This window comes from Felis catus, chromosome C1, assembly GCF_018350175.1.
Source record: "Felis catus isolate Fca126 chromosome C1, F.catus_Fca126_mat1.0, whole genome shotgun sequence".
Lineage (NCBI taxonomy): Eukaryota > Metazoa > Chordata > Mammalia > Carnivora > Felidae > Felis > Felis catus.
In genome coordinates, this window is record NC_058375.1 from 86,696,650 (window position 1) to 86,768,738 (window position 72,089).

At 37.7% G+C, this 72,089-nt stretch overlaps 1 long non-coding RNA gene and 1 other non-coding gene across 2 annotated transcripts; one reads left to right on the forward strand and one right to left on the reverse strand.

Annotated features, from left to right (window-relative positions):
* Nucleotides 1-14,477: 14,477 nt before the first annotated feature.
* Nucleotides 14,478-30,843, forward strand: LOC109502504. The gene is made up of 5 exons (XR_002161122.2): nucleotides 14,478-14,756; nucleotides 16,058-16,125; nucleotides 16,734-16,819; nucleotides 18,287-18,372; nucleotides 30,174-30,843. It is a non-coding gene; the product is annotated as an uncharacterized LOC109502504 (long non-coding RNA).
* Nucleotides 30,844-63,580: 32,737 nt separating this feature from the next.
* On the reverse strand, nucleotides 63,581-63,708 carry LOC111562167. The gene has a single exon (XR_002745211.2). It is a non-coding gene; the product is annotated as a small nucleolar RNA SNORA40 (small nucleolar RNA).
* Between the last annotated feature and the right edge of the window lie 8,381 nt (nucleotides 63,709-72,089).

Genomic DNA, 72,089 nt, shown 5'->3' on the forward strand with positions numbered 1-72,089 from the left:
CTCTGAGCCATCAGCCCAGAGCCTGACGCGGGGCTTGAACTCGCAGACCGCGAGATCGTGACCTGGCTGAAGACGGACGCTTAACCGACTGCGCCACCCAGGCGCCCCAGAGACTGTCTTTTTTCCATTGGATATTCTTTCCTGCTTTGTCAAAGATGAGTTGGCCATACGTTTGTGGGTCTAGTTCTGGGGTTTCTATTCTATTCCATTGGTCTATGTGTCTGTTTTTTGCCAATACCATGCTGTCTTGATGATTACAGCTTTGTAGTAGAGGCTAAAGTCTGGGATTGTGATGCCTCCTGCTTTGGTCTTCTTCTTCAAAATTCCTTTGGCTATTCGGGGCCTTTTGTGTTTCCATATGAATTTTAGGATTGCTTGTTCTAGTCTTGGGAAGAATGCTGGTGCAATTTTGTTTGGGATTGCATTGAATGTGTAGATAGATTTGGGTAGTATTGACATTTTCACAATATTTATTCTTCCAATTCATGAGCACGGAATGTTTTTCCATTTCTTTATATCTTCTTCAATTTCCTTCATAAGCTTTCTATAGTTTTCAGCATACAGATCTTTTACACTTTTGGTTAGATTTATTCCTAGGTATTTTATGCTTCTTGGTGCAATTGTGAATGGGATCAGTTTCTTTATTTGTCTTTCTTTTGCTTCATTATTAGTGTATAGGAATGCAACTGATTTCTGTACATTGATTTTGTATCCTGCAACTTTGCTAAATTCATGTATCAGTTCTAGCAGACTTCTGGTGGAGTCTATCGGATTTTCCATGTGTAATATCATGTCATCTGCAAAAAGTGAAAGCTTAACTTCATCTTTGCCAATTTTGATGCCTTTGATTTCCTTTTGTTGTCTGATTGCTGATGCTAGAACTTCCAACGCGATGTTAAACAACAGCAGTGAGAGTGGACATCCCTGTTGTGTTCCTCATCTCAGGGAAAAAGCTCTCAGTTTTTCCCCACTGAGGATGATGTTAGCTGTGGGCTTTTCATAAATGGCTTTTATGATCTTTAAGTATGTTCCTTGGAGGAGTTTTTTTTCTATGACCCAAAGAGTCATTTTCTTTATTTCATTTCCTGTGACAGCACTGTCTTCACTTGAAAATTTTCTTTTGTCTTCCAGGGGAAATCAAGCATTATTTTAAATCGGTATTGATGACTTTTATAGGTAGGAAAAGGGTAGGGCATAAGGGTAGTGAGAGGAAGACAAGATGCCATGCACCAGGAGAAGACGGGGTGACTGCCAAAAGACCAAATTGGCTGGTGAATTCATCGTGATTCACATCACATCTGAGATGTTCAGTATCCCAGCATTCACAGGAATCACATAAGTAATGCCAATAAAACTTAAAAAGACTGAAGTAGAGAACCCAGATAGACAAGTCATGAATATACAATGGGAGATACTATTTTCTAGAGTGGGATGGTGGTGCCTGCTCTTCAGGACACTTCTTTCACCTCTGGAATCAATGTAACCAGAAGCCAAATGAATAACCAGAAAGTTGTTCAGTAAGCATGAAATCAGCATAGAGGAAGAGGAAATAAAGAAAAATGAAGGATAATTCATCCAAGTCAGTTGATGCCCAGTGAATCATACCTTCTTTACAATAGGGTAATCTATGTGAGGGGTTCACATGCTCTGTATTCCTGATCACTCTCCCCAGGGTAGTCTGGAAACTACTACCAATCTCTGGGATGTTGGTTTCTATTTTTTTCTTCTATCTGACCATCTTCCTGTGGTTTATTCAGTCCTTCTTCTTTTTTTTAATACTCAGTCTTTCTTTAGAAATGGTACAAATTCAATTGCAATGGCTCTTGCTTGTCAAATTACAATTACTTTGATTTCACTTTTGAGCTTTTCTAAATTATTTTTTAAACATTTATTTATTTATTTTTGAGAGAGAGAGAGAGAGAGAGAGAGAGAGAGAAGAGGGTGGAGGGGCAGAGAGAGAGGGAGAGAGAATCCCAAGCAGGCTCTGCACTGTCAACACAGAGTCTGACAGGGGGCTCGAACTCACAAGCTGTGAGATCATGACCTGAGCTGAAATCAAGAGTCAGACACTTAACCAACTGAGCCACCCAGGAACCCCTAAATTTTTGAGATTAGTTAGAATCTATAGTTAGTGCAACCATCATATGTGCATTTTTCTAGTTCAGAGGCATATTTATTTTCTTCAGTTTTAAGTTCACGGAAAGAGAATGCCTCTCTGTTAATCATTGTATACTGCCACACATCTGCATTATGATACTCTAATAATTTTTTTGAGTGCCTATGATGGGCTGGATACTCTGCTGGTGTTCTATGAAGTTCTAAAAGCAGTCTATTTTTATAGGTTAGGAAACTGAGGGTCACAAGAGGCTAAGAAACTTTCCCCCAAACCTTACAGGTATGCAAGAGTGAGAGTTGGGATTCACAGCCAGTTCCTTCTGGCTCTTTTCACTGTGTCCCTCAGCCTCCCATACTTTGTTTTTGATGTTTTGTTTGAAATTACTAAAATGGAAAATGGCATGAAAGGTGGAAGAAGATACTGCTTTACTGTTTTCTTTTTAGTTCTTTTTTGGGAAACTAATGTCATCTATTCCCTGAGCCTTACATTTATTTTAATTGTGTCTAGGATTTGGTTAGTATCCATGTCTGCAATCAAAGAAAACGCAATGGAAAAATTCTGAAAAGATGAGGATGCAAGTTGCATATTTCCAAGTGAAGTAGGCCAATCTGGAAAGACTACAAACCAAATGATTCCAACTATATGACATTCTAGAAAAAGCAAAATTATGGAGACAGAAAATGATCAGTGGTTGCCAGGGGCAAGTGGGGGAGGAAGGGGTGAACAGGCAGGTAATTTTTAGGGCAGTGAAACTGCTCTGTATGATAATATCATGGTAGATTCATGTCATTATGCATTTGTCAAAATCTATAAAATGTACAATACAAGAGTAAGCTCTAATGTAAACTACAGACTTCGGATGATAATGATATAACAATACAGGTTCATAAATTGTGACAAATGTACCATTCTGGTGGGGATGTTGATAAAGGGTGAGGTTCTACATATATAGGGACAGGAGGTATATGGGAACTCTCTGTACCTTCTGCTCAATTTTGCTGTGAACCCAAAACTTCTCTAAAAATAGAAGTTATTTTTAAAAAGTGCAGTGGAAAGTAGCAAGAGGAAGTGGGTGTTCTTTGGAAATGTTGCCTGCTTCCTCTTTGAATAGATGTAGCACATTCAGTTACACAATCACTTCTCTACCCTCATGAGCTTCCTTTCTCTTCTTCCACTCACCCATCCTCATCCATTTTCCTCACAAAACCTTCAGCAGAGAGTAAAGCATCTTTGTGTGTGTTTGTGTGTTGATCTGCGGTTCCGGAAAGGAAGGGAAATATGATTAGTGTTTGGTCTGAATAAAGAATCGTTCTGGTTTCTCCCCTCTCTCCACGTCAAGGTTGCCTTGGTAGAATTGGAGATCGTGAGGATGAATTGGAGGGGCTAGTAGCATAAAAATAAAATTCTTGAAATAATTGTGAAGAGCTACTTTCTTGTCACCTGGTATTTTTCTATCTCATAGTATCTGTTATATTTCATAAGCATTAATCATCAAGAAATACAACTCCTAGGAAGGTTTTTTTTTTTAATCCCCCAAATAACTCAGTCCTAGAATTTAAAGGCTCTATATGACATTTTATATGTCAAAGATTGCAGCTTCAAAAATCCATCAAATCAGACAGCTCACACTGTTACTGGAAAGGAACATTCGAATATGTGAGCAAGCTTAATGGCCTCTGCTGCCTTTTAAGAATATAAATGGACAATTCTTCACATGCACAGTGCTAAAATTAAATTAGCGGCATGGGATGGCAAATGGGAAAATAATGACATGAAACACCCAGGGTGCCTGCTACTTGCTCAGTGGGGAGGTGAAGACTCCATAGGAGGCAGAAAGAAAAAAAATAGGCTGGGCCATCTAGAGCATGTTCTATGGCTGGCATGGGCGAGGCAGTTGGGCAGCACTGACAGCTGGCCTGCAAGTTGAAGAGGATGGGAGAGTAGGAGGAACAGGCAGGCTTGACTTCAAGCTGTTTTGTGTGCATATGGCCACAAGCTGGCTCCCTGTCAATCTACTGCCCACACCCTCCTCTCTTCATCCTGAGTAAGTATCCATTTTGGAATGTAGTCTGTCAGCCAAAGCCACTGGACATTAAGTAGTTGATCTGCTCAGACAGAATTTGTTCCAACTATAGAAAAAAAAAAGGCAAAGGATATAGTGCTCTGGTGGTTTTTCCTTTATTGAGATACTATATTTCAGTCTTGTAATAAAACTGACCTCTTAGGTCAAGGCTGGTGAAGGACATTCCAGGATAGACAAGGATGGATTTCAGGAGAGACCTAGAATTTAAATCCATTTTAAATTTGAATTTAAATCTACCCAATCCATTTTAAACTAATTGTTTGCTGCTATTTTGTTAAAGATTATTTCTGAAAGCTATTGAGAAACACTGGGAATTACTAGGAATTCTATCTATCTCTGTGATACTATTTTAACTATGCATAGAATAGTTTCTTAACACTTTAAAAAGAATAGTTGGAGAAGTAAAAAAAATTTGTTCAAATGGGATTTAACTAAACAGCTACAGACATCTGCACTCCATGAGAAGTATTAGAAAATTTTGTGCACATGTGTATATGAATGTGTAAGTATGTGTGTGTGTATTTGTTTTTGGTGGAATGATTGAAAAAGAAGCATGCCAAATAACTATGGTATTTATGTTGGTGACCTGTTTTTTTTTTTAATTTTAAATTCCAATATAGTTAACATACAGTGTTATATTAGTTTCTGGTGGACTGTTTGTTGAAAGGATAATGGCTGTGCACGTGTTTGGTAGAAAGCTGTCAACATTTTTACTTGTGGTAATAAGACCACACATTTGTACATTTTAAAAACATGGCTTTTTATCATTTTCTCAGGATCCACATGAAGGAAAAAATTGGGATCATTCACCAGTCATAAGCCAAGTGACTATTCATCTCAGTTCTGAATATATCGGTTTTACAAATTCTCTTTTACACAGGAATGCTACCCAAGAGCAACCCTAACTTTTCCTCACCCACACACTTCCAGAAATTCTTTTGAGATCCATAGAAAAGGGCCTTCTGTATTTACAAATAAACAAATTTACAATATATATTGGAGAAACAATTCAAGCATATATTTTGAAAATAGGGGGAATAACAGTAAGCAAAGGTAAATTATAAATCTAACTGGAAATAGATATATATTTTAAAACCAGAGGATCACACTAAACAGGTGCATTTGGTAAGAGAGGGCATGACAATATCAGAAGTTCAAAAGGAGAATGGTATTAAAATTGTAAATCATTAAAGATAACTTTTATTATTTGAACTTTTAAGTTTCAGAATATGTAGCATAAAGGTGGGGATGTGCATTTATGTGGATTTCCCTTAAACCACCACACTGAACATTTTTAAGCTGGCATAATTTAACTTTATAATTTAAAATAATTTGGTTTATTTTTCTCCCTGTTTCAGATCAATGGATCAACACGACTGCATTTGTTTTAAATGGTGGCATGGGGAGCTCAGGTGATCTGTTAGCTGGTTCCAGAAAGAGTATTAGACTTTGAGAGAAGCTATGAATAAAAACTCCATTCTGTTGCCTCAGTGATTAGCTAAGCCATATTGTAATCTCATGGTTTACTACATGTGGGGCTGAGTGCTTACTGCTTAAAAAAATGAGAGTGACTAAAATGTCTTTAGACAATAACTGATTGGAGGGCACTTGTTGGGATGAGCACATTATGTAAGTGCTGAATCACTAAATTCTACTCCTGAAACCATTATTACACTATATGTTAACTAACTTGAGTTTAAATAAAATGAAAAAATAATAAAAGAACTGATATTTTCAAACATTGTGATCTAATATTTACAAAGTGTTAGACATCCAGGAGGTGGTAGTAGTGAGTAATGATTAAGAGTATGGACACAACCCAGGCCGAGAAGATTGATTACCTTTCCAAAACAGGAGGGACCTAAGTGGTTCAGATGTGGCAGATACACGAAGGCATCTAAACAAATGAGAGACATTTTTTCACAGACTGATAATGTTAAAGTCAGCTGGAGGAGGCTACATCTCCTCAAACCCTAGATTGTCTCTTTGATTCATTGGAACAATATGACTATTGTAAAATATGACATCATGGAGACATTTTCTGAAATCTGCAAGAGAGGGGTAAGGCATGATAATAGGATTAGTCAGGCCAGATTAGTCTCATGTTGGCCTTACTGGAGTGACCGGTGCAATTTAATTCAATATTGTCAAATGGTCAATCTGATTACACTTGTGTGTGTGTGTGTGTGTGTGTGTGTGTGTGTGTGTGTGTGTGTGTGTTTGTGTGTTGCAGGAGCATTTGAAGGGAGATGCTGGCCAATGTATTTATGGGAATTAGCTGGCAGGTAAAAGCAGTAAAGGAGAGGGTTATATGTGATTGTATGTGTGTTAGTTATCTGTTGCTGTGTAACACATTGCCACCAAATTTAGAAGGTTATAAACAACCTTAACCATTTAGTATCTATCACCTTTTCTGTGGGCTAGAAGTATGGGAACAACTTGACCAAACTGTTATGGCTTGAAGATTCTCATGAAATAGCAGTCAGATGTCAGGTGAGACTACTGGGATATGAAGACTTGACTGAGGCTGGAACATCCTCTACAAAGGTAACTAACTCCTATGATTGGCAAATTGGAGCTGACTATTGGTGGAAGTTCTCAATTCCTCTCCCGGAGTGCCTTTCCATGTGGCTGGTTGACTGTCCTTATGATATGGTGGTTGGGTTCCACCAAAGAGAGCCAATCAAAGAAACTGAAGCTTCAATACCATTGGTAGCCGATCGTTGGAAGTCACACTGTCATGTCTGCCTGTACTTTAGTTATCACATAAGCCAGCTCTGATTCGTATAGAAGGAGACTAATACACAGCATGAATACAGGAAGTGAGGATAATCAGGGGCCATTTTGGAGGTTGGCTGTCACAATCCATTAAGAGAAATTCCCTTTCCTTTTTCAAGTAATTGGGATAGAACATGTTTTCACTAGGAAGTCCTTGTGAATACTTGTCATCAGACTGTGATGGTGAATCACGATATTTATTATATGCAGGAGTACTGACAGAAAGTAGAAGTACATTGGAATTACCCTGTGGAGTAATTATGGTAGAATTGCTATCAAATAGTGGTAAGAGAGAGAAAAAAAATCTGTCCCCCAGATTATCACATTAAAAGAACAAACTGAACACAAGCAAATAAAGCAAAAAAACATAATGACTCTGGAATGGCTAAAAAAAAACAAAAAACAAAAAAAAACCTGGGCTAACTTTTTGTATTAGAGACCAATCTGAAAAACCTGTCCTTTTTTGAAAAATATATATTTTCTACCTCAAAAGAGAAAGGAAGAAGCTTATAGTCTGCGAACATTCAAGAACATGACACAAGTGGATTGCCAAGAGGCTTTCTTCTGTTTTCTGCCAAGTATCTCAGTGATTGAACTGTACTCCTCATTTGAGTTTACTGTATTATTGAAACTGTCATGTTGTGTTAAATGGAACCATTTGTTTCTCCACACTGGCTGATGAGTGTTTTAGGTTGGCATTGTACTTGGCTGGCCTATATTCCAGTGTACGATGACTAATTAGCCTGAACTTGGGTGACAGAGTTGGGAAGGGAGTAGTGAGTGGTTAGCGAGATGTCAATCCACTATTGCCAACTCCTACCTCAAAATTTCTTGTTCTAGGTCTCCATTTATCATCCGTGTCAACTTTTCTGCTCGTTGGCTCCTGCTTGACATCTAAATCACAATTTGGGTGACCAAAGGCATTCTGATACATAAACATTCCTTTGACCAAGTTGAGTATGTAATAAAAATAAGTCCCATAAGGGATTCTAGCCACTGTGATTGATTGGAAACTATTCTAGGGCTGTAAAACTTGTGGCATTCAAAATAATTTTTAATATGGGAGGACTTCAGAAATGTTGTAAGAGAACTCTGCAAATTCAAGTTGTATTGATTCATGGGTGAATAACAAACCCAAGCACCACAGTATTTTCTTCCTCTCTAGATCTGTGCTGTAATGATATCCAAGTTTCAAAATATTACTTGTCTTGTAATCTACCCAGATTCTTGGCATTTTAGCGGCTGTGGCCTAGATTCGCATTGCCCATCCTAGTATCCATCTCCTCTTCTTAGAACTCTAAGGCACGTGATTGTCTGGAATAAGGACAACAATTGCAGTTAGATATGGTCGTATGCCTAAAGGTCTAGCCAAAGGCATATAAATGGAAGTGCATGACAGTTTCTGGGAAACTTCTGTAAGATAGATTGTAGGTGTGCTTTAAACCTGCTTCCCCCTTACTTGCTTCCTTCTGTGTAGAACTCAGATGTGATGGTTGGAGCACCATGTTGGACCAAGTATAAGTAATCATGAAATGGAACTGAAGGCAGTCCAAGTCCCAGGTGATGAGGAAGCCACCATATCAGCTCTTGCTTGCCTATCCTGGATGTCACGTGAGAAGGAAATTTCTATTTGGTGAAGGTAAGTTACTTTGGTAGAGCTCCATTGCGGGATCTTTATGAAGCCTTAGATTTAAAAGTGGTCTTCTACTATGCTGGTAAACATGTGGCATTGCCAGTCCCTTTGTAAGCTGTGTAGAAATAACAATGGCACTTTCCATGTGATAGTCAGAGATACATCGCTTTAGTAGCATCGCAGGGGAGAATCACAGTACCTCAATGCAGTATGCCTACACAGAAGCTCCAGATGCTGTCACTTCTGTTGCCAAGAAAGCAGCTGCCTCTCCTGATTCCCTGTTGGTTCCAGTGCACATTCCTGGGTGATTCATCTTGGGACACATGTGTTCATTCTGTGCCAGAATGAGGAACACCACTTTCAACTTTTGCAATTCATTAATGTTTTCACACATGTGAGGTCATGGAAAGTTTTTGTATTGGCTGTTTTATGGCATTATGACTTCAGTGATAAAATACTAATTTTTTTCATATTAGAGGATAAAAAATATGAGAAATTTAGCGTCCTATATGTGGCCAAATGAGTCCAAATTTTTTGCAAATAAAAGATAGAAAACAGACTTGGAAATAAATATTCAAAACATGAAACCTGTAATTATTTAACTCACAAGCTGTAATCCTTTCTGAATTAAAGCTCTGGCTTAATATGCATGTTTCAATAGTATCATACCCTTTAAAGTGAATTCATCCACAGTTTGATTAAAGAATTACATTCGTGTTAACTGTGGCTATTTTTGTAAAGTAATTATGGAATACTTATTATGAATAAAACACTGAATTATACCCTATGAAGGAGGGAACACAAGTGTCTAAAGTAGAGAAAACAGCATGAATATGTCTTAGTATGGTATTAACGGTATACACATATCGTAATTCATTGAAGACCTGAAGGAAATGTGCTTAACTTTTAGCATTAGTTTTGAGTTATTGTGCAGGGTATTTGGTGAATCTTTAGTGTCCCTTGGTAGCTTCAATAGGTGTTTGATAAAAAGCTATGTTTTTCAAAATCATGGCTATTATTTGATTATTCATGTTTTCATCACTAGACACTGCATATATAATGTATCTTATAATCTCTTCTAATTAAAAAAATGCTGCTACTGTAAACAATGCTGGCAACTCCCTTTATGTGCACGTTTTGCAAGTGTGAAGAATGGCTGTTCATTTGCAGCTGTAATCAGTTCACTGAAAACATTTGTTTGTCTATAGCTGACAGTTCTGAAGCCTGTGTTAAAATAGAGTCAAAGTCGTTCCTTAACAGAAGTGCAAGAGACAGTTTTCTACTGTTTCCTATTATCTCTCAAATGTGTTTTCTACTCAGCTTACATGTTCTATACAGGTTTGCAAGAGAGCAGCCGCTTGGGAATCCTGATGCGGAGAGTGATAATAATGCCTATTAGACGTCAGGTATTTTACATATATTTTTTGTAAACTTCATAATAATTTAAAGGGCAGTTATCATAGCTCCCATTTTGTTAATGATAAAACTAAGACACAGAGGGGTGCCTGGCTGGCTCAGTCAGTTAAGTGTCCGACTCTTGGTTTCAGCTCAGGTCATGATCTCAGGATTCATGGGATTGAGTTCTGCATAGGGCTCTCACTGACAGCGCAGAGCCTGCTTGGGATTCTCTCTCTCTCTCTCTCTCTCTCTCTCTCTCTCTCTCTCTGCCCCTCCCCCCCCACACACTCTTTCTCAAAATAAATAAACTTAAAAAAAACAAACCTGAGACCCAGAGATTTAAGTTAACCTTTTAAGATCAAAATACTGATTAACGGAAAACGTTGGTTTGAACTCAAGTCTGTCAGCAGCAAAATTGTGGTTTCCACTGTATGATACTACTTTCCATGTGATACTAGACTTTCACTATTACAGTCCCTTTACAGCAGTTGGGATCTTGGAATGAATCTGCTTCATTTTTAGTGGGTTGAAATATTTCATGACTTTGTTGTGAAGCCCAGTTGATTTACTGCTTAATGTCAGGTAGCGTCCACTGACAACACAGGTGAAATTACCTAAGAAGCCAAACATACACACCATGATTATGACCGTTTACCATCTCTTTTCCCCAAAGATGCTTTTATTGTTAAAGAGGTTGTGCTGAAATGTGATGTTTTAAAATTAAGCTCATTGAGGAGATATATATATATATATATATATATATATATATATATATATACACACATATATATACTATTTCTAGGAATAATTTATTTCTAGGAATTCCTGGTGATGATATTTTAGGGAGTCTCAATTAAGAGAAGAGGATGAATATTCTAGTCAATGGATGCAAACAGTACTGTAGAGATGGGTGAAAATGACCACATGATAATAGACTGTCAGGGGGATGGTTTGTAATGCATGAACTGGTTTGTGGCGCAGGCTGTTCAGCCGGTAATGAGGCAGCAGATACTGCCTGTGGCTTGCATGTTTAAAGCTTTCTGCCTAATTTGCAGAATATTAAAGGGAAAACCTGGTAGAACATTAGAATCGTATTCCTTTAAAGGCAAACCCCAAAGAAGTCAGATCTACTGCCTGTTCCTCAAGGTATGATTCAGGCCTGTTTAGAGACACGCCCTTTCCAGGCCCCAATTCATTGTATTGTGTTGCAAATATAAGGCAAACGACGTGTTCCTTCCCACTACTAGAGAGCAAACTTCACCCAAAGGCTCCATTTCTCTCTCTTGTATAAAGCCTAAACCTTTTGATACCTCCCTGAGGCTTTTAAACACAGTTAAACAGGTGATCTCATGGTTCCTGAGTTCAAGCCTCCACGTTGAACTCTGTGCTTACAGCTCAGAGCCTGGGGCCTACTTCAGATTCTGTGTCTCCCTCTCGCTCTCTGCCCCTCCCCCACACATGCTCTGTCTCTCCCTGTCCCCAAAATCAACAAACACAAAAAAAATTTTTTTTAAATAAATAAACAACAGTTAAGCATGGCAATGTTGGGAATGGGTTGTCCAATGAGATACTTAGAGATGACAAAATCCTGGGATCCTAGAATTCCTTGAACTCAGAAAAAGCATCTGAAAGACTGTTAGTTTTGCATACACAGATTTTTAAATCTCACATTTTGTAAGAGACAAGCCATTTAGCTCTTGTTTTATCGCCAGCAATTTGAAGCTATCATTGAGACAGAAAATATGACCTGTGAAGTTTCATGGCATATGTAAAACCTTCCCCATTTTTCAAGTTACTCTCATTTGCTTAGTCATTTACTGAAATAAGATTTCTTGTGAGATAAAACACCACAACCACCACCTACACAAACAAATAAATCAATAACTAACTCTTCCCTCAAATACCTTATCACAAGAAATTCATTTGCTTCTTTCACAAATCAATTATTTGTATATTTGGAACTTGATGTCTTTGCAAGTTAATAATTGGTTGTTTAAATCAGGAGTAACTGCATTTGAACAAAGTTATTCCCATATTGGACCCATTCTTTTTTGAAGTTGGAACTTCAGGCAGTAAGGAGTTCATTATTCTTTGTTTGTATTTTGCTATTGTTAAATAATTTAAACAAGGAAGCCTTTGGATTGAGATGGCTTTAAGGTCCTAGCAGCCTACATGCATAAATGAAAATCTAAGCCTGTAAATGCCTCAAGGTTATGAATTTGAAACCTAAGGACAACCAATCATAACCAACCGAGACGTTAAACTACAGCCAGTCAAGAATTTCCTTACTTTGCTTCTACCTTTGCTCTATAAAGTCTCTCCCCCAGCTGCTGTCAGTGGATCCACCCTAACCACTTCTGATTTGTTGCTGCACTGATTCAAATAGATTTTTGCTTAAATAAACCCTTAACATTTTTGACATGCCTCAGTTTCTCTTTTACAGTATGAACTGTTTCCCACTCCCCACTCCCCAGTCGGGTTAAGAAGGCGTTTGCAAAATCATATATTCTTAGAATTTCCCCATGACTTTGAACAACGATTCTGAGTAAGAGATGAATTCTTGTGCTGTGTAAGGTAATAATAATACTTACCCTATGGCACTGACATAAGGATAAAGTGAGTTAGTATGGGTGAAGTGCTTTTTAAAAGAGTTCCTGACACATAATAGGTGCTCAGTGTAAGGTGGTTATAATTATTGCCTCATTGCTTTGGTCTTGATCATCATCACCTTTCACCTAAATAACAGCAATAACCTATTAATTTTTTTTTTGCCATCAATCTTATCTCCCTCTAGCCTTTTTCCACAGAACAAGCCAGAATTATCCTTTTTGAGGTACAAATATGCTGCTCCCATTGCTTGACTTTAGTAGCTGCCTGTTACTCACAAGATATAATCTAAACTCTTTACTATTACAGTCTGGTTTCTCCTTAGTTCTCTTGCCTTATCTTGTAATCCCTCAACCTCAAAATCCACATCTTTTAATTTTATTTGTAAACCCAATGTTTAAAAAAAATGAATTAGAAGCTTCAACTTGGTTTTCTTTTATTAATAATCAATTCATGAATTAGTGGATTAAAATTTCCCCTGCAATTAACTCCATTTATAAATTTAGTTACTTTATATTCCCTTGAGTGTTTCAAACCACATTAAAAATTTTTAAATCTCTTGATCTTAGGCACCTTAAAAAACAAGCAAATGTGCTTTTTTTTATAATGGTAAAAAATACATAACATAAAACTTGCATTTTTACCATTTTTAAGTGCACAGTTAGTTCAGGGTCCTTAAGTGCATTCACACTGTTGTCCAGATATACTTTTAACTAGAGCTTTAAAAATAGTCTAAGGGCTTAAGCATATTTTGTAAGTTTGATTAAATCAAACTTACAAATGTTGAAAATTGGGTCTCCAAAAAATTCATATTCTGTCCACAATTTAGTTATTTTATATCCTTTATGTTAAAATAAAAATACCAGTTAGATATTTCAATGTGAAATCACAAGGCTTTTATGTCATATTCTCTTAAACATTTGGAACATAAAAAATACATTAAAGAAAACATTTCAAAAATTTACTTATGAAAATGGGTAAGGTTGTATTACCATCTTGATGCAAAGGAACAGCATCCTAGTAGGCCAATTTAAATATTCATTTTCTGCAGGCACATCATACAGGAAATGAGAATAGTCACATAACCAATGTTAGACTTGCCAAGAAAAAAAAATTCAAAGATTTGGAAATGGGCAAGAGGGATGATTGCCCTTTTAAAGGAATGCTAGGGATTTCCTTCAGAGATTATCTGACATTATAGGGCTATGCACCTTTGATTGTTTCTCTGTGACAATTTCAAAACCATAGGGGTAGAAATTAAGTTATAGAAAACTGGTATTTCTCAAGTGATTCTCATGCATAGCAATACAAGTGAATTATGTCATGTAGAGATAGAACTTGTTTCTACTATGTGGAAAAAATAATTTCAAATATTATGTTTTAAGTTATTAACCAGTTTTAATCTATTAGCAAATTCATTTTAGCAATCTTGATTGCCTACACATATATATCTATCTGTGCTTTAAATTCACCTTTCAACCAGTTTTAACACCTTATTGATTTGCTCATTAATTAATGAGCTAAAATAAAGTGTTTGATAGTATTCATTTCATACTTTTATGAGTCATGTTCTTAATTCTGTAAAAATATATACATCAGAAAATTAGATTTTTAAAATAGAATGTCTGATTAAAAATATCCTGGGGCGCCTGGGTGGCTCCATCAGTTAAGCTTTCGACTTTGGCTCAGGTCATTATCTCACGGTTCCTGGGATGTGACGGGCTCTGTGCTAACAGCTCAGAGCCCGGAGCCTGCTTGGGGTTCTGTGTCTCCTCCTCTCTCTGCCCCTCCCCTGCTCATGCTCTCTTTCTCTCTCTCTCAAAAATGTATAAACATTAAAAAATTAAAAAAAAATCTTGACTGACAAGTGACAGCATGCTGAGAGTGAACTATTTACTAGTTGAACAAGTCATAATCCCTATGTTCTTTAGAAAATTTTTCACACAGTGGGGATTTATTCCCAGAAGAAGTCATTAATTACTGCATGGAAAACATTTCTGTTCCAGACCAGTGTTGAGAAAAGTTACAAACTTTTAGAATGTTTCCAAAAATTATTCACAACATTCTTGAGGTTACAGAACTACTTACCATTTCTGGCTGTCCTTGGAGAAGAGACCCAGGATGATTCAGCCAAGCCGCAGGTAAACATGCTGAGTATTCCCATCTCTTTCCAAGGAATTTTTTAAGATATGCCTTTTTGGTGTGTATATGGTATGCATCTTTTCTTTTTTCCTTCCTTCCTTCCTTCCTTCCTTCCTTCCTTCCTTCCTTCCTTCCTTCCCTCCCTCCTTCCTTCCTTCCTCTCTCTTCCTCCCTCCCTCTCCCACCCTTTCTTTCTCCCTTCCTTCCTTCCTTCCTTCCTTCCTGCCTGCCTGCCTTCCTTCCATCCTTTATTTCTTTCTCCCTCCCCCACCCTTTCTTTCTCTTTTTCTCTCTTCTTTCTTTTTCTCTTTCCTTCTTTGTCTCTCTCTGTCTCTTTCTTTCTTTTGCCTTTCTATTTTTCATCCTCTGATTTTGATGGATAGAATCCCTTACTCGTTTAACTAGGTAGTGCTAATCTCTTTGCTGAATGTTTAAATTGAACAAATCTTTTTATTGCCTGATTGGTTTCTATTTCTCTTGCTCATTAGACACCATTCTTTCACTGACACCCATCTTCACTCTTTTCCATCTCATACAGAGAACTACAGACATTGCCCCTAGTACACCAGGTTGTCTCTTGTCTTTAGATCTTTGTACCTAAACCTGCAATCATCCTGCCCCTACTTCTGAGATGAACTTCTCTGGGAGGTTTTTCTGCTTTGAAACTCAGGGTTAGGTTTCTTTTGTGTGTGTGTTCTCATCACAGATGTATCTATCTCTCCTGCGGTGCTTATCACACTGCATTGTAGATACCTGTTGCCTTGCCTGCTATCTCTATTAGATAATCTTGAGGATGGGGACAACATCTTGTTCGCTGTTGGAGCTTTCACACTAAAGAGAGGCCCCATAGAAAGTGCTTAGTACATACTTATGAGAAAAAAAAACAGATGAAGTTCAGGGAGCAGTTCTGAGACTTCAACACTATATTCTGATGGTGGAACAAAGATCAAACACTAGAAAAATAAATCCATGTTGTCAAAGCTCCTAAGGAATCTAAGGCCACTTTAGTAGCATTTTGCTAGTCTTGTCAATTTATTGACCTTATCTAATTCATTCTTCATCAACCACTTTTATAGAAATATCCTGAGAGGACCAATGGCTAAAGGTACTTGTGATCTTATTAAAAGCGCTTATGGTTGCTGGATGAGTAACTTTAAAACAGAAATCAAGTTTTCTGTTGTCCTAGAGAACGACACCAACTCTCCTCTGCTCATACAAAAGATTTAAGCCACGATAAATGATGAAACAATTTTAAGACATCATATTCCAGCAGCTGCTAGTTTGGTGTTTTCTCCTGCAGGCAGACACGGTTTCATAGAGTCTTTGCTGGTGTTAAAGGGAAGCCCTGACTCCAGGCCTTTTCCATAGGTGAGGTCTCGTTCCTGTCTTTTCGTTTTGTTTCGCTCCTTAGAAAAATTTTTTGTAAAGTTTACTTTGGACTGTCCAAGATTTCCAGTGTTTCTGTTGCAATCCAGTTGGCTATGACCTAGAGACTTATAAAGAAAACAATTAGCATTTTATGTTTAGCTGCAATTTTCAGTGTATCAACCACATGTGATTGTACCATATTTCTGCTCAGTGACTCCCTAATTAGTGACAGTCACAGATGCTCTTGCTGCATTCTTGGAATCACTATCTGAACAAAAATAAAGCTAATGTGCTCTATTTTAGTTATAATAAATTTTCAGGTACCACACAAATCATGAAAATAGTCAATGACAACAGATGTTACCAATTACTTTGTAGTTCTGTATTGGGGGGGGAAGAGGGGGTTGAATATGCATACAACATTTCTTTCTTTCTTTTATATTTATATTTTGTGATAAAATGGTAGCTGAAAGAAGTGAGATAACACAAAATTATTAACAGTATGTGTGAAATTGTACAGAATACTTTTATAATTCTAATGTTATGGAAAGAGTTGATACTAATATATTACCTTAGGTAATTATGACTTATGTTTATTGTGTTTCAAGGGATGTGATTTGCTTTTAAGAGCCAGACGGATGCTACAAATCTTTCTTCCCAAGAAAAAAACATTCTGAGATTCCTCCCAACAATTGTGAGTTATTTGTTTTGAACATTGTGGAGGTCTGGCATTCATTTTGTGTTATCCTGACCCTTTTGTAGCCAGGCATCAAAATCTGTTTTTCTAGTACTGTGGTTAGTCTGCCTGGATTTTAAAAGGATTTTAAAATGCATTTTAGTTTGGAACCATAGCTAATGTAGTTAATGAAAGTACTTTCTTACTTTCTTTTCTGATGATGAGGAAGATGTCTGTGCAGTGAAAGTAGTTAGCTAGTAAAGAATATCATCTCATAGCCCATTGATATGTTATTTTATGAAATTAAGTGAGGTTTTCTTCTTTCTTGTAATTACTGTCTATCTTATTCCATATAGAATGTCAGATACTAGGAAGAATAATAGATACTTTAATTTTACTTTTTTAATTATCAAGAATTAAAAAAAAAATATGACCTAACCCTTCAAGGGTGGGTATGATAAGAATGTTTACATTAAGTATTCCAGGTACTAGAAAAAGAGAATCTGAAAGTTAACAACTACTTTTAGAAAGAATTATTGGGTTGGGGCACCTGGTGGTTCAGTCAGTTAAGTTTCTAACTTTGGCTCAGGTCATGATCTCACAGCTTGTGAGTTCAATCTCTACCCTGGGCTCTGTGCTGACAGCTCAGAGGCTGGAGTCTGCTTTGGATTCTCTGTCTCCCTTTCTCTCTCTGCCCTTCCCCTGCTTGTGCTCTCTCTCTCAAAAATAAACATATAAAAAAATAAACATTAAAAAATTGCTGGATTTATTTTAATTTATATAATATAGATGTATATTACACATATAATTAATGTTGACTTTTAATGTACCCGACTTCACCCATGAGGGGTTGCCAATTAGGGAATTGTGTAACAGTGTCTAAGATGACAAGAGTAGCAAGGGTTTTTGCTTTTTTTTTTTTTTTTAATTATCATTTATTTTGAGAGAGAGAGAGAGAGAGAGCACGATGAAGGGAGAGGTAGAGAGAGAATCCCAACCAGGTTCTGCACTGACAGCGTAGAGCTCAATGTGGGGCTCGAAGTCATGAACCACAAGATCATAACCTGAGCCAAAACCAAAAGTTGGACGCTTAACCATCTAAGCCACCCAGGTGCCCCTGTTTTTAAGTTTTCACCCCTACTTTAGTTTTTTTTTCAAGACACTAGTCAATTTGGGGACATTGTGAGCCATTGTGGTATTGATGTAAGCTTCTTGCTGAAAAGGAGATTAGTTGGCTATAATAGGAATCTAGACATACCTTTTTAGTAGATTAATTGCATCAGTGGTTCCAGATCTTTACCCCTCCTCTAGCCCATGAACTTTGCTTTGTGACTTTGAAGTTGCCCTTACTTAAAGAGGTAAAGTTTCTCTCTGTCCCTAAATTCTGAATTTGGCCGCGTGATTTGCAGATTTGGTATGTGTAGACGTTTGAAAAAGTGCTTGTATACTCCTGCTTCTGCTCTTGACCCTCTGCCTTTTCCACAGGAACACACCCCAGCTAGGCTGCTGGAGGAATGTAAGGGACATGTAGACAGAATCAGCCACTGACAGCCAATCAACCCGACATGCAGGTGAGCCCAGTTGTTAGCAGAAGGCCCACTTCGTGGAACTTGCTCACATATAGACTTGTGGACTAATTAAAGGCTGATTTCTGGCATAGTTCATTCATAGTATCATTGTGGCAACAGGTAACTGATATAAATCTCATTCAAGATTTGTTTCTTTTGGGGGGAAATGAGAATTCCCAACTAATGGCTTCAGGGACACTTTCTTTTTCTTAGATTCAGACAGTTCAACCACTGGATAACGGAGGCCTGATAATTCCAGTTAGATAGGATTATAATTGTAGCTTAACCGTGAGGATCAATAGAGCATGTGTTTTAGGCCCCTGGTGCCTGCCTCAGGTGCAAGAAGAAGTATTAGGCTGAATGCAAAGTATTAATTACCAGAGAACACAGAGTCAGGCATATATTTTTTGCTAATGGAATGTACTAAAACCTGATTACAAAAAATCCTAGGGGACTTGGGAAAAAAAGCTATAAGGGACATTTTATAATGTCCCACTTGCACTGAGTTCTAAGTTAGGTCAAGGGGATTTAAAAGCTTAACATTATCCAAAGACTTTCTTGGTACATCAGGTGTTTATAAGGTATTTTCAGCATATTATCTATTCACTATATAATCACACACATAAATATATTTTTGCCCTCTCTAGAAAATTTTAGAGGGAGATTTATTTTATTTTTTCTTTCTTTTTAGTTTCTTAATACTACCACTTTTGGCTTTGGTATTTCCTTCCATTAAACAAAATACTAAGCTCCTACAGTCTATAATTTAAAAAAATATTTCAATGTTTATTTTTGAGAGAGAGAGAGAGAGAGAGCATGCGAGAGCATGGGGGAGGGGCAGAGAGAGAGGAAGAGAAAGAGAGTGGGAGAGGGGCAGAGAGGAAGACGCAGAATCTGAAGCAAACTCCAAGCTCTGAACTGTCAGTGCAGACCCTGACTCAGGGCTGGAACTCACAAACCATGAGATCATGACCTGACCCAAGGTTGAGCGCTCAACCGACTAAGCCAGCCAGGTGCATCTACAGTCTACAATTTTAACCTCTACTTTTAAAATTAAAAATACTCTAGAAATTTATCATAAGCATGATATTTAATGGTTGTATAATACTTAGTTGCATGAATTTAAGCATAATTAACCATTTCCTCTTCTTTTCTACTCTATCACTATTCAAAATTTTGCTGTAGCAATATTTTTTGTTTGTATTTCTTTCTGATTACCTTTTTATGATGGATTTCCAGAAGTGAGGTTATTGATTCAGATGTTATCAGTATCGTAAAGGCCTAAACTTCTGAATACAAGTAGCCTAACTTTTTAAGAAAGGTTATGTTGCTTCTTGAAGTGTGTGAAATTGCTTTTCTTACAACAGACTTGCCAGCATTGAGTACATTCTTGAAAAATTACCCTATGATAGTATACATATATTATGAAATTTACAAAGCTCAATAATGCTAAAAAATAACAAAAGTGTAATTGTTTTCAATTGCAAAAAATAGTAACTTTTCTCAGATTAAAGATTATTATGTGGCTTTGAAACTGTGATAGAGCTAGAAAGGCAACATTCTTCCCCCCCACCCCATGCTTCTTAAGGGACCTAGAACAATGATTCATGATAGGATTCTAATTTCCAGCTAATTGAGGGCATGTCTTGAGGCTTTTAGTTTTGGAACTCTAGGCACATAAAGAAAAGGGAATGAGGTGACAACTGCCACAGGGAAGGTAGCAACTGGCCCCAAGAGTGTGTGTCTGAAACTTCACAGTATAGGGGGAGGTACAGTTATGGATATTCAGACCATATTATAAGATTTGAATGCTTGGATGTTATGATGCTTGAAAACAGGAGACGGTGAGGTAGAGTGAGACTAGTAGAAGATTGAGGATACAACAGGCCTTGTTAGAATCCTGTCTCTGTCACTTATGAACAATGTTGTCTTGGGCAACCAATCTGAGCCTTATTTTTCTCATTTTCTAAAAAGAAGATAATATTTTTCTTATTTTCTAAAAAGAAGATAATTGTTTCTAAAAGAAGATAATAATAAAGTGTTCTGATGTAAGTAAATAACAACACAGTTTAAATGCACTTAGTGGGGCCCCTGGGTGGTTCAGTTGGTTGAGCCTCCACCTTTGGCTCTGGTCATGATCTCTGGGTTTGTTGTTTCGAGCCCCGCATCAGGCTCTGTGCTGACAGCTCAGAGCCTGAACCTGCTTCAGATTCTGTGTCTCCCTGCTTGTGTCTGCCCCTCCCTGCTTGTGCTCTGTCTCTCTCTGTCTCTCTCTCTCCCTCTCAAAAATAAACATTAAAAAATGAATAAATGCACCTAGTAATAACAGTTATCAAAAGGAAATGATGAATGGATTGGGTGTCATGGCATAGATTTAATGATGGGGTTCTGTAAAATTTGAAGCATCAGGAAGCCGAAGAATAACAGAAATTTGGGGGGACCTGCAAAACGTTGTGGACTAAGTGAAAAAAATTTAGGGCTCTGGTGGGCACTTGGGCATTTTTCCTTTTATCTGCATGATAACTCAGTCTCCCAGTGGTAATGCTTAATGGAGCAGTGACCAGATGTGAATACCTGGGCTGTCTTGCCTTGCTACATCTTTAATTTTATCCTCTAGTGAAATTACTGTTATCAGAAACCATGTGTTTGGAACTACAAAATTAGAGAATTTTGGGCATTTATTGGGATTGCTCTAATTGAGGGCATCTAGGAGAAAGACAATAACTTGGTGTGTCAAGCTGATATGGAGGTTGGGTCTGAGGGGCACCTGGGTGGCTCAGTGGGTTAAGCATCTGACTTCAGCTGGGGTCATGATCTCGTGGTTCTGTGAGTTTGAGTCCCACATAGGGCTCTCTGCTGTCAGTGTGGAGCCCACTTCACGTCCTCAGTCTCCCTCTCTCTGCCCTTCCCTTGCTTGCGTGTGCGTTCTCTCTCTCTCTCTCTCGCTCTCTCTCAAAAATAAACTTAAAAAAAAATAAAAGTTGACGCTGAGATATGGCTATGGCCAAAACCTGGTTTCAAAGAAATTCTGCATCTGTATTTGGGAGGCTAGAAAACAACACAGGTGGTCTTTGCCTCAAACCCATTGTGGCCAAGAGACTGTTAAAAAAAAATCTTTGTGGTTAACAGTTATCTAAAAACTGATAGAGAGGTAAGTTGTAATGAGACACAAATGGTTTGAGTTTTCTAACGCCCATATGCCAGGTCTAGACCTATCATTTTATATTCACAAGAAAAGAAATGTAAAACATGTGCTGGCATGTAATGCCACATTTGATTAATTTTGACTATTATTAGGATTGTCAGTAATTCCTGCAGCTAAATTTACTGTGTAGACATATGCATTGATTATTGAGATGGGCACAGTGATGTGTCAGCTATGCCTGCCACTGGCAAATCATTTCAGCTCAATATAGAAAGGCAGAGTTTGATATCTTGTAAAAGTCTTTTAATAAAACCCTCTATTGGAACTAGCCCTATTTAAATGGACCATTATGATTAGGAAAGGGACTTTGGTTTCCCCAAAGAGGAGTCTTCTACTAATGAGGATTAATTTGAGAATTAGGGAAATTACTTAGAAACAGCTGAGAGGAAATGGTTTTAAAGATTTGAATTGGGTTGAATGACTGTGGCTCAAAAATTGGAATTGTTCTTTGTAAGAAATGCCATTAACCCAAACTGAAGGATTAGTGGAGGATTGTGAAAAAGTAAATGAGGCAGTTCTCATTAAGATAGTTTCTTTGGACTGAGTAAAGACGAACGAAGCACTGTTCTTGTATTACTCACTGGTAAAGTGTTAGTTGGACAGAAAGATCCACACAGATTTAATTTGTTTTTTTCTTATTTTTTTCTCTTGTACATGACATGTATTTTTCATTCCACAAGGGGATGTTTATAGGGCATCACTAAAAATGACACAGGGACTAGGACCATATACTTCTAGAGTGGATGGGATTTTCATTTGACTTTCTACCCTGTGACAGTCTTCCTGATAGTAAGTTGGTGTCTGTGCTGGAATAAATCCAGGTCGGAGAAATTCAGGATCTCACGAATCAGTCCATTTCCTTCGCTGATAGCACCAAATGTTAGCAAACTCTTCTTTGTGGGGCAAGAAAAATGGTTGCTGCACACCACCTGGGGTTTGCTCTAGGTAGCAGGAGAATCAATCTTCTGTTACATATCTGCTCTGCTGTTCGGGAGCAATAGTGATGGAGGACAGCACAGTGACCTTAGAGCCCCTCCAAATTCTTAGAGAATTTCATTAGGAATTTGTGAAGTCCTAAATAAAAGCTTAAAAGTTAGGATTTAGGTGATTCTTTGAATAGTTAAGATGAAAGTCTGGCTAGCAGGCTTTTTTCTTTAGGAAAACAAATTTTCAAAAATTATGAAAGCAAGACCCAGGCTATATTAAAGGGGAGGAAATGCGTAAAAGAGAATAAAACTTAATAAAGGAATAGGGATTTGGCTTTGATCTGGGGTGATCTAAAGGCTGAGTTTGAGGTTCTGGGACTCAGGGAAGAAATCACTTTATAAGTGGTGTCCAAAAACATGGTGTGGGCAAATTAACTCTAAGAACATTGGTTTTTGATATTTAATTACAGGTTTTTGGTTCAGTTGGTTAGTTTCATACTGTAAAGCTTCTCAGCAAATGGAAGATTTCAGCAAAAGTATGTTTTGTAACAACAATAGGTGATGGTGCTTTGTGAAATGAAAGGGGGATGGCATGGGGCAAAAAAAAATCCAGGACAGTTGTAGGAAGAGGGTGAGGCAACCAGAGTAGCCTATGAGAAAACATCAGAGCAGGGGTGGCAGGTGAGAGCAGAGAAATGGCTTATAGAATATAAGCACCTTCTTCGTCCCTCCAAGAAATCATGGAATTGTGGGGACGGGAGGAGTGTTATTTTGCTTGCCTACTAAAGGAAAATAAGAACACAGAAGCTCACAGAGGACTTGGAGTCATTTGGGTTACAGTACATTTGGGTTACAGTACATTTGGGTTACAATGATTATATAGCACTAATTGATTTTAGTTTTTAGAAGCCTTCTCGAATAAGTTTAATACTATGTGCACAAGGACTTTTCTCAACCAACTGAGCCACCCAGGTGTCCCTTGCACAAGGCCTTTTCTTAAATATTTAAAAGCTGCCCTGCCTGTCCCCAGTTGGACAGATACAGCTCTATCAAGCATTCCACAAATACTTGGACTCCAGATCTTCTCCCCTCACCATCTTGGACTTGGTTCTCTGGACGTGCATTCTTTTCTCAATCTCTCTCTTAAAATGTCATACTTAAAATGGAGCTTAGTATCCCAAGACTAGTCTATCCAATGAGATTCAATGAGAGAAGAAGCATGTGACCTCCCTTTTTCGGAGCTTTGTACTTCTAGCTTTGCATACTGAAACAGAATCAATTTATAATTATGGACCCCTTATCACACTACTGACCCATATTCAACTTTGGTTTAACAAAACACCTAATTTTTTGACACAGAGATATTTTTAAAAATATTTTTTAATGTTTATTTATTCTTGACAGAAAGAGAGGGAGAGGGAGAGAGAGAGAGAGGGAGCGGGAGATGGGCAGAGAGGGAGAGGGAGACACAGAATCCAAAGCAGGCTCCAGATTCCAAGATGTCAGCACAGAGCCGGTGCAGAGCTTGAACTCAAGAACCATGAGATCATGAACTGAGCTGAAGTCAGACGCTCAACCAGCTGAGCCACCCAGGTGCCCCAACACAGAGATATTTTTTATTCATATCTCCGTTATTCTACAGTTGTGGAGTTCATATTTTTTAAGACTAAATTTTATTGTGCACACGTGGTCCATCTTGTTTCTTGAATTCACTCTGGATCTTGATTTATGCCCTGTAAAGATTTTATAAGGTTGCAAGATGTATATACTTTCTTTTTCCCTTTTCCAGCTTTATTGAGGTATAATTAACAAATTGTAAGATATTTAAAGTGTACATCGTCGTGATTTGATGTACATGTACATTGGGAAAGGATTCCCACCATCTGGTTAATTAACACATTCATTACATAATTATGTAATTACTTAATTGACTTATTGGTGAGAATATTTAAGTTCTCCTCTCTTAGCAAATTTTATGATAGAACACAGTGTTATCAACTATAGTTTCCATGTTATACATTAGATCCTCAGATCTTACTCATCTTACAGCTGCAGACTTGTTCCTTTTACCAACCTCACCCTATTTCCCACACCTGCCACATTTTGGCAACCACTTTTTTACTTTCTGTTTCTATAGGTTTGATTTTTTTTTTTTTCACCATGAAGTATTTGTCTTTCTTGGTCTGGCTTATTTAACCTAGCATAATGCCTTTAAGTACCATTCGTGTTGTTGCAAATGGCAGGATTTTCTTCTTTCTCATGGCTGAATAATATTCCATTGTATATATACACTACATCTTCTTTCTCTATTCATTTATTCATGAACACTTAAGTTTTTCCATATCTTCGTTATTGTAAATAATGCTGTAATGAACATGGGGTTGCAGGTACGTTTTCGAGTAGTGTTTTCAGTTCCCAAATAGTAGAATTAGTGGATCATATAGTAGTTTTATTTTTAATTTTTTAAGGAACTTCCATACTGGTTTTCATAGTGGCTATGCCAATTTATAATCCCATCAAGGGTTCACTTTTCTCTATGTCCTTATTGACATTGTGATGTCATTAGCTCATCTTTTTGATGATAGCCATTCTGACAGATGAGGCAATACCTCATTGTGGTTTTGATTTACATTGCCTTGATGGTTAGTGATGTTGAGCACCTTTCCATGTATCTCTTAGCCATTTGTATGACTTCTTTGGAAAAACATCCATTTGGTTCCTTTGTCCTTTTAAAATGGATTATTTTGCTCTTGAGTTATATGAATTTCTCATATAGTTTGGGTATTAACCCTGTATTTGATATATGGTTTGCAAATATTTTCTGTAGGTTGCCTTTTCACTTTGTTGATGGTTTCCTTTGCTGTACAGAAGCTTTTTAGTTTGATGTAGTCCTACTTGTTTATTTTAATCTACTTTCTTGTCAATGTTGAAAATACTGAAAAGAACAAGGCAGAAAATAAAACATGGCATGCCATTGTTTAGACACAGTTACTCAATCAACTACACATCTGTGTAAACATGCAACATTTGGCTCTCATGGTCTCTCTTAGTCATCTAGAGATTCTGGAGAATAAAACAGCCTCCATAATCAATAGAATCTCATGCCACATATTCTACAGTTTTAATTTCAATTAACAAAGAGATATAATGTTTCATTCAAATGGGAATATACTGTATCCTGCTTATGGATCTTCAATTTCTTACAAATACTATGACCTTTTTCAAATTTATGGTAGTAGGATTGTTTTTAAATAGCTTTTTTTGACATTTGCCAACTTAGGACTTGGAGGTTCATTTTCTTCTCTCCTCTGAGTAAGAAGTTTCACCTTCCCTGAATGTCATGAGATCCTTTCTCCCCTCTGTTCTCAAGACAATTCTTGGAAGATGTCTCAGATTGTGCTCTTATACTAAAGGAATTTTGTAATTTTAGTTTGTGAAGAACTAAGATGTGGTGTTTGCCCAGCTTCTGTCTGTGATTACTTTCTTCATCTTGCATTTAAGCCTTCAGTAAAATATACAATCTTATTTAAAGAATTTTTTAAAAAACTTTTTACCCCCTCCCCATTATTTCAGGCCAAGAGAACATTTTAACTTGCTTAATATAAATTTAATTTAAATGTAATTTACATACTCTATGTTGTATAAGCAATATACAAACATGGTCTTGTTGTAACAATATAAATGTTATATAAACACAGTTTTATTCTGTCAGAGTCTCAGCTATATTTACATCACTATCTCCTTATATTAGTCAGTTTTCTTAGTTATAGTCAAATTCACTCTGGTGAGTTTACACGAGAAGGAATTTGTTACAGCATGTTAGTGGGCTCAGAGAATTTCTAGGTGTACATTGAATCAAGGCTGTATTATACAGACAGGAGCAATGTGAGTAGAAGAAATGCCCAAACACATCACGGCACTATTCCCAAAGAAAGCAAGAAATCTTACTACAGTCTTCTGTTATTCTATACCTATTCACCAAAACCTCCTCTAGAGATACTGATAAAAATCTTAGGGCCTTCTTGACCATGAATGTCAGATCTGTGCAACCCCTGCTCACAATCTTGTCTCTGTCAAAGTCTCATTAGTGAGTCTGTTAGTGGAATATAGTCAAATGAAGAACCTACCTACAGACAACTTGGGAAATGCAGACGTAATTTTTCCACCCCTAGGGAGCAGGGAGATACACTGTAAGGCTGCTGGAGTGGTGTGAAGTGAATCAATATGCAGTATCTGCTGCGGCCACCTCTTGGGTCATCTAACATGTACTCTTTTTTCCCAGAGTACAACTTCCCACAGCAATGGGAGCCAGCAGCATGCTCTATGTATAAAGAACCTAATATAAAGGAACAATTCTTTTTGGAATTGAAGAAAGGCTGACCTTCTCCCGAAAGGGGAGGATCACTATATCATCAGTCATTAAGTGATGTTCATAATTCTTGTTCAGTCATTATTCTGGCTTAATATTCTTAATTATGTACCAGATTTATAAAGTTTATCATGGTCAGCTTATCTTATACAAACTAGTAGGAGAAATGTAAAGGCAAAAAAAAAAATAGTCAATTGGTAAGGGAAGGGAAATTCTTAATTCCTGATTCATTTCCCTGTGTATCCATTATCTAATTTTGTCACCCTCAGCCCTGTATTTAGTTGTAGCTTTTCTAAAATTTATTGCTGGATAAGGTGGTACTAGGAGTCCATTGGTTTCAGGCTTACTCCTCCTGCCTCCCCTGCACAGCAGAACCTTTATTTCCTCTTGAAAATCAGCACTGGGGGACCTGGGTGCCTCAGTTGGTTAAGAATCTGACTCTTGATATCAGCTCAATTGTGATCTCATGGTCATGAGATCAAGCTCCACGTTGGGCCCTACACTGAACATGGAGCCTGTTTAGGATTCTCTTTCTCTCCCTCTCCCCCCCCCTCTCTCTCTCCCTCCCCACCCCCCTTCCACATTCTCTCTCTCTCTGTCTCACACACACACACAAAATAAACAAACATTAAAAAAAAAGAAAATCAGCATCATTTATCCTAGTCTATATAGTAATTTCCAGCCTATTGGTCCAGGACATCAGAAAAGATGATTGGGCAACTGCCGGTTCAACATAGATTTCAGTAGAACTAATACTTTCCCAGAACCTGGACAGCTAACATTTTCAGCAAGTCAAATAAAATATTTGTTATATCCTCTGAATTGGCCTGAATAAACTTCCAGCAGATGAGCAAGAAGGACCTTGAATCAGCTTTTTATATGTTTAGAATCTCTGCTAATCATATTATGATTACTTCCAGCTAGGTTTATGATGATGTAGTTTTGTTTTTCTTCTCTATCTCCACATGTTCTCTGTCATTCTCTCCTCAAGTCAGTGAATCTTCATGTAGATGTCACTCTAGCAAGATATAGTGCTTGGTAAATAATAGGTGATCCATACATGTAGAACATTGTTTTTTTTAATCCTGACTTCAAATTGGGTTCACTTGGACAGAAGTTAAAGAGAGAGAGAGAGAGAGAGAGAGAGAGAGAGAGAGAGAGAGAAAGCATGGAAAAAACTTCCTCCATCCTGGACAAAAACCCCAAAACAAAAACAAATAAAACTCATACTGGGGCTCTACTTAAGACCATCTATAGGGCATCTGGGTGGCTCAATCAGTTAAGTGCTGACTCTTGATCTTGGTGCAGGTCATGATCTCATGGCTGTGAGATTAAGTCCCATTTCAGGCTCTGGGCTGAGCGTGGAGCCTGCTTGGGATTCTTTTTCTGCCCCTCCCCTGATTGTGCACACTCTGTCTTCTCTCTCTCAATACATTTTTTTTTTTTTTTGAAGATCAACTATATGAGGAGTTCTTTGAATGAGGCCCAGACATCAGTATTTTTAAAAACAGTCTATGTCAGGGGCACCTGGGTGGCTCAGTTGGTTAAGTGTCCAACTTTGGCTCAAGTCATGATCTCATGGCTCGTGAGTTCGAGCCCTACATTGAGCTCTCTGTAGTCAGCATGGAGCCTGCTTTGGATCCTCTATCTCCTTCTCTCTCTGCCCCTCCCCTGCTCGCTCTCTCTCTCTCTCTCTCTTTTATCACTCTCTCTCAAATAAATAATTAAAAAAATAAAAATAAATAAAAATAGTCTATGTCATTCTCATGTGCTGTCAGATTTGAGACATGCCATACAATTGTAGGCCTGGAGAGAGCCCCGAAATCTCTTATTATCTAATTTCACCTTTGGGTACAAACACCTAAGGCAGCTCAGCCAATGAACACTAAAACCTTATAAATACACAAACATACTTTAACTGTTATGTGTGTGTTTAATATTATCCATTTATTGAAGATAATTTTTAAAAATAGAGGTAAAAAATGAAAACAGTATAACTTGTAATCCCCTCACATAGAGGCCACCACTGTAGACATTTAGATTCATATCCTTGTTTAGAAACCCATCCACAAGTAATTGGGGATCGTGATATATACTTAATTTTTATCCTGCCTTTTCTCCTTATGTTGTTTTGAGCTGTTCTTCAGGTTACTAAATGTTCTTTGAAAAAGGGGAGTTTTAGAGGCCACAGAATACTCTACTGTGTGGCTGAACCAAAATATATTTATCTTTAAATATTTCTCATGGAAATTTTCAAAGTAGAGATACAGTGGAAATGAACCACCGCATACCCATTATGGGACTCAAACTTTACCATCCTGATTTAACAGCTTAATTATGGTTTATGTCCCCCTGTAGATACAGGGGAATAGTTACAAGGCTGTCAGTCCTAAATGATCACTTTGGTTTGTCCTTAGGACACCTTCCTGTCAATGGCCACCATGGATGTTCGTACATAATTTAACCTCCAGATTCAGTTTTGTATTTTCAGTGCAGGCCTGGGGAAGTTCAAAGCATCCACCCCCAAATGTTGGACTCAGCCTATCTTAATGCTTTTGGTAGTTTTTTCTTTCAATTATTGTTATGGCTTTATGATTTTTGAACCATGTATCTTTACCTGGAATTTTTGCAAATTGATGGATTTTTAAAATAGCTTTATAGAGATATGAATGATATATAATAACATGCACATATTTAAGCTATACAATGTGATAGGAATTTAAGAAACAAAACAGAAAAAATAGACAAAAAAACAGACTTTATTTATTTCTTTTTTAATGTTTATTTGTGAGAGGGAGAGAGACAGAGGGTGAGCAGGGGAGGGGCAAAGAGAGAGGGAGACACAGAATCAGAAGCAGGCTCCAGGCTCTGAGCTGTCAGCACAGAGTCCAACGCGGGGCTCAAACTCACAAACTGGGAGATCATGATCTGAGCCGAAGTCAGATGCTTAACCTACTGAGCCACCCAGGCACCCCTTTTTTTGTTAATATTTTTATTTTTATATATTTTTTAATGTTTATTTATTTGTGTGAGAGAGACAGTGTGAGAAAAAAAAAACCAGACTTTTAAATATAGAGAACAAACTAGTGGTTGTCAAAGGAAGGTTGCTAGGGGGATGAGTGAAATAGGTGAAAGGAATTAAGGGTAAATGTATCATAATGAGCACTGAGTGATGTAAAAATGAAAATAAGAAGAAAATAAAAATAATAAAGTGCATAATGTGATAAAATGTGGAATATGTATACTGCATGGTCTGAATGTTTATGTCCACCAAAATTCATATGTTGAAATCTTAACCCCACAGGTGATGTGGGAGGGGGTGTGGACTTTGGGAGGTGGTAATACCTTTACAAAGAAGGCTCCAGAGAAACACCTTGCCCCTTCTAACATGCAAGGGCACAGCAAGAAAGCACTGACGATCAACCAGGAAGATGGCCCTCATCAGAATCTGACCATGCTGGAGCCTTCATCTTGGACTTCTCAGCCTGCAGAATGGTGAAAAATAAGTTTTTGTGTTTTATAAGCCACCCAGTCTATGGTATTTTGTTATAGCAGCCCAAATGGACTAAAATATGTGCACTCTTGAAACTATCACCAAAATCAAGACAATGAACAAATTTATCACTCCAAAAAAATATCCTCATACTGTTTGTAATATCTCTCACTGGACTCATCCCTGTCCCTCTCAAGTTTCTGGACAACAGTGATCTGCTTTCTGTCCCCATAGATTAGTTTACATTTCTTACAATTTTATATCAGTGGACTAATACAATATGTACTCTTTTTTGTCTTTTACTCAGCATTATTATTTTGAGATTCCTCCATATGGTAGTGTGTATCACTAGTTTATTCTTTTTTTATTGCTGTGTAATATTCAATTACATGGATATACTACTTTTGTTTATCCATTAACCTATTGATGGCATTTGGGTGGCTTCTAGTTTTTAGCTACTATAATAAAGCTGCTACAAATATTTATGTACAAATCTTTTTTTTATGTTTATTTATTATTATTTTATTTATTTACTTATTTATTTTTTTGAGATAGTGCCAGTGGTGGGGAGGAGCAGAGAGGGAGGGATAGGATTTGAAGGAGGGCCTGTGTTTGAAGGAGGGGAGGAGCAGAGAGGGAGGGAGAGGATTTGAAGGAGGGCCTGTGTTTACAGCAGAGAGCCTGATGCAGGGCTCAAACTCACAAACCGTGAGATCATGACCTGAGCCAAAGTTGGAGGCTCAACCAGTTGAGCCACTCAGGTGCCCCTCATGTACAAATCTTTGCTTTCATTTCTCTTGGGTGGGAAAGCAAAAATGAAATGATAAAGTGAAATGGATGAATCATATGATAGTGCATATTTAGAGAAATTGCCAAATTGTTTTCCAAAATATTGTACTGTTTTATATTGCCACCAGCAGTGACAATGTCCTCCTTATCTTCACCAACATTTGCTATGGCCATTCTTTCTAACTTTAGCTATCTTAGGAAGTATAAAACATGTGTAGTATATCTCAGTGTGGTTTTAAACTTGTATTTCCCTGATGACTAATGACGTTGAGCATACTTTTTTATGTGCTTATTTGTCACCTACGTATTATCTTTAGTAGGTGATTGTTCAAATCTTTTGACTAGTTTTCAATTAGCTTTTTTCTTATTGTTGACTTTTGAAAGGTATACTTATATATATGCATCTGTATACAGGTCTGTATACAGATGCATATATATATATATATATATACACACACACATGCACATACATATTCTAGATTCAAGTCCTTTATCATATGTAAGTTGTGCAATTATTTCCTTATGGTCTATGGCTTGTCTTTTATTATTATTATTATTTTTTATAAATTTTTTTCAATGTTTTTTATTTATTTTTGGGACAGAGAGAGACAGAGCATGAACGGGGGAGGGGCAGAGAGAGAGGGAGACACAGAATCGGAAACAGGCTCCAGGCTCTGAGCCATCAGCCCAGAGCCTGACGCGGGGCTTGAACTCCCGGACCGCGAGATGGTGACCTGGCTGAAGTTGGACGCTTAACCGACTGCGCCACCCAGGCGCCCCTGTCTTTTATTATTTTAATACTGTCTTTCGAAAAGCAGCTTGAAATTTTGATGAAGTCCTGATGGATTTTTGACAATACTGAATAATCTCTGTGTAAGATTTGCTTTAGAATTTGTTATGAGCCAGCTATCAAAGTTATTACCAGTGACTGAGAATGTTCTGTGTTCTTTGTGAGGAAAAACAGAATTTTAATGAAATGTTGAGTTTTTTCTCTGGAAAAATACCTTGATCAAGAAAAAATTATTCTGTATAATAAACATTTCCTTATTTGATTAGCATCAAAAAGGAAGCCATACTTCGCCTAGAGATAATACTGAGCTTTTCCCTCACCCTAAGATGCGAATACACAATGAGAAATTTTACCCCTCCTTGGATTATACCTTTTGTCACGTGTATCAACTAACAACGCGTCCTTCTTGTCTTTGTTTCTTGTGGGAGACTTGCCCCCTAATAATGATGGCCTATGAAGTCATAAGTAAGAATGTTTCGGATCTATTCTATGCACATGGATCTAAGTGGGAAAATCTATACTTGTGTGTGGTTTCCTGTTCTGTTCCTTAGCATAGCTTGGCCAATGCCTCCCATTTATAGTCAGGATTCTATTCAGGACAATACTCTGCATTTTGGGCCAGTTTGTATACATATGGCAATGGTGATGGTGATGACAGTAGTATAGAGAGATGAAGATCTTTAGCATAGAGCTTATTTGCCTTAATTTTAACATTTTCCAAAGTGTGTATTTATGGAAAATTCCCAAGGAAATTTTTTTTGAGGGGAAGAAGGGTTTTTTTTTACTCTTTAGTCTCTCTGCCAAATCAATCCATTTCTATGTTTGTAATAAATATCTGATATTTTTGCCTTCAAAACATTTCTTTTTCTCATGACAGCAGTCTGAATTTCCTTTGGGGGAACTAACTGCCTCTTCTTTATTCTTAGTTCATGTATTTTAGATGGCTATGGTTTCTCCTTCTGGTTCTAGGTGAAGATCCGTCACCCAAAGCCTGGACTGTAATAACCCTGCATCCTCTTGACCGCAACGATGGGTTCAAGGGCAGGAATCTGATTCTTATGACCTTTGAAAGCCTTCTTCTTTTTAAAAATTGAAGTGTAGTTGACATTGAATGTTGTATTAGTTTTGAGTGTACAACATAGTGATTTGACAGTTGTACACATTGCCATTGCTCATCACAGCAAATGCAGTAAGTGTGGTTACCTGTGTCACCACATTATTACGGTATTACTGACTATATTCCCTGTGCTGTACTCTTCATCTCTGAGCCTTATTTATTTTGGAACTGGAAATTTTCTTAATGGTATTATTGAAAGTGCCTGAAAGGGGTCCCCAAGACATGCCGAAAAGTCAGAAAAAAAGTATGCAACTGCTCATGGCCATTTTGCCACCATGTGGGAGGGGTATTCCTGAGAATGAAACCAACACAGAAAATGGCAAAGCCAAGAGGTGGGTGAGATAGAGGTGGTATGTTCCAAAGGTTCCAGAGGTGGTATGGTATTTTTTGAGACTGTGAACTCTGCCTTCATATTAAACTGGTTTTAATTTTTGAACTCAATAAATTATCTCTTACTTAAACTGGTTTGAGTGGATTTTTCTCACTCTAACTAAAGGAATTCTGGCAGAAACAGTGTTTGAATAAAATTAAGCCCTTGACATAGAAGTCTCTTATTATAGAGAGTTCTGTTGTATTCTCGTTCTCTGTGACCCACTTCCACTAAAAATATTTGTAGGTTCTATTAATAGGATTTAATTTTTTTTTGGAATCCAAATAGCCTAGAACTCTAGATGGATTTAGCTATTTATTTTTCTTCCTGTGACTATCTTCTTTCTCACTTTTAGAGTAAGTAGGAAGATATGGATGGAGAGAAATTAATACTTGGGTTAGGATAAGTTGTTGGAGATGTTTAAGTATAGTCTAGATTCTCCCTTGGCAGATCTGTGGAATGCAGCTGTGAACTACCTGTGGTTCTCTGCCCTGATTATTGTGTTCCTTGTCTTCATGCTCACACTCAGGTTTGCTCTTCTAGTTTACTATACTCCTAAACTGATTTATAAAAAATTATTTTTAATGTTTTATTTAGTTTTGAGAGAGAGAGGGAGAGAGATAGAGCACAAGCAGAAGAGGGGCAGAGAGAAAGGCAGACACAGAATCAGAAGCAGGCTCAGGCTCTGAGCTGTGAGCACAGAGCCTGACACAGGGTTCGAACTCATGAACTGCTAGATTATGACCTGAGCTGAAGTCAGACGCTTAACCGACTGAGCCACCCAGGTGCCCCTACTCCTAACCTTGTCTCAATTCACATCTCAAACATCTCTTTCAAGAAGATTTTCCTACCCTCTGTAGACTTTAAGTGCCCTTCTTCTTCTGTAATACTCCTTTGATACCCTCTGCTCTTTGTTAATTCTACATCTTATGTCTGTATCTTTTAAATGGTGAGCTCTTCAAATGCAGCCATTGTGTCTTATTCATCTGTATCCCCAGTGTCTGGAGCTATTGCTAGTACAGAGCAGATGCTCCATACTTGTTCTTTCAAAGACAAAACAGAACAAAACAAAATGAAACAAAGCAAAAATGAATGCATAGATAACTGGATTTAACTTCTGGATGGTGGGGTTGATCTAGATCTGACCAATCATCAAAATCACCTGGAGACATTTTTTCCTTAGCTTTATTGAGATATAATTGACATATAATATTGTGTAAGTTTAATGTGTATGTTGATTTCATACACTTAGATATTGCAAAAATGATTACCACCATAGCATTAGCTAACGGTTCTGTCATATAATTACCATTTATTTTTTGTGGTGAGAGCACTTAAGATCTACTTTCTGAACAACTTTCAAGTATATAATGCATTATGGCTAAGTATAATCGCGATGCTGGATCAGTAGATTCCACAGAACTTATTTATCTTCTAATACCAATATCTTTCCATTTCCTCCATCTGCTCAGCCTCTGGCATCCACCATTTTAACTCTCTGTTTCTAGGAATCCAGCATTTTTAGATTTCACATATAGGTGGTATCTTACAGTGTTTGTCTTCCTCTGACTTATTTCATCTAGCATAATGCCTTCAAATTCCACGTCTGTTGTTGCAAATGGCAGGATTTCCTTTCTTTTTTGTGGTTGAACAATATACTCCACTGTATCTATACATACATCTTCTTTATCCATTCATCTTTGGCAGATACTAAGTTGCTTTCGTATCTTGGCTATTGTGAGTAATATTGCAATAAAAGTAGATATCTTTTGATATCCTATTTCCATGTCATCTGCATGTATAAACCTGGAGATATTTTCAAACAGAAAAATTATTCGGCCAATATGTAGAGATTGTGATGTAGTGGGCATATTAGTCTTCTAGGGCTATATGAACAAAGTGTTACAGACTGTTATTTAAGCAATAGAAATTCATTTTCTCATGATTCTTGGAGCTAGAAGTCTGAGATCAAGGTGTTGGCAGGGTTTTTTTTTTTAATTTTTAAATGTTTATTTTTGAGAGAGAGAGACAGATTATGAGTAGGGGAGAGGCAAAGAGAGAGGGAGACACATAATCTGAGGCAGGCTCCAGGCCCTGAGCTGTCAGCACAGAGCCTGGAGTGGGGCTCGAACTCAAAAACCATGCGATCGTGATCTGAAGTCAGATGCTTAACTGACTGAACCACCCAGGTACACATCAGGGTTGGTTCCTTCTGAGGCCTTTCTCCTTGGCTTTCAGATGGCTGTCTTCTGTTTTCACAGGAACTTTCCTCTGTGTCTGTGTCCTAATCTCCCATAAAGATACCAGTTGTATTGCTTTAGGACTCACTGTAATGACCTTATTTCTCCTTAATCACTTCATTAAAGACCCTATTTCCAACTACAGTCATATTCTGAGGTACTGACAGGACACACAAATTTTGGGGGGATATAATTCAGCCTGTAACAGTGTGTCTGTCTGGCCTGGGAAGTAGAATGGTGAAATAGCTCCATAATAATTCTGAAGATTAGTCTCGTTTGGAGATCCTGGATCTAAATTGTCTTCAACATTTCTGTTTCTATTAAAAGTCACATGTTTCACTCTTCTTGCAGCTATGAAAGCCAACATTGGTGTTCTATTTCTTTGTTATCTTGAGACTCAGGTTATGCCAAAATATCCACATGCAAAATGTACCTATTTATTCAATCTACAACAATAATTATGACTCTTATTTAGTGTATAAAATTATTAATATTTTTGACAAAGCTTCTCTGGAAGACCAAGACTGATTATATTAGGGAACTCTTTTGTCAGAAATGCTATGGGTCTGGTTTCTAGGGCAAAATCATTTGCAAAATCAAAGCTTTTTTCAATTACAAACATGAGAGCCTGTGCATATATCTCCCATATATGCTTTTTGAGTCTATCCAGTGCCCACACAATGCTATGTTTCTGAAGGGCTTACTTTCTCAGTTGTCATTTATTTGCTTTGTCATTCCAGAGTGATGTATGGTATGGATTTAATTCCCAACACCACACATTAAGCCCAGCTATTCATAGGAAAGGGGACTCTGTCCTTCACCAGGGCAGCTGGAGCCATTATGCCCCCACGTACGCTTTCTTAGAGTTTTTTTGTTCATGGAGTCTAGTAAATGTTTGCCTCCCCCATTGCTTATTCAAAGTCATTGAATATTGTAATTTCTTTCCATTAATCAGCATTATACCTATACGTATGCTGTATGAACAGTGGAAAGGAGTAATGAGGCATGATGTTTACTCTGACGCTTTTGGTGGGAATGTTCATCTTATGAAGAAATGAACTGAAACCTAAAGCATTCTCCCAAGGAGCACCTATTATGCATTCCACTGAATTTGCTTTTTAGTTTTCTTCTCCTTAGGAGAGAGGGCTTCCCCCACCCTTTGGTCAATCGAGTATGGCACAAGGGTAATGACAAGTCTAATAGATGCTGTAAACCACTACTTCTAATGCACAATGTAATTGAGTCAGAATATAGTGTCTATACTGATGGAGTCCCTGGTGCTTTAACGGCTGAAATTATGATTAGAAAGATCCAGATAATGCTGACTTCTATTACATTAAACCACAGTATTATATGATTTTCCTTGCTGAAGCATATCCTTTTCTTTTGAATTATGCAGTGTTGTCTTAAATGGTTTAATATTACTTTGGAATAGAATTTTAAAAAATTGCTGAGAGAATTTAACATTTTTGGTAAAACAGATGCAAGCTCAATTTCCAGCAGTGTTTTTCAACAATTTCTTTCTGGAACTTTCACAGGAAAGAGCCTTTTTAAATAGCACTCTATGGCAAACCTTCCTAGCCAACTAAAAGGGGATCATGTAAGGGGCAGTCCAATGCCCTGGACATGGAAAGATCATTATCCTAATTGCTGTGTTGCATGCGGAAGCTGTATATGCACTTTTCACGTTGTCAAGGGTGCAAGGTGAGAAAACACTTTATGGATGGTAGTGAGGAGTGGGAGTTACTATTAAAATAATGAATGCCTCCGTAACTCAGACCTAGTGAGGTGTGAGTGAAATATGTTGTTTTCTCCCTTTGTGAATAAAGAACATCAATTACTGCTGTGGACTAAGACACTTTTATGTGTGATGTAAAGCCACCCAATGTAATACTCTAAAACTGTTAGTTTCACCTTGTCTTTACTCAATTGTTTATAATTTGTTTTAAAGGACATTCACTATAACCATATGAATAATAAATAACAAAAGCGATTTTGTGTTGCTGTTAATGGTGTTAAGAGTTACCATTGTTTGAGTGGTTCTTTGCTGAGCATTTTACATATAATAAAATTCAATCCTCACATGATAAAGTTGAAAGAGTTTAAGAAACTTGCTGAATGAACAACAGCCGGTAAGTGGCAGAGGTGGGATGTGATCTCTGGTCTTTGTAAAGCCACTATGCTTTATGACATCTCTTGTGAACCTCTTAGAGAGATCTACCTATCTGAGGGAAAAACAAAAATCATTACCAATGAATTCTGTAAGAATTGGGTTGTTAACCATGACCCTATATGTACATATCAAGTAAATTGGAAACATGAGGACTCCCTGGTGCTCCAGGACATCTACTATGCAGACAGAGTAATATCAATCTGGACAAGGAAATTATATTTTTATTTAATAAGAAAATAGTTTATATTAAACTAAACAATATTAATAGAATCTTGCAGTCAGTTTATATAGGGTGTCATACACAATCATATTTAAACTATTTTCTAAAAAAAGAAAAAAAATTCAAAGGAAAAAGTAACAATAGTAATAGCTGACTTTTTACCCGGCATGGTTTTAAATACTTAGTATGGTTTTTTTTTCTTTAAAAAACTTTTTTTCATTTTTTCATTTTTGAGAGACAGAGTATGAGCAGGGGTGGGACAGGGAGAGGGAAACACAGAATCTAAAGCAGGCTCCAGCCTCTGGGAGCTGTCAGCACAGGACCCAATGTGGGGGTTGAACCCATGAACCATGAGATCATGAGATCACGACCTGAGCTGAATTCAGTTCCCTTAACCAACTGAGCCACCCAGGTGCCCCAATATTTCACTTTCTTCATCATGACCGTTAAGATATTATGGAAATAGGAAGCAAGAAAAAGCAACTACAGAAAATACCAGTAATTTTAACAGAGCAATTAAATAACTTGTTTGAGTGGTAGGAGCAGAATTGAAATGGCCTCGGTGATTTCAGTGGGAATGATGGATCCCAGAGTGGCAGAGGCAGTCATAGTTTCCATTACTGGCAGCAAAAGTAGAGTCATAACCAGAATTATATGACCTTTAAGCATATTTGGGGGTGCCTGATTGGTTTTGGGTTCACTGGGATTGAAATAGGTAGCTTACTAAAATCTTACATGAACTGGAAAACCAAAAATAAGCAAACAAAGAAACAAAATACAGATTCTAGGTGTGTTAAAAAGGAGCTTGTCTTGGGCCACCATGATGGAGAGTCATAGGAATTCTTGAATTCCAAGAACTAAGTCAGTTTACAAAAGCAGACACTCTGGGAAAAAAAAAAAAAAGAAAGAAAGCAAGAAAAAGGGAAGGATTGTATGCTTGAGGAAAGGTTCTGTGATAATATCGTAAGACTTTGCTGAAATCTGCCTCCTAACTTTCCCCAAACTTGCTTTCCTTTATAGGGTAACTGTGTCTGGTGCCTTAGACACTGACTTTAAGCCAATACTAATCAATGCAAACTTCATTTAACTTATCTGTTTGGCCATTTGGAAGATATACTGGTCTTGAAAAATGTGACATGATTTCATCAGTTTATTCAGTGACTAATTTTCAGTTGCTGCTTCAGATGTTATCTCTTTATTGGAACAAATTAGGAAAGTCTGTGGCATCTACTGTACAGCTCTCGATTTTTATCTATTCCAATATGCAGAGAACAACAGAGGCAGTTTTCTTTTATAAGGAAACCAATACGTTTTCCTCTTCTGGTCTTAGGGCCACGTTAACTCTTTAGATTCATGAAGAAAAGGTAGTCTTCAGGCACTATGACTTTCTCACCATTTCACAGGGCATTTTGTATCTTAACTACACCGATGTCATCATGCTGAAAGGACAAGCAGTCCAGGGAGTAGCAGTTATTCTACTCTCTTGGGACATTTTGAATGAACTGGTACTTTCCCTGGCAAACCAGTCTATGCTGAAACATGGCGGAAAGTAAATTCCATTAGCAAGTGGTTTACATTCTTAGCACACCTGTGGCACCCCTGTGGCTCAGTTGGTTAAGCTTCTGACTCTTGAGTTTGGCTCAGGTCATGATCTCACAACATGGTTTCACAGTTCATGAGTTTGAACTCTGCATCAGGCTCTGCAAGTGCAGAGCCTGCTTAGGATTCTCTCTCTCTGTCTCTCTTTCTCTCTCTCCCTCCCTCCCATGCACTCTTTCAAAATCCTACCACTCCATCATCATCCTATGCCAGTGACCTTTGACTGAAGAAGGCAAAAATTAGAAGTAGATTCATTAACACTATGTTGGCAATAGCTGAAAGTGGACTGCTGCGGCATGGTAGCCGCACTTTGAGGAGGGTCTGAAGACTTGAGGCAAGGGAAATGTTCCCAGTGTATAGCTGGTTGAATAGTATGCCTCATGTTCATTTCATCTAGAAGAACAGATACTTGAGGTATGAATTTGCAATGATTCATGGGGAGATGCTAATGCTTTGGCTGGACAACCCAGGAGCATTGAGTCAACAGATAGGAGGGTTAATGAAAAGAAGATCTGGAGGAAAAATATGTGGGTTATTCTTTCAGATTAGGTAGTGTGAGAATATTTGAACATCTAGCATATACCCTCCACTATGGAAGAGGCTCTTGATAATCAGGTATGCATGAAAGACCATTTCATCCATAGGATTTTCCCAGCCAAACCAGTGCTTGCTCAGTGTGCTATCAAATAAAGTGGCTGTGGTGGCAGATGATGGTGGCATCCCTTATTTGACTAGCATCACTGCTGAATGTAGCAGAGAAAAATCTTTGCTCATAGGAGTCTACTGTTAAATGTTTAGGAATTACGTGCTAACTGATTTACCCCTGTTTATTTGATTCCTTTGCTATTTTACCTATTTAATTTTATTATCCCTGTGGTGATGGTTGACTTCTCAATCTCATCTATTTGTTGCAAGCTATTAGGATGAGGTCATTTGGTTCCAGACTTGGAGTTGATGCAGCAACCAGTGATGTGGATAGTTCCCCTTCTGGGGAAACAGCAAGTGCACTTTCATTAAAAGTAAATAAATAAATAAATAAATAAGTGCAAGGGCACCTGCGTGGCTCAGTTAACGGTCTGACTCTTGATTTCTGCTTAGGTTATGATCTCATGATTTGTGAGATGGAGCCCGGTGTCAGGCTCTGTGCTGATAGTGTGGAGATGCTTGGGATTCTCTTTCTCCTTTGCTCTCTCTGCCCCTCCCCTGCTTGTGCTGTCTCTCAAAATAAATAAATAAACATTAAAAAATGGGTGCATTAGGTAAATATAAATATAAAAATATAAATAATGTAAATATTTGTTGTGGTGGTTGTTAATGTTTGGAAGTTTAGGCATAGAAAACTGGGATTTATTGATGGTAGGCAGAAACCATAGTGAACATTTATCTTATTTATGGTCTTCCTAGCACCTTCTGAATACCCCTCCTAAAATTTCTCACCTAATGATATATCATTCTAAGTCAGAGGACAGAAAGGCTTCCTACTTAACATTAGACCTAAAATGAAGTCTAAGGAGAACGCACTTGGGAAAGTATTTCGGGAGAGAATGACATGAAGAGGTCACACATAGAGAAGTAATTCATGTGAGAATAAAGGAGAGACAATGAGCTCTCAGAAGTAACATACACACGCACACATGAACACACACACATGTTCTAGGGGTATAGTTCCATGCTCTGGGTGGGCAGTACAAAATCCATGGCCATGATGGCAATAGTAGAACCTTTGCCAGAACACTTTGTAAGTAATTGAACTATTCTTCCTGGCTGTGTAGTCTGCAAAACAAATATCTCCAGGATTCCCTGATATTTTACAAGTAACCCCATAACCTTCAATATATTATTTTACTCTATATCTTGGATGGAGTGGGTTCTATTGTTTATAGATAAAAATGACTCCTGGTACAAGGATATTTGAGGTAACTAGAAGGAGGAATGTAGGAATGGTCAGCTATCATAGAAGCAATTTTTTTTTAAAGCTACCTACTCGTGGTTAAAAAGATAGAGCAATCCCAGCAAAGTCCCAACTCATGTCATAAGAATTGCTACTTCCTCCACAACAATGTATATAAATCTGCCTCGCTTTAAAAAATCTCATACACTAAATCTTCACTTACAAAGCATATATATTAAAGGATCTTTTTTTTCAATTTACCAAAGGATTCACCATATTTAAGGATTTATTATATATTTTACTTAACTGGCCAAGTTGCCATTTATTAACTACATTGTAACTAATTAAGAAATTCTGCTTTTTTTTTTTCCAACGTTTATTTATTTTTGGGACAGAGAGAGACAGAGCATGAACAGGGGAGGGGAGAGAGAGAGGGAGACACAATCGGAAACAGGCTCCAGGCTCTGAGCCATCAGCCCAGAGCCCGATGCGGGGTTCGAACTCCCGGACCGTGAGATCGTGACCTGGCTGAAGTTGGACGCTTAACCGACTGCGCCACCCAGGCACCCCAAGAAATTCTGCCTTTAAAAAGGTTTCTTCAAGATAATATTTGCTACATAAATACAGATTTTTTTTTTTTTTTTTTTTTTTTTTTTTTTTTTTTTTACTTAAGTATGAGAATTTAAATGCCTGCTTGGGAAGTTGTGAAATTGCTATAGTCCTGGGGCCTAACAAAGGATGCCAACCAGCACTTTCAAAATTGGAATGCTTTTTAAAATATCAATATTATGAAGAATGTATACTGTTGAGGAATAAGTTTATTATGTAGGGTTCTTAAATGAAGACAGTAAAATACACATCTAACTAAAAATTCAACAGCACAAAATAGAATGCCATTCAGTTCTTAAACCTTTTCGTGTTAAAGTGGCTCACTATTGATTTTGCACAGTCACTATAATCCATTTTGTAGTTTTTTTTTTTTTCAAGTTGTAAATTTTAAAAACCTTTATTTAGGACCTATGATACTGTATAGGTAGCTGACTATGCCTGCATTCAGTGTGTGTGTGTGTGTGTGTGTGTGTGTGTGTGTTGTACTATATGGCAACATACTTATAAATACCACTAAATCCCTTCTGGGTTCACAAGTTCACAGCAATGTTGAACACCTATTAGGCATTTAAGAGTATCATAAAAAGACTATCTCTGGTGGGTTGTGTTTATGCTTGGAATAGATCTCCTCCCGGCAAGTTGATAGCCCATTAAAGGGATTTGATCTCAGCCTTTGTGAGATGTTTCCTTTTCTATTAGAGAGCAGATCTTACAGCTATAACATCGGTAGTTGTCTGTTTTATTCTAGGAAGTAGCTTTATAAGAGTTATAGGAGCAGGCCACTAATATTTAATGTGATGATATAGATGCAGAGATTTCACAAATAAAAATTTAAAAATCAGGGGCGCCTGGGTGGCTCAGTCGGTTAAGTGTCCGACTTTGGCCTAGGTCCTGATCTCATGGTCCGGTCCATGGGTTTGAGCCCCACATCTGGCTCTGTGCTGACAACTTGGAGCCTGGATCCTATTTCGGATTCTGTGTCTCCCTCTCTCTGTGCCCCTCCCCCTGCTCTCTCTCTTTCTCTCTCTCTCTCTCTCTCTCTCTCTCTCTCAAAAATAAAAATAAACATTAAAACAAATTTTAAAAAATAAAAAAAATCAGTTTATCCTTCTACCCAGGAGAGCTGAAAAATACGTTAGAACTGCATCTTTTAAAGCTTTCTGGAGAGGTACTAGATTTCAGATTATGTAATAAGCTCTGTTATTGAAGTTCTGTCTTCCAGGTAAAACATTGGATCTTTTTACAGCCTTGGAAGAGTCTTTTCTCATAAATGAGATCTTATAAAATATTGGTTTAAATATTTGTGGGCTGCATTTACAGAGTTTCACCATATTTGAACAGCAATAGTAAATGGGCTTATTGGATATATTTCAGTTATTAGTATTCCCAATGCCACTCAAACCATCATAATCCTGACCCTAAATCCATCCATTTCTCAGTTAACAATTTCCTAAATGGCTTTAATTAATTAGCTACCTCAAAGCAACCAAAAGTTAGTGGAAAAGTTTAAAGGAAGAGTTGAAACACAAATATTGGGTTTCACTGGTGAGGAGAAATTGGAATTGAAGTTGTCAAATGTGTTTAGTCTGATTTTGACAATAGCAAAAGCTGAGCGTGAAGATTAGTGGTTTTATTTTCAGCCTACTTGATCTGGCCAAAGAACAGGCTACCTCAAACTGAAAGGTTACATATTTTTACCTACAATCTGCAGATATGGATGTGGTTGTGGTAACTAATCACCCTAGTAGGTTGATGTCAAATTACCCTAGTAGGTTGATGTCATTTTATTTTTTCAGAAGGTCCCAAGATGTGCTTCATTTGTATACTCTCTGATATTTCCACAAATAAAGTGTCCTAGTTTTTCTCTAATGGTGCAAACTGGCTGCGTATCTGCTTGAGGCTCTGTTTCAGGATCTTGAGATCATCTCCATGTGGATGTCTGCTTGCTGGGGAAGGATGTCAAAATTTCCAGAGCTGAGAGCTAGTTTATCTGCCAGGCCTATTTATCATGGCATTGTTCTACTGGTGTTACATCTTGCAGTAACCACCCTTCTTGCCATAGAATTCTTTCCATAGAATTACCTGTATTTCCATATATCTGCTAAATCCTACACATTTTACTTTACAATATAGTTTTTTTTTTTTCTGTATGGTCCTTCCTCTTCATATATTCATACAATACTTCTTACTGATTTCTCAGTCTTCAGTCTCGATCCCTTCAATTCATGTCACACCTGTGCTTAAAAATCTGAAAAGGATTGGGGCGCCTGGGTGGCGCAGTCGGTTAAGCGTCCGACTTCAGCCAGGTCACGATCTCGCGGTCTGTGAGTTCGAGCCCCGCGTCAGGCTCTGGGCTGATGGCTCGGAGCCTGGAGCCTGTTTCCGATTCTGTGTCTCCCTCTCTCTCTGACCCTCCCCCGTTCATGCTCTGTCTCTCTCTGTCCCAAAAATAAATAAAAACGTTAAAAGAAAAAAAAATTTTTAAAATCTGAAAAGGATTATCATTACCTACTGGATAAAGTTCAGACATAGCAAACCAGGTTCTCCATGACCTGGTCTATTAACCACTCTAGACTTACTGCTTGTACTTTTCCTATAGATATTACAATATTGTATGCCTTGGGACTTAGGCTTTGCTTCACCTTAAAGTCTTCTGTTATACTTTTCTGATTCCTATCCATCCCTTTAAGATCTAGCTCAGGTGATATACCTTCTGGCATGTACCAAAGTTATTTAAACTTGTTTTATTTCTATCTGCTTTTAGTCTGCTCAGCGGGCTCTCCTTTTTGCTCTGTGTGCTTCTACTTGTTGATTGGTCTCTTTGTGATGACTGCCTATCTATATATCTATCTATCTATATCTATCTATCTACATGTCTATATCTGTGTCTTCCACTATGTATCTTCTACCTGTTCATCCTTGTTAATGGCTTCAGTACAATTAGGCATTTCTAAACCAGATGATGAATATTGGGACAATTTTGATTTTGAAATGCTTTCTTTAATGGAAGACAGAAGTCAAGAATTCTTTAAAGTAGCCCATTCTGTGTTTAATTGCTCATGATCCTGTCCTGTTAGGATCCTCTCAGGAGGAAGCCTGAGGCAATATACAGAATGAAATCATATAGAGAGAGGATTTGCAGAAGGGTTTTTGAAATTAGGAAGCTTCTGTCCTTGACCTAGGAGTCATGGTGTATTAGCTTTAACTATTGTGAAAGTAAAGACCTAAAAATTGACATAAAAAGTTCAGTTTTTAAATATTTAGTCAGCTGGAGTTCCCAGTGAGATCAGTACCTGGTTTGAATGAAAGAGGGCTTCTGATTTTGAGATAGCCACTATACACATTGTTTTCATTGTCAGCCACGCACAGCTCCCCCTAAGTCTGAAGTTTAATGGCTAAAATTTTGCAAAAACAGCACGATAAACTCAGACTTTAATTAATTTTGTGACTTTTTCTTCTCCAATCATCTCCATTGTGCTAATTTGCCTAAATAGTATTAGGCGCTCCAAGACATTTGACCTAGGTCAAAGGTAATTAGTTCAACAGCTATTGATAGTGAGCTGATGAATTTTTCATGCATGCAGTGGTTTGTAAACTTAAGCAATCTTTAACTGAATGGCTATTTCAATTCCTCAAGTGATTAATGAAATAAAAGATGTTACAATATTGCACATTCAAAATGTAACACTCTAGAAGTATAGTAATAATGCACTTTATTAATTATTATTAATATTATTATTAATTATTTTAGAGAGAGTAAGCATGAGTGTGGGAGAGAGGCAGAGGGAGAGAGAGAGAGAATCGTGAACAGGCTCCATGCAGAGCCTGAGGTGAGGCTCAATCCCACGATGCTGGTATCATGACCTAGGCCAAAATTAAGTATCTGGCACTTAATGACTAAGCTGCCCGGGCATCCCAACAAGGCACTTTTAAACAATGAAGTCAAACCAGTATTTTACATGGGAGAGTGACTGCTGTAAGGATACAGTTTACATCACTAAGATTGCAAACCATTGTGGAAAATTTTGATTTCTGGAATGAAGACATTGATCCCAGGTGATTCCTCTTCTGAACTTGTCTTTATCTTACAACAGCTTTATTTCATAGAAATAAACTCCCCTGGTACGAACAGTTCTGTGTGTAAATTTGATTTGTAAGCAAGTCCTTTTTTTTTTTCTTTTTAAATAAGATTTTCCTGAGCTGGTGAAGTTTTTTTAATCCTTAAGAATTCTGAAACGAACATCTAATTTAACATGAAGGAGACAGGTATGCACCACTCTGATTTTAGCCTATCTACTCTTGGACTTTGTTACAACAAGTATCTTTTTCTCTCCTGAATTCCCTCTCTCCTGAATTATTCCAGTCAGTTTGTGAGCAAACTCTCATATCTCATTTTTCATCTTAAAAAATGAAAATTTAGTAGATGAACAAAATAATGTCCTTGACTCCACAGCATCTCAGGTATGGCATCTGTCTGTTCCTTTTTATAGCAAAATTCTTCAAAACTGTTACGACTGTCTCTATGCCCTCTTCTATTTTCTTCTCAACCCTCTTGCCATAATACACAGTAACTTAGCTGCATTGCGGGCTCTAATAGCTTCCCTGTATCCGTGCACTTTGGTCTCTAACTTCCTAGTCATCACCTACTCTGGTTCTGGGTTGGACTTAGACTTGCTTTTGCTAATAAGATGTGGAGGAGATAATGAAGTGCCAATGTGCAGTCAAGTTTTCAGGATACCTTGTGCCTTTCTGCCCTTTTTCCTGGAACCCTGCCACCATTCTAAAACAAACCAGGACTGTCCTTTGGGAGGTTCAGAGACCCTGCAAAAACTGTGATGAGTCATCATTTCAGGTGAGGCTATTTTAGAGCAGCTGACCCCTAAGATACCACGCTGGTTACATGAGCTAACCCAGCTGAGATCAGCTGAGACTGGTCCAGATTAACAGAGCTATTAGCTGACCATAAATTTGTGAGAAATAATAGTTGTTATTTTAGGCCATTGAGTTTTGTGGTAGTTGTTACATAGCAATAGCTAACTGGTATATGCCACTAATTAAGCTTTCATTGACACCAAACTTCTGAAATCGTCTTATCAAGGTCACCAGGGCCCTGTAATTCACCATATCCTTGAATCAAGTACTTGTCCTCATCTTTCTTAACTTCACAGTAACCATGAACAAGATGCTCCTTTTGACTGTTCTGTGAGCCTTCCTGGTACCATAGCTACTAAGTTTCTTGTTCCCTCACTGAGGCTCTTTCTTAATTTCCCTTGCTTCTCTTTCTCTTCTGCAGATCTTTAAATGTTGGGGACCACAGGAGTCTCTGTGTGTCCCCTTTTCCTTTCTCTATGTTTTCCCTGCATTCAAATACTATCTGTATGATCATAACTCCCAAATATAAACCCCTTTTTCTATATCTTCCCTCTGAATTCTAGAATCATATACCGGAAGCTTATTTAGTATCTTCACTCAGAAATGCATTAGGCATTACCAACTTAACATGGCAAAAGATACTCTTTATTCTTCCCTCTTCCAATTATTTTTTTGTTTCTTTCCAAGTCTTATCTTTATCATCTCCCAATCCCAAACCCAATTTACAAGTATGTTGCTAGCTCTTCTTCCAAAATGCATCATGTATGTGATCATATGTCACTAGCTCCTTCCACTCTAGTCTGACCTACTGTCTGTCATGTCTTATTTGCCCAACTGTACTTGCCTCTTAAGTGATTTTCCTGCTTTCATTCTTTCCTCTTATGGTCAATTTTCTTCACAGTAACTGGAACAGTTCTTCAAAAGTTTATATCAAATCATGTCATTACCTTACTTATACCTCCCAATGGCTTTCTATGCCAATTGGAAGAAAATCCAAACTTCTTATTTTCCAAAGTCCTCTGTGACATGCCTAAACTGTCTTCGTCTCTGACCCCCCTCATTCTTTTTCACTATTTTTCAGCCCCTCTGGTTTTCCTTTGTTACTTAAGCACTCCAAGATCACCTCTGTCTCTGAGGCTTTGTACTTGCTGTTCCCATTGCCTGAAATTTTCCCAACTAGATTTTTCTTGGTTGGCACTTTTTCAGGTAAAAATTTTCTTAGATTAATATGTCATATTTTCAGAGAGGGCTCTTGGGACCATCCTAGCTAAAATAGCTTCTCCTATAGCCCCCAATTCATCCCCTGACCCACCATCCTGTTTTATTCATCTTCTTTATAGCACTTATCTATCTTCTAATTCTTATCTAAATTTAGCCTATTTATTCACATAGCTATTGTTGGTCTTTCTCCATTGGAGTATAGCCTTTCTGAAACTAGACTCTTACTTGCCTTGTGAACTGCTATTATACTTCATGCCCACAATAGTACTTGGCTCTGAATGCGTGTTCAGTAAGGATGTAGTGAAAGAATGAATGCTTCTGAAGTAGAGCACTTTAGATGTATGTGTCAAAATAACGGATCTTGATCTTACTTCAAAAAATATAATGACAAGAACCTACAATATATTTCTAAACTTTACATTCTTTAAATGTGTGAAAATAAGGTATTGCAATGGATTAAACTTGAAAAATCTCTTTTTTAATGGCATTGATCTAGTCATTGACATAGCTTTTGTATTAGCCAGCAGAAGGCTACTGGTGTGAAGACACATGAGTCCATTGCTCTGGCAGCTGGCCTTTTACTAAATTGATTTTCCAAATGCCATGCTCCACGTTAGACAGATTTGCAACATAGAAAGTTTAATTGTGTCTATGAATGGGCTACGCTCTCAGGGTTGCATATCTATGATGTACCAAGGAAATGCCAAATACAGTCAAAGGTTTTATTTAGGAATGAAAATATGTTTTCAAATGAGAAATGTTTCATTCATAGAATATTAAAGATGTATTCTTTAAGATTTAGCTTAAGCATTATCTTTCCTGGCAAGAATTCCTTGGTCTTCTAGAAAATGTCAGTCACATATTCTTAGGCACCTAGTGCCTGAGTGCATTGACCACATTGAATTTTTAATGGCTGAATTAACCCTGCTTTTCCCTTCACTCAATCTTGAGATCCTTCAAATAGATCTCATGCCTCCTCCTTCATCTTTCTTCTTGAATGAAGATCCTGATTTTGGCATCTTTAGTTAGTTTGTAATACTGAGCAAAGCTCAAGCAACTGTCTGTTGAATTGAATAGAATAAATATGTACTGGGTTGAATTAGTACTTAATTGTTCCATGTGACTGAGTTTGCCTTTAGAATATAAAACTTGGGATGGTAGAAACCATGTATTATATTTCTCATGTATTCCTCTTAAAGTATACTGTACTATTCTGCATATGTACTCTTCACTGGATGTGGCCTCCACCCAGGCTCTTAACTACCACTGCAATGATTAGTGGAATTGGTAATCAACTTCCACTTAGGGTTCTACATTAAGTCTCTGCCTAGTCTCCTTTCCTGGTGAGCTAACTGGATAATATGAAAATTTTAAGAAATTTCAAGAGCCAGCATAGTTTACAGTTATGTGACTTCGGGCATTTTATTTAATCTCTGTCTCAATTTTTTATTGGTATCCAACTCATAGAATTGTTATGAGGATCACACGAATATCAGTATATGAAGTGTTCTAAATGACTGGTTCATATTACATTATAAGATAAGTAGCTATTAATAATAATAATAATTATTATTACTGCTCTTTCTTGAGGCTTACATCAGAGCTATGTCTAAGCAATTACATCATTACCTCCTATTTTCTATTTTGCTTAGACCATCAGAGCTGGGGCCTCAAAAGTCAGATTGAGCCAACAGATAAAATCAGGAGAGTGTTTCACTTATCTGTATCAGGTTCATGAAAAGATTTCTTTAATCTTCCCACTGATGATTCTACATTCAATCTTGAGAAAAGGGTAAATGGTACATTTCAAGGTAAAAACTTTGTGTGTCTTTTCTTCTATTTTGATTTTATGCATCACAGTACAAGTTGGTGTGGGAGAGAGCCAGGATGTGAGGTTAAAGCAGCATGTGGTCAATATATAAAAATACTTCCTGAGGCAAATAAATTTTCTTTGTGTTGATGGTTTCCTTTATAGAAAAAAGTCCAGTGGAATGAGCTTCCTCTTCAGGAATAAGTCAGTAGAAAAAAGGTACAGCTTATGAGGAAAGCAAATAATGGATTTGGAGCTATGGGTGTGTATCTCCAAAAATATGAATGAGCTGAACTAACTGCTATAAAAACCAAAGAAGTCAGCTCTTATCACACAAGACAAGGATAGGCAACAGGGATTACAAAAAATCTGAAAGTGGTTAGCAAAACTTACTCAGATTTTAGGGAGTACAAAATAATCTTTTCAGGGTATTCCTCCTTAGAGTCAGAGTTTACAACTTTATGATGACTTTGGTCCCTGTTAAGGAAGTAAGTACAACTCCTTCTTCTTCTTGATTTTATTGTCTTATCATAAAACTTCTGTGGATCAGAGTTTACAATCTACTTATTAAACAATTCTTGCTAGGGAGACCTATAGATTTGTTTCAATCATGGAAAAATATTATAATAGTTTTCCTCAGGAAGACGATAATTATGGTATTAAAAAATCATAAAAACATGAGTGAACTACAGCTTTTTCCTGTATTTTTCTGTTGAGTGTTTAAAAGTAAAGTTATGAATTTGATGAATAAGTGACCAGGCTTACATACTGAAATTATTACTCTATAAACCATGTGATAAAGGCTGCATTTTGATAGAAATTCTCCAAATTTCACTGAACACATGTCAGTTACAGTTGACTCCCACTTCTTCATGATACCCTATTGCTATTAATAATTATGGCTATTCATACACCTATAAAGATACTCTTGTATTTGATTGATAGGGAAATCAATCTTTAACTTGCAAATTAAGTTCTCCAAAGTGACAATGTTTTCAGAATTCCCACTGAGCCACTACTCATTTCGGGCACCTGGAACATCTATTTTCTTTCTTCCTTAGAAGGCTAGGCTCTTGTTGTTATTTTTAGTCTTCCTTTGCAACAATTTTGATGCCTCAGAACTTTCCAGAGATAAAGAAGATATCAATCAATCATAAAGAAAGAATATATATAAATCAGAGCATTATTATACTCATGAGAATTAAGCAGCTATCATTAAAAACAGTGTGCCTGTAATATTTGAAACAACATGTTCCAGCTTTAATTAAAGACTTTAGAAAGAATTTAGATACTTTTTTTGGAAATTTCTTATGGTTGATAAATCTGAAAATGTCGAGAGTCTTATGAGCTTTTCTTCCTATCGTATTTAAGAATCTGTAAGAAAATCATGTAATCAGAAAAAAAAAATTATTAGAATTTTTAGCCAAAGTATTAAGGCAAGAAAAAGAAATAAAAAAGGTTGGAAAGTATATTAGTTTTCTGTGGCTGCTTTAACAAATTACCACAAATTTAGTAGCTTAAAACAATAATCACTTATTACCTTTTAGTTCTGGAGGTGAGAAGTACAAATCAGTCTTACTGGGCTGAAGTCAAGGTGTTGGCAGGCTGGCTCCTTCTGGAGGCTCTGAGTGGGGAATCTGTTTCCTTGTCTTTCTCAGCTTCTAGAGATCTGCACTTCTTTGCTCATGACCCTTCCCTGACCCCACTACAGTTTCTTGCTTTCTTTGTTACATCTCCTACTACTGTAATACGATCTCTCTCTGCCTTCTTATAAGGACACTGATGATTATTTGAGCCCACAAGAATAATCTCCCCATCCTCAAGATCTTTTACTTAATCACATCTGCAAAGTCTCTTTTACAATGTAAGGTAACATATTAACAGGTTCTGGGGATTGGGATGTTGACATCTTTGACATCTTTGAATAAAACCCTTATTTAGCCTACTATAGAAAAAACATGCACAACTAATTATATAGATGATATGATTGTCATCTATATAAGGAAACCTTAAGTAATGCACAGATAATTTATTAGAATTAATAAGAGCATTTAGCTAGGTGGCTGGATATAAAACCTATTTTAAAAATGCAATTGCATTTTTATATGTCATAATTAAAGAGAAAATGTAATGAAAATATATGAGAGAAGGATGATGTAGATCATTAGAAACAAGTGAGGCTGGGACAAATGCTTAATACATGAGAAAAAAAACCTATCCTGACCTTACTCCCTACCCCAAAATCAATTCTAGATTGATGAAATACTTAAATGTAAAAGGCAAAACTAGAAAAACTTCAGAAAAAAACCTCAGATCATTTTAACTAACTAGTTAAAAAATAGACTATTCTAGGGGTGCCTGGGTGGCTCAGCTGGTTAAGTGTGTGACTCTTGATCTTGGCTCAGATCATGTACTCCTGGTTCATGAATTTGAGCCCCATGTAGGGCTCTGTGCTACAGCTGACAACCTGGAGCCTGCTCAGTTTTCTCTCTGCCTCTCTCCTACCTGTGCATGTGTGTGCTCTCTTTCTTTCTCTCAAAATAAATAAACTTAAAAAAAAACCCAGACTATTTTAATTAATGACCATTAAAAAAAAAGATGGTAGTGTGATTACTTTAAAAGTTCCCCTGACATCAAAAGACCTATAAAGAAAGTGAAAAGACCAAGCCAAAATCTGGGAGAATTTATTTTCAACATATATGACAGACAAGAGATTAGAATAAAGAATATATAAAAGTTCTTGCAAATCATTAAGGAAATAACAATTCAATAGAAAACTGGAGAAAGAATGTGAACAAGCATTTCTAGGAAGGAGAAATAAAAATGGTCAATAAGCATTTGAAAAGAAGTTCATCCTTATTATGCAAACTATGACTTCATCAAGGAACCAATTAGAACCATTTAACTGGTGAAATTAAGAAGTCTGACAATGCCAGGGCACCTGGGTGGCTCAGTTGGTGAAGCGTATGACTTTTGCTCAGGTCATGATCTTGCCGTTCATGAGTTTGAGCACCACATTCTCACCACGTTCACACCAGATCCTCTGTCCCATCCCTCCCCCCACTCCCCCACTCACTCTCCCCAACCCCTCCTCAAAAATAGACTTTAAAAAAATGAAGTCTGACAATGCCAATCTGGGTAAGGATGTGGAACAATGAGAACCTTCATACATTGTTAGAAGTATAAAGTGGATTCACAAATTTGGATACAATTAGTACTTGGAAGTTGAAGATGCAGACAACCTATGATCCAGAAATTGTCTTCCTAGGTGTATGCCCTTGAGAAACTCTTGTCTCGTGTTCCAAGGGGCTTAAGCAAGAATATTCATAGCAGTAGTGTTAACTGATTATAAGAGCAAAAAGTGGAAACAGCCCAAATGTCCAATAAGGAGATAGCAATTAAATACTGTGTGGTATAGTCCACCATGGAATACTATTCACCAGTGAGAATGAACGTCACTGACATGGAAAAAATGGATGAATCACTGAAACATATTGTTGACGATTTAAAAAAAAGTCACAAAAACAACATATAGTATGGTATACTTTTGATGAAACTCAAGAATAAAAATTCTAAAATATATATCATTGAGTGTATATATGTGTGATTAAAACTAGTTTTTAAAAAGCAGTGAAATGATAAATGCAATATTCACGTAGTGAATCAGTATGGATGGAAACAGGCAATTTGGTTTGGGAAGAAGCCAGCATAGTTTAAAGGTATGTTCTAGTTGATACTGAGCTTATTTTTTCCATTAATATGCTTCAGTATTTACATATATGTTATTTATTTTTGCATGTGTGAAATAGTATATAGTACACACACACACACTTGGAGAAAAAGAAAAGCACACATTATAGCAGTCTATATCAGGCTCTGGACTTACCAGTTGTAACAAAAACAAAGGCATATTCAAGATGTGTGTCCATGTCTGGGCCAAATAATTATAGGATATCAAGTTTAAAAATAAATATGTGCATTACCTGAAGACATCATTCTATATTACTTGCTCTATTTCAATGCACTGATTACCGAATGAGTTTTTAAGGGTAGTTATGCTCAGCATATCTGATTGCTAATCCTTGAATTTTTGTTCTGTATTATTTTTCTTTCCAGGAAATGGAACTGCTATCCTGTCCTTCTCTATTCCAGAGGAATAATTTGATGACAAAGTTCTTGTGACTATGCAAAATCAAAATAATTCCTGCTCTTCAAAAAGCACAGAATTGACTAAGGGAGCCAGCAAAACATTGCTGGCTCCCCCTAGTGGCCAGGAGGTACCAATGACAAAGTTCAGATCACTATTCCTCAATATTACACAGTTAACATCCTAAATGTTACCAGCTTGGAAGAATAATTTTAGATTCAGTATCCCAGCTTGATTTTTTACATTCTTTCTCAGATCAATTTTAGTATTTTCTTTCTGGCCCAGTGCACACTTCTATTTCACCCCCAAGTGGTGGGTCTACTTAGTTCATTCTATATCTGAGTTCTCTGTCAGGGTAGACACTACACTGGATATATTTGGGGAAAATAGGATACCAGTTAGTTACATCGTATTACTAATTAGTCAATGACTTGCATTTCCTGGAATTTAAAGTGTCTTTTCCCCCCAAATAGTGGCAGTTTTAATTACCTGTACTTAAAAATTATATATATGCATACTTTGGTACTGGGAAAAAGCGCAATGCCAGGGTGCGGCAGTTTAACGTACTTTCCATCAAGTTGTTAAGCTCCATACCAACCTGAGAAAAAGCAGTATTATGTTTTTATACATGGTAAACCGGGGGTTCCTAGAGAGGAGAGCCAAAGAAGTACTCAAAGTAGGCCAGGACCACCTCTGGGTAGTGGAATCCAAAGTTCCTGATTAGTGACGGCGGGAGTAGGGGAAGGCCCAGCCACTGCAACCATGAAGCCAGAGTTGCCACGGCTGCTTGGTGGGGGCTGCCTGGTCTGAGCAGGGGGCAATGTTCCTTCTGCTTCCCCCAAACTCCACAGCAGGGAGTCGCCATGGCACAGGGCATCCTGAAAAAAACCACTCGCAGCGCCTCCTCCCTACTCCTGCGCACAGACTGCGAGGCATTCTCTCATTGCCCCGGGAGCGGAAGTACCACCCCTACCCCAGCCAGCACAGCTTCTGGTGAAGGGAGGCTAGAGAGGCCAGTCTCCGGCTGCCACCAGCACTCCGGTGGTCACGCTAACGTGGCGACACGCACCTTCCTGGGCTTGGTGCCATAGGGGCTGAGGCGCTGGTTGTGTATCTCCTCCACGGCCCTGCGGGTCGGCGAGCTGAACTCAAACTTGTCCAAGAGCATGCCTTCGGACTCCTTGCTGTTCTTGTCCGGCACCGGCACCACCCTGAAGGGTGAGAAGCGCTCCCTCGGCTCACACCCGGGGTTGCACTTGCTCATCGCCAGCAAGATGCGGCTGCTGGGCCGGTAGTCCAGGTTGTCCATGCCCGGACAGGGACAGCTCACACAGCCACCTGCTCCACCCCGCGCGGAGGCCAGGCCCTGGTCCCCTTGGTTCTCCTCGTTTCTGCGGTGCCAGCTACCACCACCATAGCATGCCCAGCCGCTGCTGGTCTTCCTGGAATTTAAAGTTCACGACTTTACGTGTAAGTTTTTTTTTTTTTTTTTTTTTTTTTTAATGTACATAACATTAACATTTGTCTAAGCATGTAGCGGAGGGGTTGGGTGGCAGAGGGCCTATTGCAACACACTGTTTAGGCCGCAGCTTACTGTGCTTATATCTTACATATATGGATACAGCCCCAGGAGATTGATATCAGTGGCACTTTCACTCTGGATAAGTAAAATAAGGCCTAGAGAAGTGAATGATTTGACTAAGGTCAACTGGTTAATGAGTTGGAGAGTTAGAATGAGAATTCAGTTCTTTTGATGTCGAATCCAGTGTTCTTACTACCGTACGTAGTCTGTGAGTAAGACCAGTGCTAGAACTGGTGATGGCTCTTCTGTGTATACCGGGAAGATGCTGTGCAGAGGATCTATGACACATTGGCTCTTTTTTCAGTATTTAGTTCCTTGATTCAATAAAATACATTTCACAATTCAGTGGAAAACTGTCATTTGAGTGGGGACCTTGTAGAACCTTTTCTCTTCCATTCCCAGCCAGGCTTGCTGTTGCACTGGGAGGGTAGCACATTCTTTATGTTTCTTGTTTGGTCCAATTAGAGATCCCTAGAGAGCCTGGACTGCTTTAGTTATTTTAGAAAACTATAGTGTGATTGTAGAATTGCTAAAATATAATTTTAAATTTATTTTCCCCTTAGATTAGATATGGATATAAGTGTATTCTGGGAAGAAAATCTAATGGAAGAAGTAGCATCTTCTAAGGTTCACCGTTTCAGGAGTTTTCCACCCTATTAAACCTACCAATATGCTCCACTCTGCTGTTCCTAGTTAGCTTTGCCACCCACATGTCTCTGTCTGGTGTCTGGAAGGGAGCTGTAAATTCCTGTATGTATTCATACTAAAGGGGAAAAAAATGCTTTTTATCTGGGATAAACTACAAGCTTATTTCCCTTGGCTTATCTTATTAATATTTGATGGCATTTACTTTCAAAGTGACTTTGCACAGTTGCCCTGGAGTGTTTGCACAAAGGAGACTTTCTAATGCAAATCTGACTGGATTGAAAGTTAAAAAAAAAATTGGCCCAAATGAGACCGCCCTGGAAGTCAAATCTTAACCATCAAAGCAGCTATTCATTTATTCATTCATTGATTTGTTTGTTAATTAAGTGCATGCAGTAATTTATTAAACAAATATTTTTCGAATACTTTGCAGTGGTTATTAGCACTGGTCTAGAAGCTTATCGTTTAGTAGGGAAGATGAGAGATTGTGAGAAAAACTTAAAAAGATTTTGCTATTGATAGAAATGCACTGCAAGAATGAAGGGTAGTACCCACCAGCCAGGCTTTGGGGAACTCCATACCCTGTTTCTTAAATGCATCAAAATTACAGTCTTCCTTTTACACTTGAGTATAAAAGGCCTTCTTTCATATTTGTCTTGTGGTCTGCAGGAAAGGAGGTTTTTCATGCACTTCGGTAGGGTAGATGAGATATAGTGAATGGTCAGTAGCAGAGGGAAACCGGATTCTGTCATTACTTAACTTGAGCTTTAGGCTATTTGAAAGGAACACCACTGAAATTCTGAATTTGAAATACGGTATTTGAAATACCATACTGGTTACAATTGTTGCCTGGTGAAACCTTAAGGATCCATTAGAGGGCTATGGTTTTGTTCAGGAGAGTAAAATAATCAAAATCTATGGAGGGATTTCAGTGTTTGCCCAGGGGAGTGCAACATTAAGATTCTCTTTGTTAGGTGAGACGTTCACTACTTTTACAATATGGGATGCGAAGTCCTGTTAATGATGGAGGGACTGATTTCCTTGCCTGTGTGACCCAGCAACTAATAAGGTGAGAGTGAAAAACAGATGTGGGAGGTTGTGAAAATGGAGTGCTCTGTGCAGACTGAAGAGGCAGCAGACAAGGCTTACGGAGGAGCCCTGGCTTCATTGTACTGGAAGCATTTGCATAGTAACCAATGAAAAAAGGGAGATGGGGAGACATTTCTCTGAGATGAAGTGATTTCTATACTGAAAAATGTTTATTGGGCCATTATTGTGAGGGGGAAAATGTGTTAAATGATGGAGAGGGTGTAAAGAAGCATAAGCTTACAATTTGAGAAGGTTTAATTCTTATACCCCAAAATGAGAAGTAATAATTAAAGATCATATTACATGATACAGAGAGAAGGTCTAAAAGAGTTCAGATGGGGATTTCTGTATAAGGCTGTCAACTTAAACACCTAAAATATTCAAACTCCAATTGTCAGCTTTACCCTAATAATGCACGTCTTTTAAGGGTGGTTATTTTTTAGCAGTGCCTGGGTGGCTCAGTTAAGCATCGACTTTGACCTGAGCTTGACTTCGGCTCAGATCGTGATCTCCCGGTTCGTGAGATTGAGCCCCACATCGGGCTCTGTGCTGACAGCTCAGAGCCTGGAGCCTGCTTCAGATTCTGTGTGTGTGTCTCTCTCTCTGCCCCTCCCCCACTCACACTCTGTCTCTCCCTCTCTCCCTCTCCATCTCAAAATTAAACATTAATAAAATTTATAAAGGTGGTTATTTTTCTTGCAAAGCAAATTTGGTTATATCCTAAATTATATTCTTAATTATATTGGTTGGCTTAGTCATTCTTACTTAATGAATTAAGTGTCCTGAAAATGAGAGTACATTTAACAATTTAGTTTAACTTGGAGATTTGGTCTGGAGTTCACGCTCAGATGTAGTTATGAGATTCTTTGATTCTTCTTTTTCCTTCACCCACTTCTTATAAATCCTAGTCTCTACTTCCAAAAGGATACTATGCTATTCTACTTCTCTTCGTTTCAACCCCATAGCCCAAGCTACCCTTGGACTCCCCTGGACTAACATAATAGCTTCCTACTGATGTTCCCAATTCTAACCTTGAGACCTACACTTCACCCTGCCACCAGTGCCAGTGACCTTTTGGAAAGGGAAGTTAGATGGTGCCATACCCTTGTCTGAATGGCTTCCCAAACTTATCAGTGCCCACAGAGCTGTCCGATCTCATCACTTGCCACATTCCCTCTTGCTCCTCACACTCCAGCCGCACTAGGTATTCATCTACTTTCCTTGAATTTCAGACATACTGCCCTGTCAGAGCATTTGCACATCGGTTCCTTCTGCTTAGAATGCTGGTCTCACAGGTTTTGATACGCCTGGTAACTTTCATTCAGATCTCAGTTAAAACCTCATCTCCCCAGAGTGGATTTCCCTAGTCTGGCCATTTTCTAATGCAGTACCTTTTTAATTTTATGGCGATTTTGTTATCTTTCTGAAGCAGCATTATAATATTACAGTTCTTTCTGTCTTCTTCATGGTTTTACCTCTAGCACCTGGAACAGTACCTCTATCATGATGATCATGGTGAGTGTTGAATTACAGTTGAGGTGTTTTTTTTTTTTCTTCCTTATTCATCTTCTACACTTTGAGGAATAATTTACAGTTGTGGCTTGATTCTCAAAAGCCGATAAGGGGAATTAGTTTCACCAGAATTACAGTTTAAGGCACTCGGCACTCTTTTTTTCTTTTTTTTTAAGATAAATAATCTCTACATCTAACATGGGGCTCAAACTCAACAACCCAGAGATCAAGAGCTGAATGTTCTTCCGACTGAGCCACCCAGGCACCCCTTAAGACACTCTTAAGCTTACGAAAGAGCCCTATGGGTATCTGAGTTTATGATTCTGAAACTTAATGTCCACAGATAAAACTCATCAATTGATGGTAAATTTAAAATAGACTTTCAAAGCAATAAGAAAAAAGGAAATGAAAGAGGGAGTTGCTAATAAATTGCAAATGTTTCTAATACTGTATGAAAGTCTTAAATCATGAAAATGGAATAGTAAACATGTAGCCTTTTAGAATCTTCTATATTATGCAGGATATGCTGGATATATGAACTTAATATTATCTATTTTTTTCCTAAAGCAATATTATTAGGCTTAATGTGAGAGCGACTGTAAATTGAAAGTGCACTGTGAGGAAATGTTTCTGCTTATTTCAACAACAATTTTGAATATTATTTACATCTATAATGAAATACATTTTATTTAAATCTGTAATGATTACTTGTTTGATCACCCCAGGTAGGTACTCTGGGGGTCTTTTAAAGTGTTGCCAAAGATTATTGTGTATATCATAAGCTTCCTTGGACAAGTGGTAGAAACTTGTCAACTTCAGCAAAAAAGAAAGTTAATTAGTCACAAAACTGGAAGTTCCAGAAGGGTTTCATGAAGATTCTGTCTTTACTCATCTTTTAGTTATGTTTGTCTCTGCTTTCCTTAATCTCAGCATCATTATCATCTACTGATTGATGAGCTTCCTCTAGTAAATTAACAAAGGCTGGAGCAGGGTAAGATTATATTCTCCTAGCATCATGACTCTTAAGGAAAGAAACAGGTCTAACTTATTCCCACTGGCTTGTTCATTCAGTTGCCTGACATTCATTTAACACATATTGGCTGAGCACCCTTTGTGTCAGGTTAATTCTGGAAAATTCCTGGTTCTTATAGACCTTGTTTAGACCACATGCTTCTTCTTGGCCAGGAGAACAGGGTATGTTGATAGGCAGTACTATGCCAAATGTCTCCACCCTGGCTGGGAGAGTAGAGGGTACCATTTTTTATTTATATGGACTTGAAATGGCAGCTGAAAAAAGAAAGGCATATTATTCCCAGTTATAGGAAGATGAGAAATGTGCTGGGCAGACAAGAACCCATAGCTACAATATTTCACTCAAATAATGAGGGTCCTACATAATTAATGAGCTGGGCATAAGGTTCAAGTTAAGTGGAGAAAACAGTAGAAGATAGGGAATTATTTTTTCCATTTCTTTATTATTATTTTTTTTTAATTCCACTTTGGAAAAAAAAATCTTAACTTGATTAAATTGCTCACATACTTGTTTTCATTTCTGTCTGGGTTTCTTATGCAATTCCCTATGCTATTTAATTGAGATGTAGCTGAAGCTTTGTGAGACTGCTTGAACTTCACAGTATATAATTTTTTTGCATAATTAAAAAAAGGAGGTTCCAAAGCAAAAGTCATGAAGTAATTTCTCCCTTGTGCCCTACAAAAGAAAAGCTTAATTTTGTTCATCTTGATGTTTACATAATTCTAAATTTGGATGGATAATCCTGTTTCCAGCCCTTCCCCAAGTAAATTTCTCTTCTAAACATTCATGATCTTAATACAGAATTTTATGTATTAATGAATCAGTTCTTCCTTATTCCTAAATTCATTACAGTCTTCTCTTGACTGTCTCATTAGTTTAGATTCTGTGTCTAGAAAGCAGATTTTCTCCATTCTTTTTCATTTACTACAACAAACATGTATTTACTACCAGTTAGAAACCAAGTTCTTGGCTAAATTAATGGAATACAAATTCTTCTCAATAAGGTACTTGGTTACTTATTACTAATTAGATGTCTTCAAAAACTCACCCTGCCTTCATTCCCAGCCACCCCCATCTTCATTGGGTTTCTGTAGACTTTATGTGGCACAAATTTCAAACACATTTGGGGTTTGCTAGTACCTAGTGATTCACTTTAGTGGACTTATATTATCTTTTAAAATTTCTACAGCATTTCCTGAAAAGATTTACCCTTTAGGAAAGCATGCTGGATAGTTTTTATCACCTCCTATTTTTACTACCTCATATTTTTTTTGGGTGCTTTGTGATTTTATTCTTATTCATTTCTCTAATCTGCCTGCTACTGCTATCCATGTTGATAATGTATGAGCTTTAAAGTTTTTTTTTTTTTGAGTTTTGAACATTTCTTTTTTTTTTTTAATGTTTATTTTTTTTGAGAGAGAGAGGTGGGGAGGGGCAGGGAGAGAGGGAGACACAGAATCCAAAGCAGGCTCCAGGCTCTGAGCTGTCAGCACAGAGCCCGACACGGGGCTCAAACTCACGGACTGTGAGATCATGACCTGAGCTGAAGTCGGACACCCAACCAACTGAGCCACCCAGGTGCCCCTGAACATTTCTTAATGAACAAAAATCTACTTGGTTCCTATTGTCCTTTGGAGGAGATAAATACTTCTTATGTGTCAATTTTGTGTGTGTGTGTGTGTGTGTGTGTGTGTGTGTGTGTATGTCTTTCTTAAGGTGTTCAAAGGGTAACCTTGGTGACTCCGAGGTGGTGTATATACTCAGGGATTTTAATTGGGACAAAATCAACAGTATGGTGACAGTGAATGCAATTTTCATTTACTTACCTGAGAAGTCACTTTTTGTCTTTTTTTTTTTTTTCTCGAATTACCCTCTGGGTACTAAGAAAAATGACTTTTAAAATATTTTAGTGACATTCTTACAATGTGGCTTCACTATTCTCTTTAAGAACTGACTGTTTCCTTCTATGGTATCTACTTTAAATAAGAATATAATATTTCTCATAAGCAAGATGGCTCATTTCAAAGCTGACTAAAATAGGCATTTAATTTTTTAGCCTTTCTTCACAAATACTAATATGTGAATTCTCCCAAGTCTTTTAATAAATGAAGAATAAATAGCAGAGGCAGATTGCTTCAGAACCTTATTACATGATAACTGGATGCTCTGATCAGTAAAATGGATCATAGTAGTTCAGAACTTATGATTTCCTTCTGCTGGTCATTATGAAACCTGACAGCAGCAAAATAAGGGGTGCATTTTGAATCTGTTGAATATTATTTTCACAGGATGAACACAGACCCACCTACTGCAATTGACTTTGGGAATTATAATATAAAATGGTGAATGTATTAAGAGCAATAGTGACTTCTTTTCCTGTCTTGGCTTTATATTGACCAAGTTACTTTCTTTAATTAATGTCAGCACTTGGAGTCAATATAGGGAGTTTTGGTGCCAGTTTTAAATTATGCACCATGGGATAACCCACTTAACCTCTCTGTGACTCAATAATCAGGCTAGACTGAAGAATATCTAAGGTTCATTGTCGCTAAAATGTCTGTGAATTAATAACACCCAGGTTACATACATTTATCTCATGCTGATATTTACTTATCTTTTTTAAAGTTTATTTGTTTTGATTTGTTTTGAGGGAGAGTGAGTGTGAGTGCACACCAGCACAAGCAGGGTGGGGGCAGGGAGAGAGGAAGAGAGAGAATCCCAAGCAGGCACTAATCTCATGAACTGTGAAATCATGACCTGGGCCAAAATCAAGAGTCTGTTGCTTAACTGACTGAGCCAGCCAGGTGCCCCTCATCTATTCTTTTGTAATTATTTTTAACCTTATTTTGCTAGTAAGTTTCTAGAAGGCCTATACTCTTTATATATTCTTTTATCTTCTTCCACCCAAAGGTTTGCACAGAGGACTCAGTAAATGTTTTTGGGTAAAGATGATGATGATTCAGTTGAATAATAACGATGATGCATTAGGTTAACTGTGACCCATTCCTACTTGTGAAGACTTGGGTGTGGGAAGATACTGGTGAGATTGTTCTTGATTCCTGCCACTGTTCCTTTTTGGAGCAGATGCTGTTTCCACCCTCTCAAATCCACACAGCTTTAAACTGTACCACTAAAGGCTGATCATTGTTAACACCTGAGAGTACCCTGAAGATTTTTTTTTCTGGTTGTAGCAGCACATTTGACCTGTGAGTAGAGTATATGGTTCCACAACCACCTTCATGTGAGGACAGAAGTGGTAGAACATACCCATATCGTGGGATTTTATTGTGCTGGAGAACAGCGTCCATTCAAATCCCTAATACCTTCTTGCCCTTTTTCTTTTTCTAAAACAAGAAGGCATCTTTATTTCATGTCAACATTAAAATTAGAATACTAACTCACCATAGCTGAGATTTCCCTTATATCCTGTGCTTTTAGTCATTCTATAGTACTGAAACCAACCTTCAAGTTTATCAAACTCCCACCATCACTGTAGTTGGCTAAGGGATCTTATTACTTCTTACATGTATCAAAACTCATACTGAGCCATGAGTTTTGGGTTGCAAAAGAGGATTCATTTTCTGTACTTGTCTAAGTCTTTGTCCAAAAAAACTGAACAAAAACAAGCACAAGTGTGATTCCTAACATCTTTCTTCATTCACTATCATTTTGTTGGCAAACCCACCAAATTGCAGTGTTTGAATTAACTTTCATTGAGTTGGTACACAGGGAATGATTAGGTTCCAATGGTTGATTTATTGTTCTGTTAGTATATATTAGCCTAAGTAGTTGGCCTGCATTTCCTCAGCTGGAATCATTAAGGCAAACATGGCCCTTAAACAGTGAGTGGGAGCAAGATGAAGAAAATAGCAGTTTGAAAACAAGGAATGCTTCAGTTGTTGGAGACTTAAGATAAGGATCTTTGGGTAGTTTCTGGGTACCATGATGGAACAAAAACATGAGGAGTACGGCAGGCATAAAAATAAAATAGATGAGGTGCATATTAGATTCTCAACTAAAAGAATGAATGAGTATATAAAGTATAAAAGAGTGTTGGTAATATAAGAAGTAAGTTTGTTTACTTTGAGAAAAGACATGAATTTCTTGAGAAGAGAATATTATGTGAATTTTATTAAAAAAGAGTTTTCTTAGGAAATTACTGGCCTAAAATTCAAGCTGATTCAGTAATGAAAGATCAAATTGAGTTGTATATATTTGTTATTTTCCATTAGTAGTCTTATAAGTTTAATAATTTGGAAAAGGAAAAATAAACAAGATCAGTATTTTTTCCCATGTAGCTAATATAGGCACTTCTTCACCCTTTTTCCTAATGACACTTATTTGCTATATTTTTATATAATTAATCCATAAGTTTATTTGAATTTAACATGTTAACTGTCAGCCCAGAGTCCAACTCCATGCTCAATCTCACGATCCATGAGATCATGACCCGAACTGAAATCCAGAGCTGGACTCTTAACTGACTGAGACACTCAGGTACCCCTCTTTCTTGATTTTTTAAATATAAGGTTATATTAAATAAACATGGACTTAGGCACTCCTTGAAATACATGTAAGCAGCTAGATTATAGATAAATACATAATTTTCTGTGCCTCACCTAAATATACATTATGATTTCCTCAAAAGAAGTTTGAATGTCAGATTGAAGTGCCATATCCTTCTGGTTGCATGGGGGTATTTATACTAAGCTAATATGTTGTTGTGTACCATTCACTCCATATCTCTTGACACCATCTCTTAGGTTCTCCCAGATGTTGAAATGCATGACCAACTACCATTAAAAATGCAATTAGAAGACAGATGCTATCCTAAAGTGCTAATAACCAAATTGGATTGAATCTTGTTACTACAGGATGTATGCGTATTAAATATTGACTTATATTGCATTGGGTTCACCATTCTTTTAGGACTTGAATACTCAAGACACAAACCACATTTAAACTTGATATTTTATTTTATTTTATTATTTTTTTTTATGTATGAAATTTATTGACAAATTGGTTTCCATACAACACCCAGTGCTCATCCCAAAAGGTGCCCTCCTCAATACCCATCACCCACCCTCTCCTCCCTCCCACCCCCCATCAACCCTCAGTTTGTTCTCAGTTTTTAACAGTTTCTTATGCTTTGGCTCTCTCCCACTCTAACCTCTTTTTTTTTTTTTTTCCTTCCCCTCCCCCATGGGTTCCTGTTAAGTTTCTCAGGATCCACATAAGAGTGAAACCATATGGTATCTGTCTTTCTCTGTATGGCTTATTTCACTTAGCATCACACTCTCCAGTTCCATCCACGTTGCAACAAAAGGCTGTATTTCATTTTTTCTCATTGCCACATAGTATTCCATTGTGTATATAAACCACAATTTCTTTATCCATCCATCAGTTGATGGACATTTAGGCTCTTTCCATAATTTGGCTATTGTTGAGAGTGCTGCCATGAACATTGGGGTACAAGTGGCCCTATGCATCAGTACTCCTGTATCACTTGGATAAATTCCTAGCAGTGCTATTGCTGGGTCATAGGGTAGGTCTATTTTTAATTTTCTGAGGAACCTCCACACTGCTTTCCAGAGTGGCTGCACCAATTTGCATTCCCACCAACAGTGCAAGAGGGTTCCCGTTTCTCCACATCCTCTCCAGCATCTATAGTCTCCTGATTTGTTCATTTTGGCCACTCTGACTGGCGTGAGGTGATACCTGAGTGTGGTTTTGATTTGTATTTCCCTGATAAGGAGCGAAGCTGAACATCTTTTCATGTGCCTGTTGGCCATCCGGATGTCTTCTTTAGAGAAGTGTCTATTCATTAAACTTGATATTTTAAATGGTCATTAATCCATAGAGACAGTGAAGAAGATAAAAGATTTACACAGAGTGCGGGGTGCCTGGGTGGCGCAGTTGGTTAAGCGTCCGACTTCAGCCAGGTCACGATCTCGCGGTCTGTGAGTTCGAGCCCCGCATCCGGCTCTGGGCTGATGGCTCAGAGCCTGGAGCCTGTTTCCGATTCTGTGTCTCCCTCTCTCTCTGCCCCTCCCCCGTTCATGCTCTGTCTCTCTCTGTCCCAAAAATAAATAAACGTTGAAAAAAATTTTTTTTTTAAAAAAAAGATTTACACAGAGTGCAAATAATGGAAAACATAAAGGAAGACTACTTATGTGGGCATATGAGCTGCTCTCTGAGTCAAATGACCTAAGAAAAATGGAAACGTGGAATAAAGAAATATGAACTAAATGTTCATTGGGAACATTTGTCATATCGTTTCTATTTGTGATCAATATAGTGGCAACTGATTAAAAGCTGCCCCTTTCAGTAGATCAGTTCATTTACCAAAACAATAATCTTAACAGTAGTTAGGAACAAACAGTAGTCTTACCCTAATGGCTACAAAAATCAATTAAACATTTTTTAAATGTACTATAAGCTCTTTGAAAGTCTGATTGTGTAGCTGATTTCATTGTGCTCTATTTACATAAATTCCTTTTTTTTTTAGATATCTGTGGAACATTACGTTAGTCATCTATTAGAAGAAATGAACTCTGTTGACATAAAAAACGCTCAGGAAGCTTGAGTGTGGTATCTTTAGGACTACCCTGATGCAAGACCCAAATGTATATCTTACAGGGAAAACTCTTGCCATCAAAAAGTATTGAGATTGGTACTTGTTTCCATCTTTCTCAGAATGGATTTATGGGATATTACACCTGCATCAAGTGGGTGTTACCTCATCCATATCTCTTGGTCTTAAGATATTGAACGTGGATTACTAGCTTCTTTCTTTTCATTAGCCGAAATGGGTAGCCTCTTTGTGGTATGTAATTTTCCTTGGTCCCTGTCTGTATTGATTCTGTTTCAGTTTTTGTGATCCTCCTTCTCTTTCCTGGGATTCCTGGTGTCTTTATTCATTTAACAAATAATTAAAGAGTGGCTACTACATGTAAGGCACTGTTCTAGATTCCATGGAATCAGCAGTGAAAAAAAAAGTCCCTGCTCATGAACTTTACACTCTAGTAGAGGAGGATAGATATTAGACAAATAAATGTATTATATACCAGATATTGATAACTGCATGGTGAAAATAAAGTAGGCTAAAGACAAGACAACTTTATATAATTAGGGAAGGCCTCGCTGATGAGCTTGCATTTGAACAAAGCCTGAAAAAGGATGAGCATACGAGGCATCCCAAAATCTGAGAGAAGAATTTTCCATGCATAGCAGCAATAAGGCAAAATGCCTTCATGTTGAAACATGGTTGGAGTTTTCAAGGAAACTTCAGTAGTGAGCCAGGAGACTAGTAGATGAAGACAGAGAGATAGTGGGGTGGGGGGATTAGAGGACAGATAGTGCAGGGTCTTGTAGTTCAGTAAGTTCTGAAGGAGATAGAAAATTATTGAAAGTTTTTGAGAAAGTCCTAGAAGCCCCTTTGTGCCCCCTTCCAGTCACTACTCCAGAGAAAACCTATTCTGACTTTTAATACCATAGATTACTTTGGCTTGCATTTTATAAAAATGGAATTGTGTAGTATTCTCCTTTGAGTATCTAACGTATCATTCAAGTTACATTTGAGAGATTGGTCCATATTTTTGGATATAGTTGTAACTTACTCATTCTCATTGTTGTGCTGACTTTCATTGTAAAAACAGGATATAATTTATTTCTACATTTTCCTAATTGAGATTTGAATTGCCTTGGCTATCATGGGCAGTGTGGCTATGAACTTTTTTTTTTCTTTTTACTTTCTTTGAATGAGCACATGGATACATAGAATTGCTGGGTCAGAAGTTATATGTATATTCAACTTGAATAAATACTACCAAACCTTTTTCCAAGATGACTGTTACAATTTATACTCCAATCAGTAGTGTTTGAGGGTGCTAGTTGTTCTGACAGTCCCGCCTTTGTGTAATCTACCACTTTCCTTTGTGTGTGTGCTCCATCTAGTGACTTGCTTCAAATCTTGAGAATGTGGCAAAAGTGATAGGACGTGACTTCAAAGATTGGGTTGTAAAAACTGAAATCTGTTTTGCTGGCACTCTTACCTTCTTGATTGCTTACTCTTATGAAGCTGTCTTGTGACCTATCGTATGGAGAGGACTTATGACTGCAAACTAAGGAACTCAAGCTTCAGTCCAACATCTAGGTAGGAAGTGAATGCTGCCAGCAACAGCTGGAATGAGCTTGGGACAGCTCCATCTTTAACGGACATTAGTTTAAGAAGACTGCAGCCTTGGGTCACCTGGGTGGCTCAGTTGGTTAAGCGTCTGACTTTGGCTTAGGTCATGATCTTGCAGCTCATGAGTTTGAGCCCTGCATCGGGCTCTGTGCTGACAACTCAGAGCCTGGAGCCTGCTTCGGATTCTGTGTCTCCCTTTCTCTCTGCCCCTCCCCTGCTCACACTCTGTCTGTCTGTCTGTTTGTCTCTCTCTCACAAATAAATAAACATTAAACAAAAATTTAAGGTGACTGCAGCCTTGTGAGAGACTCAGAATCAGAAGACCCCAGTAAATACAAAGATTCTTGACCTGTGGGCAAAATAAGTGTATGTGAGATAAATAAATGTGATATAATAAATGTATGTTGTTTTATGCCATGAAGTTTTGGGGTAGTTTATTACACAGCAATGAATAACTAATATATTGGCCATTTAGATATATTCCTTTCTAATATGTCTGTACACATCTTTTTTCCATTTTCTGCTGAATTATATGCTTATTTATTTGTTTGCATATTTATTTATTTGTAGCTGTGCTTTAATAATTATGAATATTAATTCCTAGCATCTGTATTGCATATATCTTTTCCCACTTTTTAGCTTGCCTTCTTACTCTTTTAATGGCATTTTTTTGATGAATAGTGAATATGAATTTTAATATAGCCAATTTTATAAAATTTTACCCTTTATAATTAATGCTTTTTGTGTCCTGTTTAAGAAATTTCTTCCTATCTCAAGGTTATGAAGACCAATATTGGTCTATGTCTTCTTTTAAAATTGTGTTCTCCCTTTAACATTTAGATCTATAATCCATCTGAAATTAATTATATTTGTGGTGTGAAGTAGGTATCCAGATTTATTTTTATCATATGAATATCTAATTAATCCAAGTACATTTATTGAAAAGATCATCCTTTCTGCATTATAATACAATGTTACATTTGTTATAAATCAGGTAACTCTGTATGTCCTGTCCAACTCTTCTGTGTTAACTATGTTTCCGAGAATCTCCTTCTCTGAGTGGTTTTTCCATTAGTACTGGCTAATAGAGGAACTTGCACAAAATTTGGAAGGAGAAAATAAGGAGGTGGCCATTATTCTGAAGCTTTTCTTAGATATGTCCGTGGACAGACACAGAAGTACTGGTGGATTCTAGCTTTTCCTCATTCTTCCCCTCACCATGTCTAACTTTTCTTCCTGACTGCTCCCCTTGCTGGCCAACAGTAGCCCTAGGCTCCTATCAAATACTTGGCAGTACACCCAGAGGAGTGATAGTACAAGGAGACGACAGTTTGCTGTAGACCTTACACTAGTTCCTTCTTAATGTCTATAGCTAGACAAGCTTGTTTTGTTCATTTGTTTTTTGCTTTGTTTTTAAAGTATCCTTGCAAGTTTTGACTTTCCCAGTCATGCTAATGCATCAGGAGGATTGGTTAGTGACTCCTTCCCTGACTCTCCAACTCCCCTGAGAACAGAAGGCATAAGCATTAGATGTAGGCAATGTGAGAAATCCTGTCCTGAGTGAAGCCTGACACAATGCGTGGGTCTGGTTCTGGCCTCTCTTGTCTGTAATTTTGGTAAGTTTTTCTATTCTTGCAACAATTATACACTAGCTTAATTATTATAGTTTTTTGTTAATTTTTTTTATTAAAAAAATTTTTTTTTCAACGTTTATTTATTTTTGGGACAGAGAGAGACAGAGCATGAACGGGGGAGGGGCAGAGAGAGAGGGAGACAGGCTCCAGGCTCTGAGCCATCAGCCCAGAGCCCGAGGCGGGGCTCGAACTCACGGACCGCAAGATCGTGACCTGGCTGAAGTCGGACGCTTAACCGACTGCGCCACCCAGGTGCCCCAATTATTATAGTTTTATAATGAATCCTGGTACCTGGCAATATAAGCCCACAGATTTGTTCTTCAAGATTGTTTTGGATATTTTTGGCCCTTCTTATTTACAGGTAAATTTTAGAGTCAGCTTGTCAATTTACACACACACACACACACACACACACACACACAATATTACTGGAGTTTTTATTGTGATTCCTTTGAATCTTTAGATCAATTCAGAGAGAATTGGCACTTTCACAATAATGTATCTATGGACCCATGCATAATTTAAATAGAAATAAAATGAATTTTCTACAAACTCTTCTAGAGCATAGACAAAAGGAAACACTTCCCAAATTATTTTGTGAAGCTATGATAACACTAGTAACACAATGAGTTAAAAGTTGAAGATTCTCATATTGGATAAAAATGATATCCAACAATATGTTGTTTGGTTTGGGTATCTTTTCAGCAATCTGATATCCAAAGTAGGGCTCCTTCACTTGCCACAAGGAGGAGATGAAATGGAAAGTTCTGCTACTGACCCAGGTTGTTCTAATTCCTCAGAGTCACAAATTTCTTTACATCTCTTTGAGCAAGGTCTAGACATTTCCTTTTCCTCTGAGATAAAGCTTTGGACAGAAAAGCAGACATCACAAACCTTAGAGCTGTAGCTTCTAGATCTTGTAAGAGATGAGTAGACCTTATTTGGGCTCTTCTTTTGGAAAAGGGAAGAGTTATGAGAAGGTGGAGCCAAGGTTTCCATCTTAGCCATAGGAATTAGCTGATGCTAAGTGAAGCCATCAGGAGCCCTTGGGAGCTGCCCCAAGGACCCTGAGTCAGAATCTCCCATCCTGTGCTCCATGGACCTTTTACAGACTCTCTTATGTGGAGACTTAACTCTTCAGTGTTTCTTTAGTTCTGTGAACCAGCAGAATAGGAAACAAATATTATCCTTCATCTTCTGGAATGTTTTAAATAGTAAGCCCTCTTTCTCCTTGAGGAAAGAACTGGTTATTTAATTGTTAATGATTTGGGCTTAAGGCTTAATATGTCATAAATGAATAATGTGAAAAAAATGAATCAGTTTTGAGAAGAGAGAGAAGGCTTCCCTTTGAAGGACACTGGGAAAGGCTGCAGAGGAAAGGATTACCCTGAAATTAAGAGGAAGTAAGAAAAGAGGGAGAAAGTGAGAGAGTTACTACAGGAATGTCAAAAAGCCAACAGGCTGGTCTTAGCGAAGTTTTCTGAAAGGAGAGAGGACCCAGGTGAATGTCCTGGCTAAGACACTTTGGGTGATTAAAAAGCTGTACCAAGTAGCCTGTTGTCTTGCTCATACTCAGTGCCTATGCCTTCTCCTCTGTCCTTGTCAGGTAACTCTAGCAGATCCTCTGTGCCCTGTGCTCACTGTTCATCACTCTCTCCCTACTCCACCTGCCCAGGTCTTTATGTACTGTAAAGAAGCAGGCAGTCTGCCTGTTTCCTAACTGGGTTGTTGTGGGGAAGCACCCTTGGACCTGTTTTGGGAGAGTGATGAAATGAACAAACTGGATACTCTCTGACCTTAAAAAGTAGTAGGTGACAATCCTATCATCCTATAATTCTTCTTGTCCACTTGTTAAGAATTTTAATCACTACATTAACTTTCCCACTAAAGAATTCCTATTCAGTTTTGAGGACTGAGCTCAAATGTGATCTCTCTCTCTCTCTCTCTTTTTTTTTCTTGAGAGAGAGAGAGAGCAAGCAGGGGAGAAGGAGAGAGAGAAAGAGGGGGAGAGAGAGAGAGAGACAGAGAGACAGAGAGAATCTTAAGCAGAATACTTGCTCAGTGAGGAGTCCAATGTGGGGCTCCATCCCATGACCCTGGGATCATGACCTGAGCCAAAATCAAGAGTAGGATGCTCAACCGACTGAGCCACCAGGCACCCCAAATGTGCTCCCTTCTGAGAAGCCTTTCTCAATT